Below are 69,842 nucleotides of genomic sequence, written 5' to 3' on the forward strand. Positions count from 1 at the left end.
TTGGAAATCCCCTCACGGAACTGGGGAGCGATCAATCTGAAGGTAGCACACGCGCCCCAATGATATCCCAATGATACTTCTTCAGAAACGACGCATCCAATCACGTGTTGTGCATGTCGTCAATTGAAGATAAGGCCTCTTTTATCCGTTTAGCTAACATGCGGCTTTTGGGTCTCATGGTTCGTGGAAATGCATCCATGCTTCTACATGCCTAGCCGGCACGCCACAAATATTTAAGAAGCATGTAATCTACAAGGGGAATATCAAACAAGAGGTTGGTCGAATCCTTAACCATTATTGTTATTTTCCCTACTTTGAGTTGTTGTTACTAGGGTTACATGTTTGGAAGTGATATCCTTTCTCATGAAAAGAAATCACGGTTCCAGTCATGTCAACCATCGCCACTTATGTCTACCACTTCACGTCAATATGTTGAGGGGGGATTAAATCAAGATACTAGTCGTGACATTCGAAAGACGAATATTGCATGTGGATATTCTGCCATAACCGTACGAGATATTTCTAAGATTTTGGATTTCTTAGTTGGGAAGTTTCATTCACACATCCAACTGGAAACATAAAGTCATGAAAGTAGCATGAATAAAGAATTACTATTCGAAAAAGTCCTGGCCCCAGCCGCATGAAGCAAAAATTACTAAATATCAAAGAAGCATTTGCAAGCTACGAAAAAGATGCTCATCTACAAAAGGAAATAACAAAATAGAAAATCTAGTCATCAGTATCAAAACAAGGGTTAATGGCGCCTTCAGTGGAGTCCTCTTTGGAAGACGCTTCAACATCTTCTTCAAAAGTCGCTTCAACATTCTCTCCAGGATCCGCTTCAACCTCCTCCCCGGAAGCTGCTTCAGCATCTTCCTTGGGAGCTGCACCAACATCCCCTTCAGGAGCTGCTTCAATATCCTTTTCAAAAATTATTTCAACGGCCTTTTGAGGATATTTCTCAAGATAGGGCTCGTCCACATCAGAGTCAAGGATTATGACCCAGTAATGAACATAATATTCATGTTTATCCAGGAGTTCATGTTCACCCAGGAACTGCTCATGCTCCACCCTCCGTCGCTTTAGTCGAGTAGCAAATCTTTCATCCCTGGCACTTGTTGGCGGAGATGCTTCATCGCGTCTCCACTTTTCCTCCATGCTAACCAAAGCAAGGAAAGTTTGAACACGCTCTCGAACGATGCTCAAATGTGCGAGAGACATACCCTGTGTGGCCCGACCAGCTTCGCGAAACGGGAGATCTATTTTAGCCAATACCTCTTCGAAAACGGTAACCCTGGGTTTTTCAACTTCAAATTTTCTCCGGAGATTTAGAGGAATAATCATCACTAGGAGTTCCCATCATATACTGTAGAAAAGCGTTACGGTTATGTCAACAACCGACACGGTGAACGATTAGAAAAAACTATAAGAGAATACGAAGCACGTACCTGGAAGGCAGAAAAGTGCATCTCTGTCATTATCGGTGTGAAAAGAAGGACTCAAGTGCTTCCTTTTATATTCATCAAGTCGACAAGATCCGGGAAGGAAAAGGACTCTCTATCTTCCGTGTATAGAGGCTTTAGATGCGGGATATCAACCGACTACATGCTCAACCACATGGAACTGATTGGCATATGCTAAGCGGATGATCACTACGTGCATTGATACTTCATTAAACGTATCTTGCTCAAAGACCCAGCTGGCCTCTATCCTGGTAATGTCTGCTTAAACTTTTCTCGTGAATTTTTATCTGTCACCATCTAGTGCTTACCCCGCAACAATGTCACTATTACGTACTAAGCAGGGGACTTAATGTTGATGGTGGTTTTTAGTTCAGGGCTAAAATTGTGAAACCCTGTATTTAATGTGCCGTCATTCTGCAAAGAAACTGAGCCATTTAAAAGTGACGAGTGCCTAGGCCTCTTTACTTACATATGTGTTGAGCAATTCAGTATACTTATATATAAGATTATCCAGAATGATGCATGTAGCAACAATCCCAAATATTCTATAAATTTTATTAATCTTCCACCTGCATTATTCACTAATGCATGACCTGTCGAGTATTTATTCCATGTTATGTTCCCCAGCTGAACTCTTGATACTGACATGACATGACAATTAATGTTCGCTCGGAGCTGAGTATCATTAATTTCCCGAAGTGTCGGGATTAAGAAGTGCATGGAAGTACTCAATCAGAGGCATGCATAGTTATGCTGCCCTCTGAGATAAAAATTAGTGATTTTTGTATCAATGCGCAAAATTCACCAAAAATTGATTGATTTTGTGGCAGCTCACAAAATTCAATTTTTCTAACCTAATTTTATCAATTTGCAAAAATTAGGTTTTTGCGGCCTACGCAATATCTCGAACCCTATTGGTCGAGACCAAACCTAGGAAAGCAAATTGATCCATCATGGAACCAGTAGGAGAAAATCCTACCAAAAACGGGAATTAGGAAGAAAAGAAGGAAACCGCGACCAACTGGAGTCGTGGCAGAAAGGGCTTGGTCGTCCAATTTTCCTCGACTCGATCTCCCTTTGGCTGGCGCTCCTTCTTCTATTTTGTTGGTTTTCGGCCCCTCTTTCCCATCGACCAATCAAATCGCTTCAAATGCGCAACCTACACTTTTAATTAAAGGCGGAAGTCGGTTGGTCGACGCGCTTAAATTCCTTAATAAATTGAATCTAGACTGTCCATGTCAGTCTTAAAACAATCACGGCCGCACGATTTGGCTGGCCGATTTAACGAGCTTGGCTTTCTCCCAGCATGATCAAACAAGCTCCATGGCTTTCACCGGCGGGCCCACTACTATTCCAACCAATCGAATTCTCCTAGCCCGCCAGCAACAACCATAATCGCTAGCCAGAATTAGGTTATCACGCTGTTAAGAAAAAGGTTTAACGAGTTAAGACTAGCCATGGCAGTCTCAAATTCATCGTTGTCGTCCAACTTAGCCAGCCTAATTGGATGTTCACCAACGACTTGCCTTTAGCGTTGGCCAATCATGTTATGCATGACCTGCAGCAGCACATCAAACCGATCACCCAAAGTAGGTTTGTAGATGGTGGATTTTCGACAAGGGCTAAAATCGTAAACCCATAACTATACGAACCTCTGATCCAGCAATCAGACGTGAGTATCGAGACACGGGTCTCTCATCAAATTCTCTGACTGAGAATACTTTCTCTCAGAGTACATGCAGATATGTAGTCTCACGGCTAGACAACGGCATATCTCATGAATACTGAACACTTTCAGTGATTATTTCTATATAGTATCACGAGATGGACGGCTCCTAGACAGCTTGCTCTGCTAGTATAGAGCGATAACGTCTTCAGGAACAAACAACGAGTTTACCCTGACTATATAAAGGATATGACTTACCGACAAGCTCATATAGGGATAATTAATGCTCCTAGACAGCTTGCTCTGCTAGTATAGAGCCACAAAGTTAATTATCCCTAATTAAGGTTAATTTTGCCGTGACATTCACTACTGAATTCCCAGAATAATCTATTATTGCTCCTATTCCATGGTCCAATCCACGACTGGTCCCTTGGAATGGCAATAACAATTACTCTTATTCCATGGTCGAATCCACGACTGGTCCTATGGAATGGAAATAAACAATTGTTCTGATTCTATGATCGAATCCACGGCTTCATCTCATAGAATAGCAATAACTAAATTATCTCATTACTCCGATTTCATGATCAAATCCACAACTGGTCTCATAAATGGTAATAGATAAATCTTAATTACTTCGATTCTATGGTCGAATCTACGATCCCATGGAATGGTAATGCTCACTTTATTATTCTGAATTCGTAGTCGAATCCTCAGCTGATCCTATGAATTAATAATAAACATCTTATTACTCAGTTTTGTGAATTATTCTCCACTGAATTCCACTATTAGTAATACATAATCAACAACCGGGCGTCTGAGCTACCTCTAAGTAAGTCCCGATTCAAATGGTGAAAGTGTATTCAACGACGATACACTAACAGTCACCGCACGAACGAGTATTTCAAAATACAACGAAACGATGAACCTATGCAAAATATGGAAGAAAATAATAAATAATTAAAAATATTAACCACGATGCTGGGAGCACGGACACACGACCGACCGACCGTGTCGTGGTCAATCCCACGCCAGTTTTATATTTTTAATGCATTTTTATTATTTTCCATGATTTGATGAAAATTCTCTCATTTTATCAAATCTCCTTCGTCTCGAGGAAACTCCTCGGTTTCATGGTATTTTCATAAATTCGTAAAAAATAATATCAAATTAAGGAAAGAAGTGTGGGACGTGACCGTTGGCCAACCGGCCATGCCTTGGTCCCAGCCGGCCCCACACCTCACAGTTCCTCATTATTTTATTATTATTATTATTTCTCTAATTTCATGAAAAAACTCCTTGATTTCATGGTATTTTGTACAAATCATCAAATAATAAATAAAATTATGAAAACTTGTGGGACCGGGCCACTAGCCGGCCGGCCATGCCCTAGCCGGTCCCACACGCCCCTTGTTTTATTATTTTTCCTTGAATTCATCAAATTCCTTGATTTCATGGTATTTCTCTCAAATTAGGAAAAATTCCCTCAAATCATGAAAAATACCTAAAAAAATATTAAAAATTATGAAAACTCGTGGGACCGGGCCCTAGCCGGCCGGCCGCGCCTCCACGGTCCCACACGCCCTTGTTTTTATTATTTTAATATTTTTTGCTTCCCTGAACTCATAAAAACTCCATCAATTCATGGAAACTCCCTAAATTCATCAAATTTCTCAAAATTCATGAATTTTTCATAAAATCATCAAAATATTATAAAATTAAGGAAAAGGCACCACGGGACCGTTGCCATGACCGTCCGACGATGCCTTGGCCTCGGCGGTCCCACGCCTCCTTATTCCTTAGTTTATAATTATTTTCCATCATCTCATGGTGTTTTCCTCAGTTTCGCCGAAACCCTAATTTTGGCATATTTTCTCGAATGGATGCTCAATTGCACGCCAGAAAATTTCAAAATTCTCAGGACTGAGACGCGGACGCCTTGGGGACACGAGCATGCTATATTGACCGACCAAGATTGGCTCTTTGGCTTACAGAAGCCGGTCCCATCAAGTTTCGCAGTTTTGACCTAATTTGCACAATTGCACGTATTAGATCCAAGACTCTTCCAAACACTTTGGATTTTCATGAAGTGATCATCAGGCGGTCACGTGACTACCCAGGGCCGGTTTCATGACCCCATGGTCGGTCCCTCACGTCATAATTAATTAGGTTTTCTCACCTAAGGCTCATACGAATAAATGATTAAACCAGCATTTAATCATTCTTTCACCAAAAAATAGTCAACTCTTCAGGAGTTCTTTGTATTTTCTCACGTGAGCATACTACATGGTTGATCAACGGTCCCATGTAGTCGTTCCCTCCTTCGTCCCATGGTTAAACTTCTGACGAACCATGAATTGATCATCAATTGATCAAATTAGGGTTTCTGAATCCAAGGATCATCATTCCAGATTCCAACCTTAATAATTTTACGACGACCTCATGGTCATTAATTTTATTAATTATGCTCGGTTCAACGACCAGTATTCTAATTAATATTTTTGGTCAGATGAGCAACACATGCTCAGACGATCAGATATTCAACAATTCATCACATGAGCAACACTTGCTCAGATGATAAATATTTGCTCAAACCAAGGAATATTGGTTCAACAATCAATATTCAACGGTCCATCGAATGAGCAATACTTGCTCACTTCATCGTAAGAACTATACCTCTGTCTCATGACATGTTCAATTCATGAGTTTCAGAACATCATGTTCAACTCAGCAACTACATGGACTCATCGTCCTATCAAACCACGAAGTCATCAATCGACTAACAAACCACGAGACGTCAATCGTGTCACTTTGGGGGGATATCACTTAGGGTTTTGGTCTGGCGGTCTACGGCACGTGTGTTCATACACACGTTGGAATGTGAGCAAGTTGTGCAATCAGTTGAAGGAGTTCACAAAGTAGTGGATGGAAAATCGACCAAGTCATCACACGATAAGCAACTGGTCTCAAACACGATTTCCATTTCCCCAATCTTTCATCCCATCAACTGTCACATTTCACGGAATCATGGTGTCTAAAATTCCAGCAATATAAATAAGTCTCTGAATCATGATTGAATCATCAGTATCAACAGTATCATCAATCTCACGTCTCATCGACAACACGAGATCATCAACTTATCAATTGAGTAACTACTCTCAATTGAGCAATTTCAATCATTCAGAGCTTATCATATTCAAAATTCACACACCCACAATCTTTGATTACCATTGATTCCACACATTTCCCAGCTTCCCTCCTACAGATCAAACCATCCTCTCTTGTGACCGAATTTACTCTGGAACGGTCATTGTCTTGATTTAATCCGGAGTACTACAGATTGATCTCTCGAATCTAAAGCACCCTCTTTGCAGCGGCGCGTCTGTGTGAGGTTTAACATTTCGCTCGGTTCGAGGAGTCTCCTACGTACGGTCGTCTCCTCAATTCCTTAAAAACCAGCAAATAGTTTTTCCCCATCTACAGATTGGCGACCACAGTGGTATATCATTCTCTCGGTTGCAATCTCAATTCGGCAGGATGGTCGGTCTTAGGTATGGTTCAGTTACCAATCGGGGTTCAACACCCAACTCTAACATTGCAAGTCCTAGTGGTACTCCCAGCAAGTACTACTCCTATTAACGTTGCAGGCTCTAGTGGTAGCGCTAACACCACTCCTCCGGCCAGTAATATCACGTCACATGTTACTATCACTCTTCCAAGCACTGGTGCTCCAGAGATCGCCCCTGCAAGTGATGACATTGGCGCCATCAACAATCCACTCTTCGGTTGATCTCCTGAAGAAACCAGAGGAAATCAGCTTGATCTCATGAAGGTTCAGACGGACGTGGCTGCAACACAGAAAGAGTTGTATGCTTATCTCAAAACTCTCACAGACAAGTTTGCGTCTGAACGAACTCAGCCTCAGCGCAAAAAAGGAGAAGCTAAAGAAACATCTTCAACTGTTGATCCTGAAATCTCTCCAATCCATGTTGTACAAGATGAAGAATTCCTCAAAGCTGCAGATGACTCTCCAGCAAAGGAACTTGCAGGCTTCATCGCTCGTGAGGACCTGGAACGCTTCATGGAGGATCGAGGAAAAGACAAAGCATCATCTGTTCATCGTTATCAACCTTCACACCATGTTGCTATGCAAATAATTTCTTTCCTGAAGGGCTACACTTCCCCAACGTTCTCACTATATAACGGAACATGGAGCGCTCGAGAACACGTCTCTCGATCCCTGGAGGCACTAGGAGAGCATGAACAAAACGAAATGATCCCAATCTACAGAGCCTTTCTATGCGACTCCATACTCTCTCAGAACTTCATGAAGCAGCCAAACGATCAGCGACTACTACACATGCTTTGCTGAGCAAAGTCTACAAGGTCGAGGAACCTCGGAGCAGCCGATGCCTGATCAAAAAACAATACAATGTCCAACCTTCCATGAACGGTATTGCTCAAGCAAAAGGAAAGCTCCTGCTCAAACATGGGACATCCAACACCTCATCCTACAAAAGCATCAAGAAAGGATAACCAATCTTACACAAACCTCGATCCGGCATTAACGAACGGGGAGATGATCGGAAATACTCAAACTTATCATGAAGCCGAGTTACTAGAAGTCTGGGTTCAAGATGGTGGAATCAAATCGCTGCTCATCATAGAGAGCCAACTGAAGAAAAATGAAGAAACCCAGGTTGATCCACAATAGCTTCAACGAGGGACTGAAGGAGTACACAAGAGTCCTCTCCCAATCAGAAGCTTTACTATCTCTCTGAACAACCTATCAAAGAGGCAGTTCAATCCTGGTCGAACGTGAATTGCTCTATCTGTCGAAGGCACGAAGGAGAGACATGTTCACAGCACTGAACACATCATGTTAAGAAGTCCATTCCGAAAATACTTCTTGATCCTCCATCCACGGACCAAGAGGTGTACTAATGGGGACTGCTTACCACAGTCAATCTCAGAAGAAACGAATTGGGAAGAACGTTGATCGATGCTGACACCGCCATCAACAACATTCCAATGAAAACCATCGGATCCACATGCATCACTCGACAAGAAGATAATCATGCTCCATCTCAATCAGAGACCTTGAAGGAGCGCTCGGAAATACTTATGGCTACATCATTCTCAAAGTGAACATAAGTTCAACCTGGACAGAAACCAAGTTTCACATAATCAGGAAGATCCAGGATATGACACGTCCTTCGGAAGAGCGTGGATCCACGCTGAAAAGATGGGTACTTACAAAGCGCCTTTGGCTACATATCTCTCCAACAAAGAAAGTTCTGATCCAGAAGATTTGACGGACATTCCATCATCAGAGCACTTGGAGGAATTTCGAACTTTGACGAGATTGAAGCAAGAAACTGCAAAAGATGCATAGACATTCATCAAGAGGTTCCACACTCAGGAAAGTCTCATTACTCCCGTGTCTACGTCATTTATTTCCTCACATGCTATGTAGCATGGGGACTTAATTCTTCTAGTAACTCTGCAAGACATTATGAATGGTAACTTCTCCGCATTAGTATTTTACCAAGTGGTTGAATCTGACATTTCTATGAATCGATCACCGAGACGTTCATTGCTGAGATGATGTCCAAACATGGCAAAGAACACTAGGAGTTTCTACATAGCCTTGCAGGAGCGTCCATGTGTGCCACAAAATTAGAAAGCTCAGACTTCTGCACAAGTGTTGAATCCAACTACTGCAACGAAAGGAATTCTGAATCAACAGAAGAAAGTCGGGGCCCAGACGATCAAACCTAAGACATGCTCAAGGGGTATGACGCTTCAACGCTCAATCATCTAATAAGCCTTCAAAATTTTACTCCCAATCAAAGAGTACACCTTCGATAATGGCGCCTCTGGCTTCAACACAAATATCTCGACACTGATTCAACACCATCACGGCACTATATTCGATAAGTCTTCATTATCTCATTATAAGACTTCTGAAGCAGATACAACATCATTCACACATGAATGTTACCAACTCCTTCAACATACATTGGCCAACCTGAGGTGATTCCGTGAAACTTCATCGACAGGACTTCTCTACATCACAAAACCCTACATGACTGAGGAACTTGTTCCCTTTACCGATCTAGAACGGATATTTCTGTTGTTATCTTCCACAACAACGTGGATTCACTTACAAAGTCGCTTCACGATACAGTCATGCTTTCAAGAGCACTCAGGTTGAACTCCCAGTATACCGGATTCTCAACTCACTAACTAGTTCGTGAACGTAAAAGGCTCACTGGATGAAGGAACAAAAATTATATCTATAATCAAAGTTCTAGCCTTTTCGGTCTTTAGAGCAACTTCAACCATGGTATCAACATCAACAATAATCTCTAGAGGAACACCATCCATGATCTTAGCATAGACAAGGATATCTGGAGCATAATAATTCATGGTCTCAGCACCAACAACGGTCTCAGGAGCAACATCCTCATGGCAAGGCTCCATCAACTAACCATTCTCTGAAGTATTGCTCGAGGAGACGGACTTCTCGAAGCACTAATGATTCATATCAAGGCGTGTAGACATGAAATATGCTCACATGAAAGTCTTTCTGAAGATTGCACGATGGGCGGGCACAACACCAAAGTCTTCTACAATATGTTCTCATCACCTCTACAAATGAGATACAACATACTTCAGCGAATGGGTTTACAAAAACGTACCAACGAGTGAGGAATGAGACGATACTTCCTCGACAAAAGATGTTCGTCTATGTCTCTTATACAACTTACCAAAAGGGTGCATCAATCGAACGTACGAGCTGAAAGATATGGCCTTTACCGTCAGGTCTACGAAATCTGAAAAAAATTGTACGGGATTAAAAATTACAAATGTGCACGCTTCGTTGGATGACCTATACAACTCCAAATTGAGTGATTCTTGTCTCATGGGATAACTCAGTCTCTTAGATTCAAAAGTTGGGGTCAAGCATCAAATTCTGACGTCGTATGAGGTTCCTACATCTTCTAGAGCGTACAATATGCAAGCAGCAATTCTTAGACGGTATTCATGACTTCCATAGTCGATCGGTGTCCACCAGGTCTTTCTACTAAGTACTTCATCAAGGTACCTCCAACTTCGACCATCTATGTCTTTACATCAATTTTTCTACCTGGGTCCTCTATCCAAGTCTTGCCAGAAGAAGACAAAACGAAGAGGAGAGATCTAACCAAAATAATGGGGACTGACGATCCATTGATCATGACGACCAGTTTCACAGTCCAAGACTCGTGGCACCAGACTCTCATGTGCTAATCATTCATCATAAAAGTAATGATACCATCGGGACATGAAACCGTGGTCATTACATCATCCCCTCTCAAGAGCAACCTCAGCTATGGTCCCATGACCAGGGTTTCAGAAGCGATGTTTCTACGACTGACAGAAGCAAGATGGCGCTGCAAGCACCATGATCGTGTATCAATCAAGGGGTCCTGATCTCAAACGAATCAACGACATTAAAATCCTTCACCAACCGTTCAAGATACAAGCGAATGGTCTAAGAACACAACATGAGTGTTTTACAGCAAGCTCGGCTGAGATGATTTTACACTGTCCTGTACAAACCGACGATCTGGGAGAAATTGGTGAAGAATCGAGGAATGGGTCATATACCATTCTCTTCGTATGAAGGTCCTTTACAACATATCCAAAATTCAAAACAATTGGAGAAACTAGCAAAGAGTTGTGGCCAAAACATTGGACCACATGCCAGCTGAAAATTTTCTGAAGGTCTCCTGGAAGTTTACTGTTTCGTCAATTTCACATCCTAAACATGCTCGGAACTCAAAAGTCTTCTTTGCGAAAGTTTGGAAATTTCCTGGGCATGAGGATACATGGGTCGTCCGCGAAAATCCGACATCGGACGAAGATTCTACAACAATTTCAACGAAGACCTAACTTCTGAATTTTCTGATGACGAAATTCTTCATTCATCCAATCAGGAGCTACACCATCAACACAAAGCCGAACTTCATCTTCAGCCGATAGTCTCACTTGATGAAGTCGGCGGTGCTTCTGCTAATGAGGGACGACTCTCGGATGATCGAGAGACATAGAATATGTCAGCTTCCAGTGTCTCTGAAAGGTTGATTTTCCTCAGTATGAGCATCCGTAGAAGTCTTCATCTTTGACTTGATATTTTTGGAGCGCTCCACGGAAGATCCGGAAGAGTGGATGTAATCAGAAGTCATCACTATCTGAGGCACAAGGCATGGAGTCATGGATATACCAATAAAAAACACGCAACAAAAATGGTAATCCTCAACTCTTACTTATTTACGGTTTCAAGAACCTAGTGATAATAACGTAAAAACCTCGAAAAACTTGATCGCTTCTTCAAACTTGCCAAGACGAGCAAAATTCATTATTTAAAGTCAACACCTGACTTTGCGTGAAACTATGAATAATTCACATAACCTTTCATGTGAACATTCGCTGATTTTCTACATGTGTGCATACACTATAAAATAGCAAAACTCATACGTACATTATTTCATCACGTATACAATTGCTTACTTTCAGCAATTTCTCAAAAACCATGACTTGATTTTCATAAAGCCGTGAACAACCCACGTAAAGTTTTACTATGTGAACACTCACTGATCTTCAAAAATTGTACAGACGTCCATTCTACAATTGTGAAAACTCACATATAGACATTATTTCACCATGTATAATTGTGTACTTTCAACAGTTGTTCAAAATCAATGTTATCTATATATTTTTTCTCCCTCGCACGAGCATCTGTCTTTGAAGTGAGAGTATATTTTCAAAGATTTCCGAAAGCTCGAAGATAAAAAATTTCATGAAGGCTCATAAACAATATTTTATTACTAACAGACGCACGTCTATCAAAAAAAAAACTTTTCTCTCGTACGAGCATCCACCTTTGAAACGAGAGTTTATTCCACTTTGTGAAATCTCACATATTTAAAATATAAAATTCCGGTTTTCGTGAAAGCTCATAGACGAATTTATATCATTAGACTCAGGTCTATTTTGTTTGCTCCTTAAACTAACGAACGAACGAGCGTCTATTCATAAAACAAGGATTTGTTTTCATGGGCCCATCCCGCGAATCCTAAAACGACCAAGGTCATGTCGTCCAAATCAGCAGTTCAACGCCAATCTATGCTCATCAGACGATGATGCTTTATCATGCCACTGGGATCTTCATTCAAGTCATGGTATGCTCATACTATCGAAATCCGGTAACGTCTTAACTCTACGACTAAGTTCAATTACTCATATTGTTTATGACCGGAAAATCACCATTCAATGCTGACTGAGGAACACGGCTTTCCTCACTAAGCAGGGGACTTAATGTAGATGGTGGATTTTCGACAAGGGATAAAATCGTAAACCCATAATTATACGAACCTATGATCCAGCAATCAGACGTGAGTATCGAGACACGAGTCTCTCATCGAATTCTCTGACTGAGAATACTTTCACTCAGAGTACATGCAGATATGTAGTCTCACGGCTAGACAACGGCATATCTCATGAATACTGAACACTTTCAGTGATTATTTCTATATAGTATCACGAGATGGACGGCTCCTAGACAACTTGCTCTGCTAGTATAGAGCGATAACGTCTTCAGGAACAAACAACGAGTTTACCCTGACTATATAAAGGATATGACTTACCGACAAGCTCATATCGGGATAATTAATTCTCCTAGACAGCTTGCTCTGCTAGTATAGAGCCACAAAGTTAATTATCCCTAATTAAGGTTAATTTTGCCGTGACATTCACTACTGAATTCCCAGAATAATCTATTATTGCTCCTATTCCATGGTCCAATCCACGACTGGTCCCTTGGAATGGCAATAACAATTACTCTTATTCCATGGTCGAATCCACGACTGGTCCTATGGAATGGAAATAAACAATTGTTCTGATTCTATGATCGAATCCACGGCTTGATCTCATAGAATAGCAATAACTAAATTATCTCATTACTCCGATTTCATGATCAAATCCACAACTGGTCTCATAAATGGTAATAGATAAATCTTAATTACTTCGATTCTATGGTCGAATCTACGATCCCATGGAATGGTAATGCTCACTTTATTATTCTGAATTCGTAGTCGAATCCTCAGCTGATCCTATGAATTAATAATAAACATCTTATTACTCAGTTTTGTGAATTATTCTCCACTGAATTCCACTATTAGTAATACATAATCAACAACCGGGCGTCTGAGCTACCTCTAAGTAAGTCCCGATTCAAATGGTGAAAGTGTATTCAACGACGATACACTAACAGTCACCGCACGAACGAGTATTTCAAAATACAACGAAACGATGAACCTATGCAAAATATGGAAGAAAATAATAAATAATTAAAAATATTAACCACGATGCTGGGAGCACGGACACACGACCGACCGACCGTGTCGTGGTCAATCCCACGCCAGTTTTATATTTTTAATGCATTTTTATTATTTTCCATGATTTGATGAAAATTCTCTCATTTTATCAAATCTCCTTCGTCTCGAGGAAACTCCTCGGTTTCATGGTATTTTCATAAATTCGTAAAAAATAATATCAAATTAAGGAAAGAAGTGTGGGACGTGACCGTTGGAAAACCGGCCATGCCTTGGTCCCAGCCGGCCCGACACCTCACGGTTCCTCATTATTTTATTATTATTATTATTATTTCTCTAATTTCATGAAAAAACTCCTTGATTTCATGGTATTTTGCACAAATCATCAAATAAAATTATGAAAACTTGTGGGCCGGGCCACTAGCCGGCCGGCCATGCCCTAGACGGTCCCACACGCCCCTTGTTTTATTATTTTTCCTTGAATTCATCAAATTCCTTGATTTCATGGTATTTCTCTCAAATTAGAAAAAATTCCCTCAAATCATGAAAAATACTAAAAAAATATTAAAAATTATGAAAACTCATGGGACCGAGCCCTAGCTGGTCGGCCGCACCTCCAGGGTCCCACATGCCCTTGTTTTTATTATTTTAATATTTTTTGCTTCCCTGAACTCATAAAAACTCCTTCAATTCATGGAAACTCCCTAAATTTATCAAATTTCTCAAAATTCATGAATTTTTCATAAAATCATCAAAATATTATAAAATCAAGGAAAAGGCACCACGGGACTGTGCCACGACCGGCCGACCATGCCTTGGCCTCGGCGGTCCCACCCCTTCTTACTCCTTATTTTATAATTATTTTTCATCATCTCATGGTGTTTTCCTCAGTTTCGTCGAAACCCTAATTTTGGCATATTTTCTCGAATGGATGCTCAATTGCACTCCAGAAAATATCAAAATTCTCAGGACTGAGACGCAGACGCCTTGGGGACACGATCTTGCTATCTTGGCCGACCAAGATTGGCTCTTTGTCTTACAGAATCCGGTCCCATCAAGTTTCGCAGTTTTGACCTAATTTGCACAATTGCACGTATTAGGTCCAAGACTCTTCCAAACACTTTGGATTTTCATGAAGTGATCATCAGGCGGTCACGTGACTACCTAGGGACGGTTTCATGACCCCATGGTCGGTCCCTCACGTCATAATTAATTAGGTTTTCTCACCTAAGGCTCAGACGAATAAATGATTAAACCAGCATTTAATCATTCTCACCAAAAAATCGTCAACTCTTCAGGAGTTTTTTCTATTTGCTCACGTGAGCATATGGACACTACATGGTTGATCCACGGTCCCATGTAGTCGTTCCCTCCATCTCCCATGGTTAAACTTCTGACGAACCATGAATTGATCATCAATTGATCAAATTAGGCTTTCTGAATCCAAGGATCATCATTCCAGATTACAACCTTAATAATTTTACGACGACCTCATGGTCATTAATTTTATTAATTATGCTCAGTTCAACGACCAGTATTCTAATTAATATTTTTGGTACGCTGCCAATAATCCATCAGATGAGCAACACATGCTCAGACGATCAAATATTCAATAATTCATCACATGAGAAACACTTGCTCAGATGATAAATATTTTCTCAAACCAAGGAATATTGGTTCAACAATCAATATTCAACGGTCCATCGAATGAGAAATACTTGCTCACTTCATCGTAAGAACTATACCTCTGTCTCATGACATGTTCAATTCATGAGTTTAAGAACATCATGTTCAACTCAGAAACTACATGGACTCATCGTCCCATCAAACCACGAAGTCATCAATCGACTAACAAACCACGAGACGTCAATCGTGTCACTTTTGGGGGATATCACTTAGGGTTTTGGTCTGGCGGTCTATGGCATGTGTGTTCATACACACGTTGGAATGTGGGCAAGTTGTGCAATCAGTTGAAGGAGTTCACAAAGTAGTGGATCGAAAATCGAACAAGTCATCACACGATGAGCAACTGGTCTCAAACACGATTTCCAATTCCCCACTCTTTCATCCCATCAACTGTCACACTTCACGGAAACATGGTGTCTAAAATTCCAGCAATATAAATAAATCTCTGAATCATGATTGAATCATCAGTATCAACAGTATCATCAATCTCACGTCTCATCGACAACACGAGATCATCAACTCATTAATTGAGCAACTACTCTCAATTGGGAAATTTCAATCATTCAGAGCTTATCATATTCAGAATTCACACACCCACAATCTTTGATTACCATTGATTCCACACATTTCCCAGTTTCCCTCCTACAGATCAACCCATCCTCTCTTGTGACCGAATTTACTCTGGAACGATCATTGTCTTGATTTAGGCCGGAGTACTACAGATTGATCTCTCGAATCTAAAGCTCCCCCTTTGAAGTGGTGCGTCTGTGTGAGGTTTAACATTTCGCTCGGTTCGAGGAGTCTCCTCCGTACGGTCGTCTCCTCAATTCCTTAAAAACCAGCAAATTGTTTTTCCCCATCTACAAGGTTGGATGTGCGATTTTGGAAACCCTAATTTATGTTAGCGGCAGCACATTACTGTCGCAAAATTATCTCGGCCGTCCAACTTGGCTAGCCAAATCGACCGGCCCAGATCCAATTTTAGGCGGCCAATAAAGTGCTGGTATGCTCACTGGCGACTCGCCTTTAGCCCTGGCTAATCGAATTGCTCCCAGCCTGCAGCTAACACCTAAAACCGTTAGATCAAAGTAGGTTGTCCACACGGCTTTAAAAGCCTCAAGGTCGACCAACGGCAGCGCATAACTGTCGCAAAGCAATCTCATCTGATTTCGGGGAACCAATGAGATGCCTCCGTGATCGCCGGCAGCCCCTCATCCACGAGAACTGGTCGGCCAATCCTCAGCTTACCCATACGGCTCTTGGCAGCTTCCTGAAAATGGTCGGTCATGCTCCTTTTAAGATATTAGGTTCCGCGACCAACCAAGACAGGTATACAACAATGCTTCATGAGCATCGATTATTTTGAGCTGCTTAAAAGCGATGCTTTATATGCATCGATTACAATCGATATTTTATAAATAACGATTTCATAAATAATTTAATTATCTAACCTTAGAGCGTTACATGCTATTTCTTGCGGCAAGTCTCATAACTTAACTTGTAGCATATGACCGCCCGCCTCTTAGCTTGCGCGTGACTAGTCAAAATAATTAGATCTTGCAGACAAGACCCGCTCAACAACTTGCTACGTATTTTTCTACAAAATACTCGAGATATCAAACATGTCACAAACTGGGGGATGTTCATTAGGGTATTGGTATGGCGGTTTACAGCGTGCGGCGTGCAACACTCCTATTAGAAGAAGTGTCAGGAAAGGAGAACAATTAGTGATAATATAGAAGTAGTGGGAGTAAAACCAACCAGTCTTACCCTCATAATAGGTATGTGGTTTTCACCATTATACACGATCCCCACTTCTCCATCACTCAACTACTTCCACTTCCTATGAGATCAGGGGGTTCGACTATGACTTGTATAAATAGATTGAGAACAACAGGGTAATCGACACAAGTTTCCAGAAAACACCAAGAACTGATAGCTTACCTTCCGCAAGCGAGTTCCATATTCTGATACAAGTCATAAAACAGCCACACCTTCATAGTCCATTCATTTTGATCTCAACACCTTCTTTGTTTCCCCCTAAGATCAACCCTTCTCCTTCATTTTGTGACTGAAGCAAGACTGGAACGACCATTTCTTGGTTTAGGCCAGAATTGTACAGATTGATCTCTCAAATCCTGCATAGTACATTTGTTCAGGGTTTAGATTCGTTTCTCAGCGGCACACCCAATTTACCATTTTCAGCAGAATCAGGTTTTACCCTACTACAACCATGAGAGTTGCTTTGGACTCTGTCGCTACCCAAGATGTTGTGTTTGACCTATATAGGAATGCCAGAGGAGTTCACTTTGCAAGGAGTGACAATGTTTCATTTTACAACGGACCGTTTTTTCATCCAAAAGGATTTTTTATGCACAACCCTCACCGTGTAATGCGCCAACTTGGGTACAAGCAGAAAATTCTTACGGATACATCTTATCAGAAATTCTCTCATAACTTTCTGCAATTCCAAGCAAATGACAAGCATACTCTGGTAGTTTACATCCCAACTCCCCTTCTGTACATTGGAGGGAAAGGGAAGAACAAAGACTTGTGTTGGATAGGGTTAGTTGGGAATTGGCAGAAAACGGTTATGAGTCCAAACCAGACTTCCTGAGAGGTCATTTGAGGTACTCACATCCTTATATTATATGCCTGGCCCCCGATGAAGTGCCTCCACAAGTAGAACCTCCCTCAACCACCCCGGCTGAAATTATTGTACCCGGACTTCAAAAGACCCTTACGTTGTTGGTATGTAATTCTTGATCACTTCCTATTCATTTAATATATATATATATATGAACTTATTTAAGTGTACATACTAAGTACATGTTGAAAAACATGACAACAGCGTAAGCGGCTAGGCAAATTGGGAAAGTTGTTTAAGTGCAAGAACAAGAAAGCAGATGTGCTGACCCTGGAAGAAATGAAGACAGTCGAGGAAAGTATAGAAAAAATTGAAGATCCAGAGGCAAAAGACTTGTGGGGCGAAAGGAAGAAGATGGCACATAAGAAGCCAAGGACCGAGTGATCGAAGACGTTTGTTAATTTTTTTTTTCTATGGTATTAGTTAGGTCTTCAATAATCTAGTATGGTTTATGTTTTTTTGTGTGTTTTGAACAATGTGGAACATATGTTTGTTTGTGTGTCTTGCTAAACTCTTTGCTTGTTTTGGTTTATGTTTGATTTTTTTTTTTGGTTTGGAATATATTAACTTTGGAGATAGTTTTTTTAAACAATCTAGTATTTTTATTTGATTTATTATGTTGGTAAACCTGTGTCAAATTACCCCCTTGCCGGCATACATTTGGAATGCGGGTAATGTCTAAAAATGCAGAATTAATGTTTTTATGACTGTACCGGTATGGTTGAAAATTTTTAAACACAATACCGGTATTCTGAATTTTCAAAATCGTAGAAATTTCAGGGTTTCAGCATTGAAATTTTTTCAGATACCATGCCGGTAGTCTGCATTTTCCATACGCAAAATATTTTTGTCAGAGTACCGGCACGGTTTGTAATTTAATTTCAATACCGGCATATGTACTAAAATTTCTCTGTATATTTTTCTAAAATTTTGGCATTGTTTCAAAAGTTTAGTTCTATGCCGGTACCAACTCACGGCATTGTAATATTTAAACATAATCATGCCGGCATTGGAACGTCCATAGAAATTTCAAAATCTCATTTAATGATTACAATTGAAACTTCCAAAAAAAAAACTAAATGTTGCGTATTAGTGAACCACATATATCAAATTACTCATCATCGCCAGCACACAATTTCATCTCATTGCGTATTGGTGATTCTCCTCATACAATTTCATCCATTCCTCAGAGTGATTGGGAGCTATATCCTTGTTTCTAGTCAGTGCGCAAACCGGTGGGATTGGAAAATTTTCCTTGAGTTTCAGAATAATGAAATCATTCCCGTTCACGAACGCCAAAAAAATTCTTCTCTTCTTGAGAGATCCTTCGCATTTTTTCCAGTTTGGTGTAAATGTTGCTTGTACGGTGGGGGTAGAATAATGAACAACACAATTAAATATATACGCCACTAGATGCCAACAAACCGGCATTATCATCCAATATTGAGTAGGAAGGAACTTCATCTTGTTCTCGGGCCCTAATACTCGAGCATACAAACTATCAAACCCTTCTTCATCACCAAGCAATTGCTCATAAAAGCTCTTCTTATTAACAAGTTGAGTGGACATCCTCGTTCTAGCATATCGGCATGGTGTCATCTCTTTACTAATCGTCGTCTCAAATATTCCTAATTATTTGGTCACGGCATGATAACCCCAATTTACATATCCATCGACATCATCTGTATATACAATATACTCGCGAATAATCTCGGGAAGTTGCTCTATATAAGACTCTATTTTGGTATGGTAAGTTTTAGTGGTCCTACATGTTTTCGCATCCTTATACATCTTCACATTACCATTTTTTAGCTTTAATATCTCCAATCCATCCTCTGCAAACTCTATACTTTCAATGGATACAATATGTGATGGGAGTGCGTACTTCCTTAGCCTACCCCTTCGCTTTGGAACCGAAACTACATCAACTTTGGTCGTGTCTACGGATTTGTCACCATCGTGTTGTTGTTGACTAGATATGGTTGCTTACCTTTGCTATCACTTATCTTTGGTATGGCTTCGGAATTTTCACCTTGATGTGCTTGACTTGATGTAGGTTCCTTACTCGGACTTCCCTTTTTGTTTGGCACCGCCGGCCATCAACTATAGGTGTGCCTTCAGAATGCTCGCCTTGTTTTTCTTTGTCACTTAATGATGGTACCTTCTTCGGCCTACCCCTTTTCTTTGCAACCGCGGCTCCATCAACTATGGGTGTGCCTTCGGAATGCTCACCTTGTTGTTCTTTGTCATTTGATGTTGGTAACTTCGTCGGCCTACCCCTTTTCTTTGGAACCTCCACTCCATCGGCTCTAGGTGTGGCATCCGCATCCTCGGCTTGTTGTTCTTGTTTCATCGATGTTGGTACCTTCTTCGGCCTACCCCTTTTCTTTGGAACCTCCGCTCGATCGACTTTTGGTGTGGATACGGAATCCGTCGTTTGTTGTTGACTTGATAGGTTCCTTCCTCGGCCTACCCATTTTGTTTGGAACCGGCGCTTCCGCGAAACTTGCTTCTGAAATCTCACATGCGGTTGGATCTCGTTTCTTACTTGCCTCGAGTTCACATTCACGTTGACTCATTTCTTTCAATTCTTTTCTTTGTCTTCTCCTTGTCGTTTTGGTTTGTGGTCTATCGGGAGGATCTCCCTTTGTTGGCTCTTCACTTTGTGATGTCCATGGGAGAGTAATTAGACTTAGTTGGCTCAAAAAGACTTGCCGGATAGCCGAGTTTCCACGTGAGTAAGCTTCGAAGAATTCCTTTACTTTGTTTGTATCCCATGGTGATTTTCCGGGAGCTTCCGTAGGGGGAGAGGTGAAAGATAGTTGCTTCCAAAACGGATCGATAACCTTAATTGGTATCACTTCTTCATGCTTCACAAGCATATGACGACACGGAATCCCTAATGAAGACATGTCGGGACAATACACACATCACCCGGTTTGTCGTAGTTTATCTCCTTTTGCATTTGCCTCATCATATGTTTTATTGCCCACTGAGACACGTTGAATTCTATTCCTCGGATCAACTTACCATATTGAAGATATTGAGTCATCCTTTCCATTGAGCTTTTCTCAAAATACTTTTTGATCCTATCGACATCACTCTTGAAGTATTGCTCCATTTCCTCGGTGACCGTAACCACGTCTCCTTGGTTAGACTCGAGGAGATCTTTAAATCTCCCATGAGCGGACTCCGTTACACTAGTTGCTTCATTCCCGTAGTGTTTTAATACCGGTTTTTCCATGTACGCACAAATATTTCCTTGTACTTATCCAACCATTGCTTCCGACAATACTAGACGCACTTGGATACACTTCGTTCCAATTGGCAATAAACATGTTCAAATTCTTTTCGTACGTATCCTCTGTAAGAGACTAATATTTCTCTCAATCTCTTAGAAATTCCAACCACTTTTTTTTATGATTTTCATCATATTCTTTGTCCATTCGCTCTTCAATCTTGCATCTTTCATCTTCTTCTTCTTCTTCTTCGGGTGATAGTTTGTTCTTGCGAACGTCTTCCTCTAGTTGAACAATCATTCTCTTCTTAATATCTTCCGTAGTGGGTTCAAACAAAGCGTGACAAGATTTTATCACATTTTGATGTATATGATATGTACATAGGAAATTTTGTGCATCCGGGTAGATGTCGGGTATTGCATTCATTAATGCGTCATCGTTATCGATTATGATGACCCTCGGAAGATGATTTTCCCGGAAGAGTAATTTCAACTGTCATAATTCCCAATTATAATTAAAATCCTTCTCGTTTTCCATTAAACACCAAGCCAATGATACCTTGTCTGATGTTTGACCCACGATGTTGAACAATGATACATTGTATTTGTTTGTCTTGTAAGTGCAATCCATCATAAGAACACCAAAACATGTATGAGCCAATTTTGCAAGCAAAGGATGCGAAATGAATATTTGAAGGGGCTTGTTGTCAGGCCCTCTTTTAAGGATACGTGTATAGTTGTGATCCCAAGCTATCTTCTCAAATTCTTGCATAACGCTCCTACCTTCCCATTCCACCTTTCTAATAGTTGCTTGTGCGCTATAAATTGTACTTAGAGAAGAAACGTTCGACTGATCCTTTTCCTTGAAGCCTCTGAGAATTTGTCTTGGTTTGATACATGCTTTGGTCAATCTCTTCACATCCTCCATTTCATGAGGTTTTAGCTTCGCAACTAGGGAGTGACCAACAAAATATTCCGGATCCGGGTGGTTATGGCGGCCGAATCACACCATACAATCTCATTCATTGTCTCTTAAATGGAATACAAGCTTAAAGAGGCAATTATCTTTCCTCGTACGAGTCTTGTATACCCTATTAATCTTCTTTGGATATACATAACCCTTTCTCTTGTGGTTATTCTTCTCCTTGTATTCCCCACTTCTCTCGCAAGCCATCTCAAAACGAATATTTGAACCTTGGGTATTCCTCACCAACACACACATGTTCTTAAGAACCTTGTGCCATAGAGGCTCTACTTTTTTTGTACCACGGGTTTCTAACAGCTCAAGTTAGTCTCTTTTAATGAAACCAATTAGCAAAAAAAATAAAATTATGATTAAATTATTTCTTTGTGAAAATGTGACAATTTGTATATGGAATATCCATGAAAAATCGACCAATTCAATTATGATGTAATTACTTTCATTACTCATATGGATGAGATGATCATCTATAAATTTAAACTCAACCATCTAGCGTTTTGACAATGTATACAGATTATGTTAACGAACCGGAAATGCTCTTTGAGTCCCTAACTTCATCATGATTAGAGTTTCTGAAACGAGCAATGTATGATGTTTTACCCAAAGTACTCTGGGTATTGCTTCTGGTCGGCACTCTTTTCATCATATAATAGTTTCTTCACCTCTGAGTACTCAGACTATGCCTTGAGTATCTCCTTCCAGCATAATATGACTGCTACATAGAAAAGCTCTACCTGCGGCCTCCTTCGTTGGAGAGGTACTTTGAAAAAACAAAAATGTCCCTCCTAAACGGGGATGCTACACTTACCACAATTGCTCCCGAGCTAAATCCCGATAGAAGAATCCAATGGCGTTTATTAAACGTTCTTAGCATTGGGATCATTAGTGGTTAAAAGTGGATCCAGCTCTCTCTCAGTCGTCATTTTTGTTTGGGATCATTTGTGCGGTCAACCTAACATTTCCGCACCTAAAATGCACGTTAATTGGTGGATGGCCCACTTGAATATGCCCCATGTACGGATTTTTCTTGATTCATTTTTGGTTGGGAAACTTAGGCTAACGCCCAAACCATGGATAACCCATAATATGAGGCTCTTAATTAAAAGAAGTTTAAATCTAGGCCCCAAATTATCAAAAGACCTTGATACCCTTATGCATATTGTCAAGCCCATAATTAAATAAAATTTAAATTTAGGCCCAAAATTATAAAAATATTTTGTGATGATGTTTCAACCACCTCCGACCACCATAGCCACCGTCAACCACCTCTGACCGCCACCTCCACCAACCACCTCTAACCACCACCGTCAAACCACCTCCGACCACTGCCGCCAGTCAAACCACCTCCAACCACCACCGTCAAACCACCTCCAACCACCGCCGCCAGTCAAACCACCTCCGACCACCACAGTCACTGCCAACCACGCCAACCACCTCCAACCACCTCCGACCACCACCGCCGCCAACCACCTCCGCCCGCCGTCACTGATAAACGTCGTCGCCGCCAACCACCTCCCGCCACCACTACCGACAGCCACCAACATATGAATGTGTACACAAAAAATACACATGCATATGACATGTGTATCCAGAAGTTACACATTCATATAAAATGTGTAATGCAAAGTTACAGTTGTACATAGTTGTGTACTCTGTAGTTGCACATGCGTACGCAGAAGTTACACATGTGTATGGCATGTGTATCTACAAGTTACACATCCATATGCATGTGTAACTTTTTGTTACACATGTTATATGTAAGGTTATCTACAAGTTATTCATCATAAAATATACGTATTACTTTAATTTTCATTTACAATAATTTGTCCGTTCATCAATTACTACAGTTATAGTAATTAGTTGTGTTATAGTAGTTGGTTGTTTGAACACAATGAACGAAATGAATCACATGATATCGAAAGCGAAATCCTAGAAAAATCCATTATATCCTATAATAGAAATGTTTCCTTCCTTTTTTGTCTTTCTCGAGTCCAATGTATTTGCACATCTGAAAACAAGAATAAACATCCATGGAATTAGGTTGGATGGACAAAAAATAAAGAAACAAAATTATAGAATAATTGCAAGGCGAAATTATAGAACAAAGATCACATAAAAGGCACATGATAACTTATCTTTGAAGCCTATTGTAAGGAGGAGTTATTTTTTATTTTAGCATGTATAACAAGGAGCTACACAAGCATCTAACTTGTGTAACTAGAAGTTACACATACATTTGTCTAGTGTAAGGAGAAGTTACTAGAAATGTGTAAGGAGAAGTTACACATGCAACTGAGTTGTGTAAGGAGAAATTCTTATCATTAAAATCGAAGGTTCCAAACATGCAACTGTTGCTTGCAGTTACTGAAAAGGCTTGAATACTGAAGTTGTTCATTGTAAGCAAAATTCACAAGCATATAGGCATCTACAAGATTAATCCTATGATGCTGATAGTGATAAGAAACACCATAACTGTTCATTTCAAAACAAAACACAACAATGAATCAAATCTAGAGTGTTTGCACAACAATAAAGTCACAAGAACATATTCACAAAATAACAAGTTAACTAATCGACTATATAACAGGAATCATAGCGTTATCTCAAACTGACCTGATCTGATTGCAAATTAAAACCGGAAATCGCACCAATTGTATCTTTCAACCTGAAAATAGAAATTAGGGCAAACATCAATTACAAATGCAGAAGAATAGTGAAGGATCGATAAGGGCAAAAAAAAAACTATAATTAGATTAACAATAGTAATCTACAGAAAACCCTAACAACAATTTTTGTATGCAATTAAACAAAATCCCAATCGTACTAATTATCAGAAAAATTAGGGTAGAATAATAACGGAATCTCATGATTTGATGAAGAACACAAGAGAAGTAAAATTCTTCCAGAAGAAACTGGTCTAAGGCTTAAAAAAATCAAAAGCATTTTTTTGTTTATTGAAGGGAATTTTTTTTCTTACGGCAAGGAAATCTCGGATGCATCATTAATCTGTAGATTTTTTACATTATTTCCTTTTGAAATGTATAGTTTAAGAGAAAAATCATCTACGCATGGAAAATATACATCCCTAAATGCATGTGTAATCTGGATTTTCACATCCAAAATGCAAGTGTAACCATCATTTACACATCCTAAAAGCATGTGTAACTAGTAGATACACATGATTATAGCAACACAAATTTCATCAAAGATAGGTTCCTACCAACAGAAGGTTACATACTTTTCCTATTACTCTATAGCAATTAGCATATATAGACATGAATAGTTACAGATGATAAGACACCCAAAGTTCTTGGAGTTCAGTTTTTACCTTCAATATTTCACGATCTCTGTCAAACACTTGCAGGCGTCAAAATGGTGATATAAAGGTAGTTCTTTTGTGTTTTCTGCGCCTCCCTTTATATGTCTCTGCACCTGGAATCGCGAATCAGATATAATCTTAAGTTTCCTTACTCAGCACAAGTCTAAAACGCCTTCAAATCTTAGCCATTCATTGTAAATCAAAATATTCAAACAAGAAAAAGCTCTCAAGAAAGTAAGTTAAACTTACCATTACAAATACGACCTCAGAACCATAAAAGTGTCTCCGCTATTGCTTCTCTACTTTCTCTTAACCAGCATTCATACCAAAATCAGAATTACCACCAACACCAAGACCCCTAGTTAGCTCCTGAAATTTTTTGCAATCTGTTATTTGAAAACTCATGCGACGAAAGATATTAGAACACCATGGATTACAACACCACAACTTCAACTGAAAATAGAACAAGCTGCTCATGTCATACCACATCCATATAAACTTGTGTACCTAACATGTGTGATTGTTTGTAAGGTCTGCTAATCTTAGCATGTGTAACTAGGAATTACACACGCATCTGGCTTGTGTAACTATAATTTACACATGTATCTGGCTTGCGCAACTAAAAGTTACACATGCATTTGGCATGTGCAGTTAAGAGTTACACATGGCAGCCGATTGCTGATGAGCCGAATGTTTCATTCTATACTGTAGTAAATACAGGAAATATATATGGGTCAGATGTGTAGTTAAGAGTTACAATAATGATAACTAGTGTACTCTAATTATGATTTATGCAAGAGTTTAATATTATAATAGCATAATGTTGTTCAATTGATTAAGAAAATATGATGAAAAGCAACCCATACCTTGCATGCGAGCTTCTCCAGGTTCTCTTTCTCAATGTACTGAATCATTGAATTTCAATCACATTAGTACAAGAGAGATAACAGGAAATAAGCAGACAAACCACAAATTACAGCACAACATTGTTAACTAGTATATAGTTGATAAATGATTCATGACATTCTAAAGATCTCAAGCATGTAATTGCAGAGAAATAGAAAGTATTTGTAACTGTGAACAATTAAAGTAGGGAGCTTAATTACAACGTCTACCTTGAGGTTTTCAAGTGAAATTGAAGATGTAAAATTGAGGTTAATTTTCAATTAAAGTATTTGGATGGACCCAACCTCTGTACTTCCTAGATGTAAAATTGATATCAGTTCCGCAACAAGTGAAAGGAACATAATAAAAGAACGCATACAAAATATAGCAAAAGATAAAACCTAAACTTCACATAAATTTCATGTGAATTCTGTCCATCCGCTAAGCAAAAAAGTTGAAAAATGGATTTACCTGCACCACTGACTCCAAAATACTCCTCTGAAACCTCTACCTACACCACCACGGCGATGTATGAAAAACAAGAAATACTTCGTATTAAAATTTTCACTAAGACCAGAACATGGAAACATGAATGCATGATGTGAGAATATTAACTACTGTAAATAAGAGTTACACATGCATTTAAATAGTGTAACTAGGAGTTACAGATGCATCTGAAAAAGTGTAACTGAGAGTTACAGATGCACCTGACTCTGAGCTCATTGATAATACGTTGAACTGTCAAATCTTGACTGTGAGCTCATTTTGTCTCTTTTGTACATTGCCTGAATTTTACACAAAATAAACATCTAAGATAACGAAAACCTATGATTTCAAGTTTGAATAACTGAAAAGCTAGTACAACATACTTAGCATCCAACATTACAAGTGAATAGAGAGTGATAGCATATCTGAAAACAGAAGAAGAAACAAAATTAGAATTGCCATGAAAAGGAAAAAGAGAACCAAGACCTTCTAAAGGAAAGCTTAAGAGAGTGACTAATTGGCCGAACATATCCACCTTAAGGTTTCTCTGCGTGGGATCAAGTAAATCACCTATCCATTATATATCTGTAAAAACAACAAAATGTTAATAGCTTATACACCACAGAGTATATGTAAAGCTAAACTATTACTTCACTATGAAGGAAAAATAAGCAGTCAAAGCTTACTTCCAGAAACGAACATCGACATTGATAATTGACCTGCTTCTCTCCAGAGTTTTCTTGTTCCTAACAATATAAGAAACAAATAAGTACAACTAATATCTGATTAGGTGTAAACTGAAGTTACACATCTATTTTTGAGTATATGAATTTACATTAATTTTTTTTGAGTCATTAGGCGATTCATTAGGCGAAACGTTTAATAAGATGGTAATTGAAGTCAACATATAAATTGGCTGTTGTAGTTGTTAGGTGTACTTATTTGTTTACACCTATTTTTGAGTAAACTAAGCAGAATAAGATGGTAATTGAAGTCATTAGGCGATTCATTAGAAAACATTGATTTTCTTGTTAAACTATCAGTAACGATAACGAATAAAATGGTAATTGAACCAAACTACACAGAAAAAGATTTCAGCCAAGGAATTGTGATAAAAGAACTACCTCCGAGACGACTTCCCCATATACTTTCTTCGGAAGGAACATGAATGACGTGTCACTATCAACCTGTGCTTGGAACTTAGTTTGCGCTAGACAAGAACTCCCTACTCAACAACCCTCCACTTCAACCATGTAGGCATCACTGAATATAACAAAAGCCAAATTATCCAAAGCATAACTGATGACGTGGATAACTAACGGTAATCTAATGTACATGTTGTTTTATATAAAGTTGTCAATACTGCAATACATTTTCCCATCCAACGGCAAGAAAGATGTGGATTTTTCAGATGCAGCTCCTTTGTCCCCAAGAAAATTCTCCCAAAGTCATCATCATCAAAGCACATTGAGAAAGAGTTTGGTGCCAATCCAGCTTTTGCTAGAGAACTTAGAATAGAAATGTCCCCTGGTCCTAGTCCCAGTCCCATTACACCATCAGAAGCAACTCCGTCCAAATACACACCACTCTGTTTTCTACCACACCTGTGTGATGAAAAGACCACCAACTTAGTAGTGACAAAATTAAAATACTTATCAAATCAATAATCATAGTCAAATTATAAACATCATAAACAAGTACCACTCCTTCCTGAATGATACATACTTGTGCAACACATATTTATTCTAGTACGAACCTAATAACAAATAGATGGGTAATAGAGATGATGATTCGTAGATTTCGAATATGAAAACTGATTTTCAAAAGAGATTTAAGATAAATTGATCGATTGATCTTCAATAAAAAAAACCTAGAAAAAATTATGTGATTTACTTTCATGATTTTGCATGTTAAAAGCAAGATAAAGATTAGATTATAACAGATCTGAACTCTAATCTTGATTTCATCGAGAAAATTTAGTTGAAATCATAAAAAATTACAAATCAGGGCTGATTACAAACCCCAAAAAATATTTCGAAAAAAAAATTCGAAAAAAATAGTTCGAATCAAAGAAAATGATAAAAGGGTGATAGATTGGAGCAACGATTCTAAAATCAGATCAAACTTCAAAGTAAAATCGAACTTATTAGGTATTTGAAGCTGTCAATAAACTTTTCAGAACTTCTTTTTGGTTAAAAAATAATGAGAATCAATAGGAACAAAAATATGATGAGAAACTTATCTTGTTCTTTCAATATGATGCTGAATCTTCAAGTTTTCTTCGAGCTTCATCAAATTAATCTTCCATTCTCCGTTCTTCGCGGAGCAGGGGAGGCGCAGGGGAGAGAGAAAAAAATTAGAAAATGAAACTGGAAATGAAACTTAAAGCTAGCTTTATTAGCTATATATAGTAAAGGGCATTTTTTGTATTACGAATTTTTCCCAAACCCTAAACTTTATTACCAAGCCCTGAAATCTAAAGTTCTGTACCTAGAAATATTAAAAGAACGGTTTTTTGGGGACCAGCCTTTTTTTGGGGGACCATTGTTTTATTTTGGGTAAGACATTAGAAGTAATTCTGGGTCACCCCTTATCTAAATATTTATATTAATACCAAAATTATCCTTCTGATTATTTTTGTATAATGATTAGTTAGTGTGATTAATCATTGATTAAGATTAAATTAATAGATTGTTTTTTTTAAAGTAGAATTATTGAGTGAATAAAGTGACAGAAGAAGAAGAAAGATGGACAAAAAAATTATTTTGAGATCGGTGAATATGGAGATAAAACATCCTCTGGGTACCGAAGTATGCTTGTAACTTAGTGAATGTTGTTATAAATGGCCTAAAATATCTTCACAATCAAAATTGTAACAAAAAAATTTCAACCAGGTCAACAAAGTTCGGTTAGATTATATGAAGAACATGTAACCGAACTTTCTGTAAATGCAGTTCGGTTAATAAATGCAAAATCACAGGCAACCGAACCAGAGCTTTAATGGAGTTTTTGTTTGTTCGGCTAGCTGATGAAAAATCAAATGTAACCGAACTACTATGCTTGAGTTTACAGAGTTTGTTCGGTTCAGTCGACTCGACCACGTTGTAACCGAACTTTAAACAACAGAGTTCGGTAAGTTCGCAGAGAAAAAAAATTTGTGATTAAACCGAACTCAACATTTGGCTATACAGAGAAGAGTTCGGTTTTGAAATTATTTTTGCGAGTTAACCGAACTCATTATATAGGTTTTCTGAGTAAAGTTCGGTTAGGATTTTTTTTTGCGATTAAACGGAACTCAACATTTGGCTATATAGAGAAGAGTTCGGTTTTGAAATTATTTTTGCGACTCAACCGAAATCAGGTGTTCGGTTAGGCAAAAAAAAAAAATCTTAGCCGAAGTGTTCTTCGTGTTCTTCATTTTTAAAAGTTCGGTTGTAAAACTAGGATTTTTTTCAAAATTATCCTAACCGAACTTACTACTGTAACCTCCAAATTCAACATATTTTGATGACTACGGCTCAAAATTTCAATCAAAAACGAATTAGAAGTAATGGGTTTGTGGGAAAATATTTATGGATAGGTTTGTTTATAAAAGATTGATTAATCGACGATGAAAACTCAATGAATCGACGACGATGAAAATTTGATGATTTTGATTAGATTTGTATACGATCAGGTTTAGATGATCATATATTGATGAAGAAGAGAAGAAGAAAAATCGTAGAATAGAGGAAGAAGAAGTTGTAGATTAGTTATAATTTTAATTAGGTAAAAAGGTAAACTATTCATCTCCACCTTTTAGGACACCCCTTATAATTATAGGGAAGGTGGCCTGATCAAATCATGGTCCCCTCAAAAAACTCATGGTCCCAAAAAAACCGTTCAATTAAAAAGTGAAAGTATGGAGTTGACAGGGGACGATCCATTTAGTGGGAGATTATGGGGTTCTAATATTTTTCACTTTTTGGTTCTCAACATTGTTACTACTGCTACAGTTTCACTAGGTTTTCTTCCAGTGACACCATTGCTAGACGCCATTAACGATTTCTTTACCCCTATCCAGTGTTACAATGAAGGAGATGTATTATTACTGAATAACCAAATCTTCACTGTAAGTAGCAATTGTTCCAATCCTGTTAATTACGGCATCTTTATTATGTCTGTATTAGATTTTCTATTCGGGTTAGGGTTTTGGGCATTGATCAACAACGATACTATTAAGGATTGGAATTCCCGTTAGTAAATTTGTTTCTTTAAAAGATTTAAACTTGTTTATGCATCATTCCATAGTTCAATTGAAAAAAAATGTGATTTTTTCATGAGGGGCAAAGCATTTGCCATAAGTTGTTTTTCTTGGGTTTTTGACATGACATTTAATTGATATATGTTACATTTCCTCAAATCTTTGCAGGAAATGGAAAGTACAAGAATTGATATGCTTGCAGTGGAGGAGGTGGGCGATTGTGATGTTAATGTAGGAAATGGGGAGTGCCAGCAGGGTACTGGGCAAAATTTGGAAGGGAATGAAAAACTTGAAGAACCTAAGGTAGGTATGGTGTTTAGCTCTCAAGATGATGTTTATCGTTATTATACAAATTATGGTATTCAACAAGGCTTTCGTGTAAATAGAAGATCAACGCGATGTGATGATTATGGGATTTTAAGATATTTCACACATGCATGTTCTCGAGAAAAAAAGAGAATGAGCACATCAAAGAATAGATACTCGAACCTCAGTTCAGGAACTAATTGCCAGGCTAAGATAAGAACTATAATGCAATGTGATGGTAGTTTTAAATTGAGCAGTGTTGTGCTTGAGCATAACCATCCGCTGACGCCAGGCGAGACACGGTGTTTTAAATATAAGAAGTTGGATCAAGATGCCAAAACCAGAGTACGTCAGCAGTCCCGAACAAGTGAGATTGTTCAAACTGGGGTATGTGAAAAGCTAATGGTTGGGGATAAAAGGTCTCGAGATAACAACGGTCAGGTGAAAACATTAATGCTTGAGGAAGGTGATGCTGCAGTTTTACAGATTTTTTTTGTTAAAATGCAAACTAGAAACTCAAATTTCTTTTATGTGATGGACATGGATGAAGACTGTACTGTAAGAAACATATTCTGGGCTGATGCAAGGAGTAGGGCAGCGTATGAAGACTTTGGAGATGTTGTTACACTTGACACTTCATATCTCAGAAATAAATTTGCTCTGCCTTTGGTTCCTTTTGTCGGCGTGAATCATCATGGACAACCTGTTTTATTAGGTTATGCTTTGCTGTCAAATGAGGATGTCGGGACATTCTTGTGGTTATTTAAATCTTGGTTGGCATGTATGATGGGAATTCCTCCAAAAGCCATTATCACTGATCAATCCCAAGCTATACAAAAGGCTGTTCAAACTGTCTTTCCTAATGTCCAATATCGATTGTGCTTATGGCAAGTGATGAAAAAGACTCGAGAGAAGCTGAAAGGATGTTCTCAGTACAAAGCTATTAAAATATCTTTGCAGAATTCTGTTTGCAAGTCTACCAGCAAAGATGAGTTTCAAGATGAATGGAGAAAAGTGATTGAGAAATATGGTCTTCATGACAACGAGTGGTTAAAAGAACTGTATGTCGAGCGGCATCGCTGGGTTCCAATTTATACAAAAGAAACTTTTTGGGCAGGAATGTCAACTGCACGACGTAGTGAGAGCAGTTGTGCACTATTCAATGGGCATGTGAACTCCAAAACGACTTTGAAGCAGTTTCTAGAGCAGTATGATAACATTATAAGAAGTAAGGTCGAAAAGGAAAACCGGGCAGATTATGAATCTCTGTTTTCAAGGTATGACTGCATAACTCATTATGAGATTGAGAAACAGTTTCAAGAAGTTTACACCAATACAAAATTTAAAGAATTTCAGGAAGAGATAATGGGAAAGCTGTATTGTTATACCTCTCTTGTTAAGGAGGAAGACTCCATTTTTATAATTCAAGTCACCGAGCATGTTAAAGTTGGAGACAGTGAGAAGGATGCTAAGTTTATTGTTAACTTCAGTGCAGTAGACTGTGAGCTGAATTGCACATGTCATTTGTTCGAGTTTAGCGGGATTATATGCAGGCACACACTTTCTGTCCTAACCCAAAGTAAAGTGCAACAAGTGCCATCTAAGTATATTCTCTCTAGATGGAGGAAGGACATTAAACGGAAATGCTCTTTTGTTAAAGCCAGTTACCAAGATTTAGATGTCAATCCAAGTGTGCAGCAATACCATGAGATGTGCAGGTATTTCCATGAAGTCGCAACGATGTCAGCAGATTGCAAAGACCAGAGTATCACTGTGATGAATGCTTTACATGACTTAAAAGCAAAAATTGGTATGCCAGTTTAGTCAAAGCAATGTAGTTGCACCTGTTGTTTCGCCAAATGGTGTAAATGCCAACAACCAAAGAAGGCAAGAAATAAGAATCTGCCTAGCTCCATGTAATTAACCAAATTTCAAGTAAATATTTTTTTTTTTGCTAGTTACCTACAAATTTGGTTCTCATTTAGTCATTTTTACCTGTGATACCTTCGACTAATATTTGTGTCCATTGTCCTAACACCAGGTTAACTTTTTTTTCTTTTCTGTGGACTAGCCCATGGAAAGTACTAGCCCCATCGAACTCTTGGTATATTTGACTTTACAGCAATTTCCATTAGAGATTATGCAACTGACATTCGGCCTAAGACTCGAGAGAAATCTATCAAGTTTGGGTTGAAGAAATTTGGTCCCTTTGCAGAATGGAACTAAGAGACTGAGATGGGAACTTATGTACAGAGCCAACTCCTCATTTCGTTCCATGGGAAGAAGGTGATTACAGATTTAAGCTCATTTGTAATAGATGGAACTGTGTGGGATTGGAATCATTCAAAGATTAAAGATTTAAGCTCATTTGTAAAAATCATTTTCTTTTTGGGATATATTTAAGAAAAATTTAAACTTTTAAAAAATTTGGGATACATTTAAGAAAAATTGAAAATTTTGGGCCCAAACAATTTGAGGCTGCCTATGCCTAGACTATAACAGTTCTGCTTCCATTTCCAGTTCCTGTGACGCATCCATTACTCTCCTGCCTTTTCACTTCTGCGTCCACTCTACTCTTGGGAGAAGCAACTTTGGCATCAGTACAATTCAACCCTTCGACGTTGTTTTCATTACTCAAGGAAGTATCTACTGCAGAATTTACTTCAGAGGCAATAGGTAATCCAAGTTGGTGGGGTGGTGCTGGTGGAGAGTTTCCAGAAGATCCAGGGGGGAGGAAAACACCAGTTCCAGGAAGTGGGAATCTAGGTGGAGGAGGATGTCTAGCTGGAACAACAGCAGTCCATCCTGCTGATGCAGGTGAAGGGATGGGAACTGGTGCAGGATAAGGTACTGGAGGTGCCAACGGGGCTGCTACAAAAACAGGTTGAATGCTGTTGAGAGGTGTGAGGTGCGGTGGATGGATAGATGGGACCGGTAACACTCCAGTTGCTGAAACAGGTATAAAATGTTTAGGACGGAACTGACTTGGTGGCCTCAGAGTTGGTGGGCCCCATGGTAAGGCCGAGGCTGATGGTGGTATAGAGGAGGGAATGACCATACTTTTCTTTGGCTGAAACTTAGTGAATGTAATAAGTATGCGTTGTTTGCGGATGGAAGGTAGTGCATGTTTAGCAAAATCCGCGCTTTTACCTTCTAGAGAGAGCAGCGTTCTGCAATTGTAAAGAAAAACGTCAGAAGAAATCGGAATTCATTACTTGAGAAACATATATTTCCTAACAGGTCCTTCCTATCATTCGTATTTTCATGATAGACACAACCCTTACTGAACATTATGATATTCAATAAACCTGTAGCCGTAGTCCCAAAAAGTGAAGCTAGATATGTATGATCACAAATGTACACTGATCATAATTAAATAGAGAGTGTGGCATGAAAGTTTGACAGTGATATATCCACTTTCTGTGGCATGGTCTTAACTGTTGCACTCTTTTGAATTCAGTTTAGCTGTTTACACTTGAACATCAATCTCGATGTTCCATAGTCTCTAGCTCACCAAAAGTTAAAGCAAAACAATGTCAATCAGCGACCATGACTCTGAATCAATTAAAGGAGAAAAAACTAGTGAATGCTTACCCGGCAGCAAGAGAAAGTTTGAGAGAACCTCTGTAATCTCCGGGATGCTCTGTAGCAATTACTCTTCCGAAGGTCACGTCACATTCAGTCAAAAACAAAATGCAAACAGGCCTTCCAAACCAAGGTGGACACATATGAGGTTGTGAGTGATCTCCCTAAAGAAATAAAAATAATTAGAAATTAGTCTCGCAATAAAATAATCCTGTCAGCATCTTCCAGCATGAATGAACCCAGATTCATGATATTTTATTTCGTAAAGGTATTCTGTTTTGAAAACAAATTCCTAACAGCCAGTCTTTAAGATGGGTTTTATGCTCTCACATATTAAAAAAAAAAAAGGATTAGAAACAATCAAAGCCACACTAGTATGTTCTCTTAGAACCTTGTTACTACTCTGTGAAGAGGCACTTACCTCATTGAAGTAGTCAATGATGCAAGAATCTGGTTTCATGTTTATAACTTGCGCCTGAACCAAACGCTCAATAACGTCTTGTAAAATGTCAGGAATTGGTTCTTTCCTTCTATCTGTGACATTGTTTTCAAGGGTATTCTATTAAAATTATTCATAAAGTGAAAGAAAACATGGTGAGACTGATAGTTAGAAATACATGCCTTTGGAATTTCCAGCAGCAATTTCATCTTCCAGAGGTGAATCGGCAACTGGGAGGCCCAACTGAATCATTTCTCTTCCATGCCCCTTCATGGGTCTTTTGGAGACAACATATGTCTGTCCTGCTTTAATTCAGACAGCAACATTAAAATTTGAGAACCAACGTGCATTACGTTTGATGTTATTAGAAATGTTAGTAAAGCCAAACATGTGTTTTTAGCTAAATTATATAAATATTAACTAGAAACCTAGCCAAATCTCCAGTCAACTGGACATGACATGCTTACATAGTTGCAGATAAATTCACAAATACTTCATGTAGAACATACTGTTCTTGTCCAGCAAAAAAAAAAAACGAAAAAACAAGAAAAAAACAAAGGAAACAAAAAAAAAACAGCATCATGTATGCCTAGTTCCAGCTCCATTTGATACAAAGCATCCCATAAGCTGGATGCCCAGAGTATAAAAAGAAACAAAATACTTCATTGAGTAACGAAGTGGCACTTTTAACCCCTACTTATTTTCGATTTCGGTTTTAGTTTTTTAATTTTTATTTAACCCCACTGGGCACATGGTTCCAGCTACATTTTAAACATAGGTGTTTGTTCCAACCTACGCAACCAAAACAGTTATCTCTTTCGCCCCACTATGTATCTTGACGAACAAATCTTCTACTGTTTTACACAATGTGCAGCAAATGAGAGCCGCGTCTCTTGATTATGACAAGAGAGTAATAAAACTACTCAAGTAGCTAGATAGACCTTTTAAGAGTTGATGAATGCATTTAAAACTTTTTATCAACGGTTAAAAACAAATGCTCCTTTAAAATCTAAATTAAAAGAAGAGAGACTTGCCTTGGAAATGCCCTCTTCGTCCTGCTAGTCTCAACTCATTTGTCAATGAAGTAACCTTTGCAATTTCTGAACTGTTAAATAGCTCTTCATACAATTTAAGTCCTTCAACAACATTCACCTGAAGAAAGTACGTTTATTTCAGATGCCAATATAAACATAGAAGAAAATGTATAATCTCCTGGAAAGAGCTGACAAGATTGAACCTCTAGTAGCCTAAAAATCATACCTCCTTTCCATCGAAGACCTCGGTGGCCCCACATCTACTGAAAACAGGAATCCCATTATGTTTCTCATCATGTTTTTGTATCTTATCTGCACCACATTTAGCAAACGCAAATAGTTACTAGGTGTGAAAAATGTCGATAGAATGGGTATGCAGTTTTTTTGTTCTTTTCAATTCTCAGAACTCCTTTACGCGTCAATTTTTTTTCTCGGAACTATGATTACTGGGGTTAACCTTACAAATCATTATTAAATACACACTTTAAATGGATTAATATTTCTTTATGCCTCTTCCATCTAGTGCTATAGCTTTTAACATATTTGGAACTTAAAAAGCTCTAACTACACCAAACAAACCAGTGAAACCTTACTAGAACATGCCAATAGATTTCTTTTCTCTTCAATAAACAAAATGTTCAGAAAATTCAAGCAAACAAACCTGTTGAAACTGCAATACCTCCATCGACTTCTGCCTCGGGCTTTGAAGCATCACTCTTGATTCCTAGAAAAGAACATTACATACTAGACATAGTTAGAGAACTAAGAATTTAGAGTATGATGACAGTAACTTAGTAAGTTGAACAAAGAATATGTTAGAGGATCAGACGCACCCATATTGTACTAGATATGCTAATCTGATGAAAGCAAGAAGATCATTTATAACCTCGTATTGTATTGTGAAAAACATGCAGTTTTTGCATATATCGTAAAACCGTGGAATCGAAAGAAGAGTATACATATGGGAAAGATGTTCAAGCAATAGCTATTAATGGTAATGCTTATCATTTTTGAGCTTAACATAATGAAAATACACTCAAAACTAAAAAATGGGAATGTTTTTTTCTGTTTGCTGTTAAAAATGTTTCCCTCAAAATAGATTGGTAACGTTCCTGAACTTATTACGTGAGTTGTTCTCTTAACAATTAATACTACGATGACTACATTATATTACCTTCCTTGACCTAAAAAGGAAATAAGGTGCACTACATTTTGTTACTTCTATTATATAGCAAGAAAAATTCGTAATGCCTATAAGATAACTTCCTTGACCTACACATTGCAATACCCGCCGTTCAGATTACAAATTTATCCAAATTAGAAACCTATAATTTATGTTATCAAGGTATTCATTTATCAGTAGAAATCAACATTTAGAATATAATAAAAATAGACACAGAAGTTAATATAATGCACATCAAAATTACCTTCCTTTGCCTCCTGAAGACCATCATTTTTACCTTCTTCCAAACTTTCAACATTATCCATCTTTTTTGTTCTCAAATCTAATTTCCCATCGGCTGAACCGTTATTTACAAATTGAGCCTCATTTCGATGACTACTACTACTACTACGAGATTCCGAATTCAAAATGTGATCTTCCTTAACATTATACTGAGCCTGTCTAAAACTAACATTCTGTGGATGCAATTTCTTGTCAGAAACTTTCATCTGACCTCCACCAAAATTTCTGTGTTGCTTCCTCATTGTCACTTGTTGTACTGCAAACATAATATCAGTTATCGGAAAGTATTGTTGCATACAGAGAACATGATTCCAATTAGACCGCCTTTGATTAATACAACCAAAAACAGAATTATACTCTCCAGGTTCTCCTCCCCCAATTGATTTCAAATGATCAAGTAATACATCAATTATGGCATTAGATGCAGCAAATTCTCCTCTTAACCATGAAATAAATCCATCACGTTCATCTGGAATCCATTGTCTCAGAGGAGGAGGAGAAGGATAATGATGGATCTCTCCACCACCACCATTACTACCTCCACCTCCATTGTTATTAGGAGGAAACTGCATTATTTTCTCTGAAATCAACATATTTACTCCTGATGGCATTGCCATAGAATTCAATTCTCTACACTTATACAATTTTACTCAAAACATACTCGATTTCAGATCTATAACTTATCAAATTACAAAAAATGTGAAAATCAATCGACTGTTTTTTACACTCGGATAGAATAGACTACACTCAAAAACAAAATCGAGTATGAAATCGCTAAATCAAAACAAAAAACTTAATAACTAAACTCAAACAAATCGATTATAAACCCGATCCAGCAGTTGATAAATAAGAATCAAAATGCAGCAAGCAAAAAAACAGAAAAATGAGACTCCTTAACGGAAATTCACAGCAGTTGATAATTAACTTAAACTGAATCTCCAAGATTGAAAAATCAAAATGTAATTTGTCACTATCACTCCAGATCTGGTACGCGTTTTGTCTTTCTTTGTATTTTTGAAGGTTTTTAATGGCGGTGCTAAATTTAATTCTTCTCTCAGTCTTCTGTCTTTGTGTCTCGAACCAGGAAGGGTAATTTTGTTTTTTTTGACTAGGAGGGTAGTTTGAGTAAATTATATACTCACTTTCTTTTGTTCCAAGTCTACCAAACTTACTTTATACGTTTGTTCATGCAATGATCTTCTTCAACTCTGTTTGAAAGAAAAGAAAAAAAAAGTTGGTGGTGGTAACAAATTTCTGATCTCGATCTATTTACTTGTTACTGCCGGTTAAAAAGTGGCATCTTCTTTAGGTTCTTGGTCTTGCTCCATTGCATACAACCATGGAGCGCGTATATAAGCATTGAGCCTGCTAATGTCGCTAGAGTACAACAATATTGACTTGGTAATGTATCAGTGACCTGAGTTCCAAATTTATCGGCGCCAATTTTTTTATTTATCAGAAAATGCGACACTCATCAACACCAAATTATTTATGGATGAAAGAAAAATGATATTGAGTTCCATAGTTCGTGGAAAAATACACTGTGTTTGATATGATAGTCGGTTCCCCTGGCGTAGAGATATAGAGGGGAAAATGTTGGGCAACTACCGTAGACGGTTGTGCTGCGTTTGCGTATGTTCCTCGTGGAAATTGTGGTCATGTACGAAAAATGGAGTGGTTTACAAGTTACAATGACCCAGGGCCTCTAAAAAGGAGAATCCCTATGACCCTGTCAACCTTTTTTACGTGATTGACTTCAAAGTGAAGTTGCTAGTCCACCAACTCCAAGTTAATGTCAACGGTTTTTCCTTTGGCGAGGGAACGGCCGCGTGGTTCACGTTGCTTCCTTTTGAAATTTTGACAGCTGGATCTGTAGGCCGTAGTGGTAGTCTACATGTGTTCTTGCTTTATTATTTGGTTGTTTATATCTTCGTAACTATACAATAATCATGGAGATAGCTCAGTCAAGTGCATTACAAGATATTTATTAGAAACGGGTGAAGAAGTAAAGTTTGGCATGAACCTACACATCATTATGATCTTCTTTCTTGATTTTTGTTCAGACTGTGCTAATTTGGATTAAGGGTATCGATTAAAGGGTACTTGTATACTTCTTGAGAAGTAATTTTTTATCTTAATTATTAAATTGAAAAATCAAAAGTTAGGTTGGGGAAAAAACAGAAAAAAAAAACATTTCTATGAAGTGAATATTTTTAATTCTGATTTGATTTCTGAAAACTACTTACGTGTCTAGATACTGCTTCCGCCTGTCAAACATGCTGTATATATAACTACACTAAATTAGTTTCGTGGATATCAATTTTGTAAGGCATTCGTTGGTAAAGTATCCGTGACGGCATACTGATCATTTTATTGACTAATTGAAATAATTTAAGCTTATTAGGCCTAAAACTATATATTTTTCTGAAACACAATTATATCGGAAATTTTATGTGGTTATGATTTGGTTCTTCAAATTATAATCATCGATTGAAACAAAAACGAATTTGATGAAGGGTCTTTCTTTCCCAACCTTCTTTTTATATATATTTTTTCTACCGGTGGAGACGTGGTCAATGATTTAAGCCAAACAATTAAGCTTTAATTCTGGGAGTCAAATTTCTTTAACTATCACTAAATAATTTAATTTTTTCTTTAGTTAAATATCATTTGAATCCAGATCAAAACAAAAATTAAATTAGCATCAAACACCATCAACGAAGAATCTCAATTTATATTTTTTAGCAATATATATAACATATGTGGAAAGGAGAGGGTACCAAGTACACCACCAACTTTTTCATTTGGCAACTAGGACCCAAAAGTGCCAGGGATTAAGAAATCTTGTTGCAAGAGTCTCCTTAGTTATAGATTTTCAAGGTTCTAGGTAAATTTGAATTCAAGTTAAGATAATTTGAGATTGAAGAAAAAACTTTCTTAGTTATGATGAAATTCTTACTAGGAATTCATGTAAACATGTGAGAATTCCTCCTTAAAATTACTTAGAAGAATATGCACTAAAGTCCAAGGTTCTGGAACTGTATATGTTAGAGCACTGCTCGGTTGAACTCGCCAAGAGTTGGTATGTCAAGGTTGGTTGTCATATTTTAGTATCAGAACTCATAAGTCGCTTGATTAGATTATTAGAGTCAACTCCGTTAGGTTAGACTAGGAAGTCTAGAAATGTTGAGACATACAATGATAATAATATACAAAATTTGACTGATTTTTATAAGTATACAACTTGTGGTTACGCGTTCTCATGGATTTAATCATAGTTTATCACATAAGATTGGAACATCATCTTAGCTCGAATAAATAGAGGTTAGAGCGCAAGAGACCGTTTCGACAATACTTAAGGGCCATTGATTGGTTATGGAATACAGTTATATATTCTGTATCTTGGAGCTATCTCAACAAAAACACTCATACTAATAATTTTATGAGATTATTATGAGATGGGTCACACAGTTTTTGAGCGACCTCATTTTCTCAAGCTAAAATATTGAGGTTGCACACATTACTATAACTAAGCAGTGATGGGGGTGAGTAGAGCATTCACTGCTTGCGTCACTAGGTGACTTTTCAAGGCCCTTTGTGTATTCAGGTTTTTTACCTTTTCTGGTTATTTTACTCCATTGTCTCCTCGGTTTTGAAGTTCTCGGTTTACTCTTCAAAAGTTGACTCATTTTATACATGTCATTCTGAAGCTTAACTATTCTTGAGTTATTCTTCTCGAATTTCCGATATTTTTCTTGAACATGTCCCTTACATCCACAAAAAAAAATGCATTGAGAGCTCAACTTTAGAAGGTTCGGCTACCTGTTTTTCACGGCCAACTGTTTTCTCGTTGAATGAGCCGGCAGGAATAAAACAATTATTGGTGATAGAGTCTTGCTGGAGAATCCAATACCATTAGTGTTACCAAAGTACTTTTACCCGAACAACATAGCTGAGATCTTGTCTGAACTACCTGAGAGCCTTTGTAGATCACACTTGAGAGTATCAATCTCATTTTCTTTGACATACAAGGTTTCAATGAATTTTTCATTAAGTTTCTCTAACTTAAGATTTCACTTTAAGAGATGATTCGAGTTTTTCTACGGTTTTCTTCAAACTTATATTTTGTCGTTGAATTTCTTCACTTTTGTTCAAGAATTCTAAAAACTCCTTTTCTGACTCAGAATCTGAGGCTGAATCAAAATCAAAAGGTATTTCTGCACGTAGAGCAGAATTTTTTGTCTGATATTCAGAAGTAAGCTCATCAGAGATATCAAGTGACGCAATGAGAGCATTATTTCCTTGAAGAGAAATTTCATCTTGAATAATTGAATCATCTTGAAACTTGGTTCGTGAGTGTTGCTTCCCAGTTTGTATGTATTTTCTCAGGATTTTACTACTTGCTGTGTGATTACAGACATGTTTTCTTCATCATGATCAACACAACACTCGTCAGCCCAAGACAAGTTTTCCTTTGAAGAAGTCATACTTGTATTGGTTGTGGCTTTAAGTGCAGTAGTGATATCTTTAGCCACACTATGCTCGTGATAAAAGATCTTTGATTTTCCAACGAGACTGTCTCTGGAAAGTGTTTCAAGGTTATTCCCTTCTATGATGGCGTGTTTCTTAGACTCATATCTTGCTGGTAGAGATCGGAGAATTTTCATCACAATGTCCTTTTGGGGAATAGTCTTCCCTGACGCATAACATGCATTAACAATTCCAGACACCTTTTGATTAAATTCATCAAACGATTATTCATCAGCCATACGAAAATTTTCTCAATCAGAATTTAGGTTTTGAATCCTAGCTTCTTTCTCTGAGGTATCTTCTTCAAATACGGTTTCTAAGATATCCCAAGCATCTTTTGACTTAGTGCAAGATGTCACATGGTGATGAAGATTTGGGTTTATTGCTTGGATAATAGTGTTTAACCCGTCTGAATTATGCTTTGCAGCACTTATCTCGGATTCACTATATTGTCCTAATGGTTTCGCATCAGTATTTTCGTCTCTGATAATTGTCGGTGCATCGTATCCAATAACTACAAGTTTCCATGTCTCAAAGTCACGGGCTTGTAAAAAGGAACACATATCAATTTTCCACCATCAGTAATTTGTGTCATCAAATATTGGCGGTACGTTTATCGAGATTGCACTCCTGTCCATATAGTCAGACTGCTTCAAATACATAATTATTAGGTCTTAGTCTGTTTTCCCGCTCTGATACCAATTGGAAACGTGGGGTACCAAAATACACCACCACTTTTTTCTTAGGCAATTTGTATGGACAAACTCAATACAACTCCGAGAGTTAACCTCAATAAAGGAATAATATCTTAGAGTTATATCTATATCTCTTGCAATTAGAACGTTTACATAATTGAATCCGTGAACACAAAGAGATAACTTGGACGGTACCAAAGACCAATGTCCAAGAATCAATCAAGTCATATCCAACAAACTAGGTCGGATGTCTCTACCATGATTGATCAACGCACAACCTGTGATACTTCAATTATAAAGATAAACAATATAATGCGGAAAAAGAATTAACATAGACACCAGAAGTTTTGTTAACGAGGAAACCGTAAATGCAGAAAAACCCTGGGACCTAGACCAGATTGAAAACCAAACTATATTAAGCCGCTACAAACACTAGCGTACTACCAATTAACTTCGGAATGGAATGTAGTTGAGCCCTAATAAGTATCCCACCGTTTAAGGTACAGTCGTGCTCCTTACGCCTCTTGAATCCCAGCAGGACTCCGCGCAATTGATTTCCTTAGATGACGTCACACCAACTAAAATTTTCTTCAACTCAATTGAAGACTTTAAACCAAATCTGCCTCCCACATATTAAGCTTACATAATTGATTTCCTGATTACGATCAAAATCAAACGTAAGATTAAGGTGATGGAAATCGATAACAATTTAAAGTCTAGTTATCCTCAAAATCCGGAGTTATGCAACCCGAAGTGCGGCCTAGATTATTATTCACCTCACAAGTATAAAACCTGTAGAATCAACAAAGTTTGAGACGAAGAGAATTTTGATGATTTATATCTATCTTGATCGTTGGATCAAGCTCTACAAACAATCAAGATAGGGATACTCAAGTTATCAAGGAAAGATAACTGGACCTGGCTTCATGAATCCCTATGAAGACTTTGTAGTCGCTAAACCCTAAAAGAGTTTCTGGAGAGGAAAACTCTAGATACAATTAGGACACGCCCAAAAGTAGTATCGGGATTCCAAAATCCCAGTTGCTTGAGGTTCCCTTTTTATAGACATCCAAATCATAGGTTGCTTTAGGATTAAGCTAAGATAGCTTCGGAATCAAGCAAACAATAACGTCCACCGTTAGACGAATCTTTGAATCTGATTTACATAAGCAAGATATACACTTTGGTTAGGTGAGACCGTAATCAAACCATGTATAAAGATTATGTTCAACACGGTTAGCCGAAACTAGTCGATTTGAACTTAAAAGCTTATCTTCATTTTCATGAACACATAAGATATTATCTCTGAGTCATAAACATATGATCAAATAAGTCAAGTGTTTTTAGAGAATTAATCAAATGTTAATTATCTCGTGAAATAATTTTAACACACTTGAAAATATAATCGACATGGTTAGTAGGTGTACAAGATACAAATACCATTGTCGTTCGTGAGTCGGTTTAGTCACACTGCGCATACCGGTTTGGAAATTTTAAACCAAAACCAAGTTCCGGAGTTCACATAACGTTTTAGGTTTGCATACCAGTTTGCAAACTTTCTACCAAACCTAAGTTATGGAGTTCACATGACTTTTAAGATTTGCGTACCGGTTTGGAAACTTTAAAACTGTTGCCGGTTCCGGAGTTCATAGAACTAAATCGGTTTGTGTACCGGTTTGGAAACGCCGCCGAGTTCAGGAACACATAACTATTTAAGTTTGCGTATCGGTTTGGATAATCACCCCAGTTCTGTAAGTATAGTTCTAGAATGGTTTGCATATGAGTATACATACCGATCAGGTTCACGAGTCACACAGATTTTCTTATGATATGCATAAGAATATGCGCATCACTAATCTGTAAGATCAAGGTGATGAAAATTGATAGAAGTTTGACAAAGTCTAGTTATCCTCAAATATGAACTTATGCAACCCGGAGCGCAACCTAGATTATTATTCACCTCACAAGTATAAAACCTATGGAATCAACAAATTTTGATACGAAGAGAACTTTGATGGTTTCTATCTATCTTGATCATTGGATCAAGCTCTACAAACAACCAAGATCAGGATACTCAAGTTATAAAGGAAAGATAACTGGACCTGGTTTCACTAATCGCTATGAAGATTTTGTAGTCGCGAAACCTTAAAAGGGTTTCTGGAGATGACGACTCTATATACAACTAGGACACACCATAAAGTGGTGTCGGGATTCAAAGATCCCAGTTGCTTGAGGTTCCCCTTGTATAGACATTCAAAGCATAGGTCGCTTTAGGTTTAAGCTAGGATAGCTTTGGAACCAAGCAAACAATATCCACCGTTAGATGAATCTGATTTACATAAGAAAGATATACACTCTGGTTAGGTGAGACCGTAACTAAACCTTGTACAAAGAATATTTTCAATATGGTTATCCGAAACTAGCCGGTTAGAACTTAAAAGCTTAATCTTCATTTTCATGAATACAAGACATTGTCTCTGAGTCACAAACATGTGATCAAATAAGTCTAGTGTTTTTAGAGAATTAATCAAATGCTAATTATCTCGTAGAAATAATTTTAACACACTTGAAAATATAATCGACATGGTTAGTAGGTGTACAAGGTACAAATACGATTGTCGTTCGTGAGTCGGTTTAGTCACAGTACGCATACCGGTGGAAACTTTTAACCAAAACCAAGTTCTGGAGTTCACATAACGATTTAGGTTTGTGTACCAGTTTGCAAACTTTCCATCAAACCAAAGTTATGGAGTTCACAGAATTTTTAAGGTCTGCTTACCAGTATGGAAACTTTAAAACTGTTACCGGCTCCGGAGTTCATAGAACTAAATCGGTTTGCATACCGGTTTGGAAACGCCTCCGAGTTCAGGAACACAGAACTGTTTAAATTTGCGTATCATTTTGGATAATCACCCAGGTTCTGTTACCATAGTTCAAGAACGGTTTACATACGAGTATGCATACCGATCCGGTTCACGAGTCACACAGATTTTCATATGATATTTATAAGAACATATGTATCACTAATCTGTAAGATCAAGGTAATGGAAATCGATAGATATTGGACAAAATCAAGTTATCCTCAAAGTACGGACTTATGCAACCCAAAGTGCAGTCTGGATTATTATTCACCTCACAAGTATAAAACCTATGGAATCAACAAATTTTGAGAAGAAGAGAACTTAGATGATTTTTATTTATCTTGATCGTTGGAGCAATCTCTACAAACAATGAAGATCAGGATACTCAAGTTACCAAGGAAAGATAACTGGACCTGGCTTCACGAATCCCTATGAAGACTTTGTAGTCGCGAAACCCTAAAAGGGTTTATGGAGAGGACGACTCTAGATACAACTATCACACAGTATAAAGTAGTGTCGGGATTCAAAGATCCCAGTTGCTTGAGGTTCCCCTTTTATAGACATTCAAAGCATAGGTTGATTTAGGTTTAAGCTAAGATATCTTTAGAACAAAGAAAACAATGTCCAACGTTAGATGAATCTTTGAATTTGATTTACATAAGCAAGATATACACTCTGGTTAAGTGAAACCGTAACTCAACCGTGTACAAAGTCTATGTTCAAAATGGTTAGCCGAAACTTGTTGGTTTGAACTTAAAAGCTTAATCTTCATTTTCATGAACACATAAGACATTATCTCTGAGTCACAAACATGTGATCAAATAAGTCTATTGTTTTTAGAGAATTAATCAAATGCTAATTATCTCGTAGAAGTAATTTTAACACACTTGAAAATATAATCGACAGGGTTAGTAGGTGTACAAGGTACAAATACCATTGTCGTTCATGAGTCGGTTCAGTCACAATACGAATACCGGTTTGGAAACTTTAAACCAAAACCAAGTTCCGGAGTTCACAGAACTTTTAAGGTTTGCGTACCAGTTTGCAAACTTTTCACCTAACCTAAGTTATGGAGTTCACGAAACTTTTAAGGTTTGCTTACCTTTTTGAAAACTTTAATATTGTTTCCGGTTCCGGAGTTCACAGAATTAAATCTGTTTGGAAACGTTACCGAGTTCAGGAACACAAAACTGTTTAATATGGGGATCGGTTTGGATAATCACCCTGGTTCAGTAACTATAGTTCAAGAATTTTTTGCGTACGAGTATGCATACCGATCCGGTTCACGAGTCACACAGATTTTCATATGATATGCATAAGAATATGTGTATCATTAATCTGTAAGTCGATATGTATAGCTACTCCGCTACATGTACGAGTACATGTAATACATGTTCATACATATAACAGTTTTCCCAGTAAAACTGATACCACAGTCTTGTATCTGAATCAATAGTAGTTCTATATTTCTCTAAATCGATTCGAAGCATTCCTGATTAACATCAATGACATATATCACTGTTTCAGGCTATTTTCGAATGATAAACTTGAATCATGATTTTGATTCCGAACAATAAATTGTCTTTAACCAAAATTCATCAAGTATGAACGAACGTTCATTAAGCTTAGCCATTATATTTATAGAAATTATCAAGATAAACTTGACTCCAAATTCTTGTCTATGCATACTAGTCTAATTGGTTATGCGACATCGTCTCAGATGATAGAAAGTGAATATAACTTGAGATATAGGTGGTTCAATCTTCAATTACCTTTTGTTGATGAAGTTTTCCAAAAGTTTCGGTTGATCTTCGCCTTCAAACGGTATAATGCAATCTCGATTATCTGTTTCTCAACTATATTTTTATCCTAGTCCGAGACTTAACTAATTGTAGACTAGAAATCAAGATATAGCTTTGACAACTAAATCTGACAACAAGCTTGAGATAACAACACTTGTTAGTTCGATCGAGCAATGCTCTAACAGATATAATCTTTGTAACTCGTTACTAGATTGTGTAGTGAACATAGATTTGATTTCGTGCCTAGAAAACTATGTTTAATTACTGTTAGAGCATAGCTCGGTTGAACTCACCAATCGTTGGTATGTCAAGTTTGGTTGTCATATTTTAGTATCAAAACTCATCTAGAGTCGCTTGATTAAATACTAGAGTCAACTTCGTTTAGGTTAGACTAGAAATTCTAGGAATGTTGAGACATACAAGTAGTACTCCGAAGACCTGAAGAATGTGAAGAAATAGCGAACTACAACGATGACATCATCCTTCCACTTGAGGTTAGTAATATTGACTTGAACCGTTTCATTCCTAACGTATCTTTCAAGTCGTGCTATATTGAAAACATAACAACGAAGTTGTATATACTGTACATATTGTATAATACTCTAGTGATGTGACATGATCATAATTGTATGATCATAGTATTGGGGAATTAGACTACGAAGTATAACGCTTATCTTTTGATATTCGTAGGTATGACATCGACATAATCTTGTTTATATTGTTATGATTATGTGAATGGGTTATAATGAAGATTTCATCCTAGGAAATAATGTTTTACATTTGTTTAAAGGAAGTACATTCATGAACTTGTTTCATGAATTGAAAGGGAAATCATTAGGCTTATTGGTCTGGCTATTCATTGCAAATCTTTGGATGACCAATATGTGTGATATGGTAGAACCGATATTAACTTATGTTATGTATCTTGGTATAACTAATCACAATGCCTGACTTATGATTTGGTATAACTGATTTTCATTAATTGTTGTAACTGATCATAAGTAATCACCATGTGATGGTATGATCGATCCTTATAATTGGTGTGACCGATCCTAGTAATTGGTGTGACCGATCATGAGTATGTGTAACCGACCCTTGTAATTGGTGTAACTGGTGCGACCGATCACAAGAAATACCATGTGTATATGGAACTGATCCTTATAACTGGTGGGATACCCCGTCCAAATTTTAGGGATATTTTTGTCTTTTGATGTAAGAATAATTTCACGATTTTATATAATTAGATTATCTTACTGCGTAGAGGTATAGTTCCCATTTGAATATAAAGTATTCCTTTAACTAATTATCGTATTTGTTAAATGTTAGCAAAAAAAAATATATTAATTAAACTTTGGAGTTTGAGATATAGGATGTAGAGATTGCTTTATAACTAAATTTCTTATATTAAGAAATTTAGTTATAAAGCAGGTCAATTAATAGTGGGACGGAGGGAATATATGTTTTTCATGAGCTTATACAAGTCTTTAGAATTTATTTCTGGAAAGTATGTACATATTTTTAGGTGTCATTTTATAAATATAATAACAATCATGCCAGGTGAACAACGGTGTAACCGCTGAATACCAGCAAATATGACGTGTGTGTACTGACATGGATGAAAGAGGTATAATTACTCCTCTAAAGTCTTAACCACGTCCTATTTTTTTATTTTTTTGTTGCTAAGTCCACTTAACCACGTAAATCTCCAAGACTTGTAAAGAAATTCTATTTTTACTCTCCGATTCAGAATGGATATAGAACCTTATCATTTTTTCAAACAATTTATGAACCCGGATCTAAAAATGAGCAAACATCACAGAAGTTCCAAAACATTCTTCAATGGAGGATGCTCCATCTTTCTCAAATGATTAGAAGGATCTTGTTAAACAATCTTCTCATACCCTAAACCAATCACCCAATTACCATTCTGCCTTCCAAGTACTGTAAATAAACTAATTTATGTAAAGTGATTGAAGTGAGTCATAACATTTTGAATCTGGTATGACAAGTTTTTGTTATGTGAAATTGAGGTTAAGTTTTGAAATTAAGGGTTTGGAAAATTTTCTTTAGATTTTTAATGGAAATTGGATATGTTTGAAAGAAAAATCATCATGATGCATGGTTGCTTCAAAAAAGATAATCATGACGCATGGAAGGAAGTAAAGGACTATTTGGTTCGTTAGTTGATGATCCTTAGATTTTTGTTGAATTGGTGAAAAACAATAGATAATGGTATAACTCCTTCTCATGAATCATGGTGATACAACTCATGATGGGAATAGTAGATACAATAGATAAGTTCTAAAAATTAATTAAGAATTTTTGTTGACGCTGCAAGCCTGCAACTGCTTTGACAATGGTGTAATACCAGCAAAAGGAAAATGAGGAATTAAGACGGACGTGGGCTTATTGATGAGGTGGATAAAAAATAAAAATCATCTCTCTTCCGCATCGTCTTTCAGCTGTTACAAAGCTGGTCAAATAGCAATTTCGTATAAATAATATATTAGAAATATATTATTTTTATTAATGTTTAAAACTCATTGCATGTCTCTATATGGTTGTTGATTGATTACTGGTAAATTAAAAAAAAAATGCATGGATTTTAAATTGAAAATTTGAACTATTTTTGTAACTTAATAATTTGTGCTTTAGCTAATTCAAAATATGAAATTAAGAATCTTAATTATATTTATTGACTTGACATGATTAAATATTGAGAATAACATGTAATTTATTTTAGATTTGAGAAAGAAGGAAGTATAAATTGTGAAATTATGTTTAGGTGTATGAAGATTTGGATAAAAATAGAAATAACATTAATATTAAGAAATTTCTTTGGCTCCGGGTCCTCTACAACAAAAGTTTCTCTACACCTCTACGCCTGCCAATGAATGGAATCCACGTATTTGCTTTTTCAATATGCTAAAATCAGATATTCTGAGTATATTAATGTTGTTAAAACTAAAAGATTATCACGGAGATAAAAATGGAAAATGTTTATCCTCCCTTAGTTATCCCCAAATACTGTGCGGTAATCTATTGACCAATTGACGAACACTTTTCATTTTTTTCAGCATTTTCAATTTGTGATTTTTTTTCTCTTTTTTTTTAATCAGAAGTGATTGTACATGTTTCGTATTAGTCTTAATTCTTAAATATATATGGAGCCTCCACCTCCTTTTGTTACGGCATGAGCTTTGGATGTTTTATAATGGATATCATGTCAATGAGTTTGCATACTGATAAGTTAAATGTTTAATCGCTATCTATATTTGTTCTTTATCTCCTTGACTGGTTGTCTTTTATGCAAGTAATTTGTGCCAACTTACATCGCTTCATTGCAGCCAAATGACTCTGGAGCTTTGGTTTTTCAGTTCATAGTATTGGAAGAATGATTTTTAGCAAACATATCATGTAGCTTCTCTCTTCGTTTTCACTTTTTGATAAGATCACAATTGAGTGATTTAAGAATGGAGAGTTAATGTCTTGAGATCATTGGGTATAGACTCCTTCATTTTGACGCACTCAAACATTTTTATTTCCCAGAGAAATCCATAACCATAAATCTGGTAGAAGAAGTTAATATAGGAAAACCATATAAAACCAACTTGGGGAGAGAGCTGTTGCGGTTGTTGTTATTTTAGATCATCATGACAACCTTGAAATTCATATCAGTCTTGGATCCATAAAGAACGAAGATTCACAGTATTGTTTTATATCAACTCTGGAGATGTTCGTTTTGTATAATTCCATTCCTTATATAAAGCAAAAGAGTTTGCCATGCTTCCTGATTTTGACAACCCTGCAGACGTAGCTTCTCAATCACAGGGAAGGAATCAACTTAAAATAAGATAATGAAGGAGGAGCAACCCATTCTTACGGAATTTGAAGGTTTAAAAACATGTTTTGTGAACAATAATTATGAGACCAGAAATTCTTTGCCCGTGCAAAAAAAGAAAAAAGTTTAACGACTAAAAACAAAAATTAGTCTTTCCATTTTTATCTTCGGGAATATCAACTTTAATACACTCAAAATATCTGATTTTGGTATGTTGAAAAGCTAACACATGGCTTCCATTCATTGGCAGGTGCAGAGGTGTAGAGGATTTTTGGTGTAGACGATCAGGAGCCAATTTCTTTAGTGTTTGAATGGAATGAAATATCCTTGTTAAGCATACGTATTTAAGCAAGAGTTTATTTTATTTTGGTAAGTTTGAATTGATGAATAACATGCATGGGTTGTCACTTTATTGTAGGAAACTTCATGAATAGTTTGCATGGGAGAAAACATATTTAGAGGAAATAAAATTTACTAAAGGAAACTTCATAAATATTTTGTGTGAGAAAATATGTATTTGGAGGAAAAAGAATAATGGAAACTTAATGAATATTTTGATAATCATGCATGCCACATATTAGTCTATTAATAGGCTATTTCTATTATTTATAAGAAAAGGAAGGTATGATGGAAAAGAAGAGAAAGGATTTCCTTTAAAATTTGATACATGAATGTTTAAAAAGAGGGAGAAAAATGTCAAAACGAGGTTGGTTGTGATAGATAGAAATGAATTGGTAGAACAGGGGAAAGGTACTGTGATGGCTTCGGTAATTCGTTCTTTTCTTTACTAAGGTATTGTGTTGGAAGAGTGGTATGCATGTTGTGAATTGGAGACAGTATTAGTTTTGGCACTTATGTCATAGTGTCGATGTTTTATACTATTATTTTGTGGATAGCGATTGGAGGTAGACATAACACAAACGAAAACTTTATTTCTTTTATTTCGGTGTTCTTTACTTAAATCTATGTTTTAACGATTTTTACCATTTCGTTGATATATGGTGGTGTTGATTGAAGTTTATAGTTAGTAATGATTTTGGTCATGTTGTATGAGTATGATTATGATTTGGGCTACGGTCCATGGGCAGCGACCCCTAAAATTCTTTGGGCTCCCTTGGCGCGAGCAGATTTGGGATATGGTCCATGGTCCATGGACAGTGAACCCTAAAAATCTGTTGACGGGTACGAATTATCTATGGGATGATGGCTGCCTACCTAAAACAACATGGGGCTCCCTTGGCGCGAGCGAATTTTTGTGTTTATTATAAACAGGCTCGCGAAGTATGAAGAGGCTTTCAGATGGCAAGTAGTGTTTTAATGAATTGTACAAACTAATCAGGTAAGGATTGGTTTAATGGTTTTTGATCATGTTTGAAATCAGTGAATTTTTTGATGAACTACGATCGTGCTTGATCCTTTTGGGTATGTAGGCAGCCGCTTGGCGGTTCAGCACGTGGGGTTACTACATAATATGAGGTTTTGGTGTCTCATAAATTGGCTATGATTTTGTGTGCTTAATATTTTGATGGGGCTTCATTTAGGTTTATTCAAAGTTAGGTTAATCATGGTGAAACAATAAAATTAGTTTGATGCCTCAATCAATTGTTTACACTTAATTATCTTTTAAGATGTAATAAGTCATAATTCTAAAGCTGCATGTAAATTTATGTACCACGTTGATTTGACTGTAAATATCTTTTAGTCCTTAACATGTTTTGGTATAATTATTTTTGTAATAGTTATAAAACTTCTTCCGAAATATTTGGTATAAATTATGTAATTTCATGAGTTGATATGTATTTTTGAAATAATTCTTTGTACCGGTGTTAAATCCAGAAATTGTCTGACAGTTTAAGATATACCTTAAATATTCTATTTCTAAAACTATGATATATTGATTTTTAGATCATAGTGTCTTCTATAAAAATATATATTTATCTTTTATCTTTCTAAAATGATAAGCCTCATTCAACTTTTACTTGTGAGTTATTTGATGTGAATTTTATAAAACAGACTATTACATTTTTGATTTTCTGCGGTGTTGGTCAACCTTGTATTTGACCGTGGCCTTAAGGTATTAAATTTCACTTAAAAATTATGAATATTTGATAAGTAATAGTATTTTGAATAAGGAATTTATCCATATAAATACCATAAATTTAGGCACTCGTATCAAGCTAATAATTCTAGGAGTCTATCTTGGTTTGTTTTCAGTTTTAAAATTTGGTGTTGAAATAGTTATCTATTAATTAAATCCTAAAACTTGAACGGTGGTAATGTTTTTAATTGAAAATTAGATGTATATTTCTTCCAAGGATTTAAAAATTAGGTTAAATCGACGGTTAGATTTTCCGAATTAAGTTTCTATGTTTCTGCTACAATAGAAATGTTAACATGAATGTAAATTAAATAAAATGTTTAACGAGCTTGGGCTTAGTAGCCGGGCTTCGTCTATGATATTGACGTAGCACTTCGGGTTTTTGGACAATGGATTTGATCCAGAATCCGGGCTCAAAAATCGGGGTGTTACAGTTTAGTATCAGAGCAGCGATTAGATCCTTCGCGAACTAGTCGTTGCGCAAATAATTAATAAATGTTGATCTTGTTTGGTTAAACACGTAGTGTAATTTTGTTCTTAAGCACGAAATGTTAGGTTTTATGTTATCCTAAATTTTTGGGACGAAAATTCTTTAAGTGGGTAAAGTTGTAATACCCCGTCCAAATTTTAGGGATATTTTTGTTTTTCGATGCAAGGGTAATTTCACGATTTTATATAATTATACTATCTTAGTGCGTGGAGGTATAGTTCTCATTTGAATATAAAGTATTCCTTTAGCTAATTTATCGGATTTGTTAAATGTTAGAAAAAAAAATATAATTAAATTTTGGAGTTTGAGATATAACATGTAAACATTGGTGTAACTTGATATTTAATTAATTATATTAAGAAATTTAATATATGTCTTGAGAATACTCTCGGTTTTGGAAATTCCTTGGTGTCCAAACTCCTTGGTCTATAAATACCTAAGTTTGCATTTCTAGCAAACTATCCTAAGATCCATGCAAACTTCATTTCTTGTTGTTTCTGGTGGAGTCGTCTATTCGGAAAGGAAAATATCCTAATTAGGTGAAATCTCTTACGACCGCTCGTTTAAAGACTTTTGTGGGATCAAAAAGCTCTACGAACACCGTTGGTGGGAAACTAGATAATTGTAGTGTTACTAGTTTTCGATTGATTTGATTGACTAAAGGATGTTGAAACTTTGATTGCACCTAGTTTGTTTATTCTTGAGAATCTTATCTTCTAATATAAGATTCACTCAAACTAGATCTAAGTATCAAAGGGATCTTTAGAACTGTTGTTAGATCTAAAGACATCTTGTGATAATCCATTGTTAACAGATTCTGTTCTGTGCGTGATTGATTACAAGAGATTCAAGTGGTGTTGTGCAGGTTATTGAAGATAAAAGAAGATTTGAAGACGAATAAGATTTCTTATTGGTTTTCGTATCTTGTGAATTGTGTGCATAAACCTTGATCGACTGGGATCCAATTAGAATCAGATTTATTCGATTAATTAGTTGTGTGAGATCGGCATTCTCAATATATATCTCTTTGAGATTTATTTTGATTAAATGTGAATCTATACTTGACTATTTAGGTAGTTAAAGTTAGATTGATCTAACCAGACAAAGGAGTTTATTAGATTAAATGGAAGAGCCTTTGTCAACGACTCATCTATAATATTCATGAATTGATTCGAGTGAATCAAACCGATTTTTCTTCAATTGTGTTCTTGTATACTTTTATGAGAATATAAAAATTGAACAACTCTTTAACTAGTTTCATTTGAACTAGTTATGGTTAAGATGAATAAGGTTGATATGAGAGTGTTCATATAGCTAACCTTGGTAAACTATTGTTGAGCCAACATGGTGTACACGTTTAGGTACGGTTACTTAAACTTAAATGAGGGTACATTTCATTTGTGTATAACAAGCTAAGTTCGATTTAACGGTTGAAAGATATTAACTTGAATCTAATCAGGTTTTCATCTAGCGGTGAATATTGAATGTTTTGTTACCAAGGTAACTTAGATTGCAAACTCTGATTTGAAAACTATATAAAGGAGAACTCTAGCAACTGGGAAACCTAATCCTCATACCTCTTGTGTGATATTAGTTGCATAATCTAGAGTCGACTTTCCTTTAACCTTAGGTTTTTCATGAAACCCTGTAGGTTAATGACTTAAAGACTTCATTGGGATTGTGAAGCCAGACCCAACTATTTTTCTGTAGTTGCGTGTTCTAATCTTGCCCTGTTATATCGTATTGAGTGCTATCTTCTCTAAGATTTGCTCGAGATTGATTCTCCAATAAGCAAGATAAAAAGTAGTCACAAACATCTTTGTCTCATCGTTTGTGATTCCACAATATCTTGTTTAGTTAATCGATTAAAATTATAGTGAGGTGATTGATAATACTAGGTTGTTCTTCGGGAATATAAGTCAGGTTTATCAATTGGTTCATGTGCACCTTGATTTATCAAAAGACGGAACAAAACTCGTAGGTATTTCTGTGGGAGACAGATTTATCTACTCCAATAGACTTTTTTTTGTGAGACAGATTTGTTTATCAAGTCTCCGACTTTGGGTCGTAGCAACTCTTGGTTGTGGGTTAGATCAGCTAAGGGAATCAAGTGCGTAGTATCCTGCTGGGATCAGAGACGTAAGGAGCACGACTGTACCTTGAATCAGTGTGAGATTGATTTTGGTTCAACTACATTCCAGTCCGAAGTTCATTGGTAGTAGGATAGTGTCTGTAGCGGCTTAATACAGTGTGGTGTTCAAAGCTGAACTAGGTCCCGAGGTTTTTCTGCATTTGCGGTTTTCCTCGTTAACAAATATCTGGTGTTTGTGTTATTTCTTTTCTGCATTATATTTTTTTATATAACTGAAATATCACAGGTTGTGCGTTGAAATCGATCAATTGGGAAATCCAACCTTTGGTTGTTGATTGAAATTGATTGATCCTTGAACATTGGTCTTTGGTACCGTTCAAGTTACTTCTCTAATATTCAATCGGGACCGCAAATTTCTATTTGCTAATTGCAGATTGAATTGAGAGATAAAGATATAAAACTCTTTGATATATTTTTCTCTATATTGAGTCTGTCTGTCTAGTTGATTCTCTTGAAAGTATATTGCAGTTTGTCTATTCAGATTTCCAAACGAAATATTGTGTGTGGTTGTTAGACCCCCACTTTTTCAATTGGTATCAGAGCAGGAAAACACATTTAAGACCTTATAAGTTTGTGTTTGTAGCGATCTGAATATGGACAGAAGTGTTATCTCTGATAAACGCATCACCAGTAACAAAAGTTGTATTTCTATGAAATATATTAAAGAGAAAGATTTTTCAATCTCCAATATAGACGAACCTAGTGTTCTAACGAAATAGACTTCTATTGACAAGTGTTAACCGGATTACCTTACTGACGAGTCTGACTTTGAAGTTGAAAGGGAAGCAGCCAAAGAGAGTGCATTGATTCTAAAACTTGTAAGAATCCAGGCTGATGATGTTAACCGGTTTAAACACAAAGTCAATGCCCTTGTTGGTATGGTAAATAAGCGTGACTCTCTTCTAAAGGCCCTTCGAGAGGAAAACGCCTCAGTATGTTCTTCACGAACTCTGCTTGAGGAAAAAATCAAAAAGGATGCTTTGGAAATTGAACTTCTTTTGAATAAACTCGATATTCAAGAATGTTCCAAAGAGTCCACTATACCAGTTGTCTCTGATTTAACTGGAAAAAATTCAGTTTCAGAAACAAAATCGAAATCCCTTCCTGTTGAAAAAGATGTGATTATATCTTCCTCTAATCAAGGAATATCCACATCACTTGGAAGGAAGACATATCCCAACGATTGTGTTAAGACTGTTCTGTCTAATCACTCAGGAGATCAGAAAATGTGTCTCTTTTGTAATTCAAAAGGACATGTTGAACAAAAGAGGAATTCAAGGTTGAATGACAATTCTATTGTTCGTCATCAACACACCTTATATATAATTCTCAAAGGTGTAACTGACATTCGGATGTCTAGACCAATTGGTTTTAGTACTCACCCTGTGTACCCTACCAGGAAAGTCAGATCGATGTGTTCCTCAAATGTTTAAATGCTAAACAGTCTTCCTAAACCATTTCATACAAGAAGAACTCATGGGTCTTCTTCAATCAAAAAGGGAGATAATGTTGTTCATGATGTGAAAAAGGTACCAAAAGAAGAAAGCAAAAACGGAGAGATGGAAGACAACCTCAAAATGATAGTTGAAGGTTATAAAGAGATTATTAACAGGTTGTCAATTCACTCTAGTCAAACTTCTTCAGGTAAGAATACATATTATGCGTCGTATTTTAATGATACTAAATTTTATGATAACTTTTCACATCATAATGGTTTTCCTCCAAAGATCCGAAGAAAGAGGTTTAACCGAAAACAACATTCATTTGATGAGCTCAAGGCTCATACTTGTGCTAATTAATCACAAAGTTGAAATCTCACTCACAAAAAATCCTGGTTGGGTGAGATATGGTCAGGTATACTTGATGGCAAAGTGGTTCCTGATTCTCTAGCTATTTTCTTATCGCTCCTAGCCGGATTTTCTTTTACAAACATGTTTGCATAAGTATTTGTATTTCGACTTTTTTATTATTTTTTATTGTGTCAAACAATTGCTACTCTTATGCTCTAAATTTTTCTCTGATGGGAATGTAAAATTTATTGAGCTAAATTTTTGTGAATTTGTCACATAGCAAAACATTGTTGAACAAACAGTTTTCCTGTTTTCCATTGTTCACTCTTGAGTATTTTCTGGCTATGGGTCAAGTTTGTATTTGTACGGGTACCCATACTACTTGTCATGGACCTTCTTTGGAAATCCTAAGATGTGTTTCCTTGAGAAACCATTTAAATACCAAAACCTTTTGCTTGAGTACGCATACTCCAGGTTTTGTCTATCTAGAATGGCTGCTCCTCCGTGTTCTTGGGATTTGCCGGAAGATTTTATTAATAACTCTATTTATTTCGAGTTCGAAGTAAAGAGGAAAAGAACCATTGTTAAAGCTGACAATCTTCATCCCGGTGCATGATGATTTTATGCATACTCTCATCAAGATCGAGAAAATGCCGAGATGGTTTCTGCTGAAGTAGTTCATGGTTTTCTCAATGATCTCAGGAGAGCAAAAATAAAGCTTGAAAACTCTAAGAAGGATCTTGATGTGTTACAAACTGAGTTGAAAAAGGTTAACTCTGACCTTCTTCTCATGAAGTCACATGTTAAGGATCTTCTCAAAGAGGATATCTTCTCCAAAGAAGCTGTTGATGCTGTTAGTCACAAGCTTGAAGGTCTAGAAACCCGTGAACATACTGAACACAATCTATGTTTTTAACGTGTGTTTGGTTGTGTTGGTTTTAGAATTGCTTTTGTTCTTTTCAATGATTGTCTAGGAAACTTCTTATGAGAATTTATTCTTGTGTTTAAAAAGGATAACTAGGGTTTGGAATAGCCATTATTGTGAGTACACATAGTTATTGCTAACGTTTTCATCTTGCAATGTTTTTGGATTTATCTGTTTAAATTCTAAAGTTTATTTGGGAGATGATTTTGAAATGTTAATCTTTATGGTTTTATATATTGCAAATTGTTATGGGATATGTTGTTTACGTCCGTGAACCTTGACGGTCCCATATGTGGTCAAAAGTTAACTCTATTATATGTCGGGTATGAAAGTATTGATAAAAGATAGAATGAAATTTTGATTACAAATGTTAAACCTTTTATGTCATTATGCAAATATTGATCGAAGAAAGGATGAACTTTTGTTTACAAAGATTAAGTCTATTATATGTCATTGTGCAAATAGTGATGAAAAATAGAATGAAGCTTTGATTATTCCGCAGTATTGGTCTTTCCCTGATCCACATCCTTGTGTATGTACTATGTTGCTCCGTAAGTTCTCCTATGTTGAGCATGACCAATTGAATTGATCATTTTTCTTGTGGTTAATTCAATTGAGATTTTTGGATACAAATTCATGTTTCATGTGATTTGTTAATGTCCAAAGAAATCCTTCTTTTCTTGTAAAAGTAAGGTCGCTCTTGATGTTCTTTCGGGAATGACATTTTATGGGGGAGAGTTCTTAATTGAACTTGTTCTTAATTGCCAAATCTTTGTGGGGAGTGCGTGCGGCTGTGGAATATTGTAGGATTTATCTTGTATCTTTATAAACTCCTTGATGAATACACTAAGTTTCGACTATGTGAAATCATCGAAACAAGTTGGTATGTTGTTCTCTTTTGGTCATGAAGAATCTCTATGAAAATTTCATGAGGATCCCACTAGTTTTCATACCTTTGCCAATTTATATTGACAAAAAGAGGGAGAATTAATGTGTAGTTCACACTACAAATACATATGGTTTACGGATCATTATGTAAGGAGGAGTGGTTTTCATTGTGAGATGAAGTATTGACTAAGGGGGAGTGATACACATCACCATAGTATTGTTGTCAAAGTTGTGATACAATTGAACTTTGATGTTGCGAGCAACTGTTTTCTCTTTGTTATTGCTACGGATCTTCAACAATGATGATGCGGACTTGAACACATTTGGAATCACTGGAGTACTTGGAAGTGACGAATATTTCGAGTAATGTTGAAGAACCAAGGAGATCAAGCATTTGGATGAGAATCTACAAAGTTTATTTATTTTGTAATCCATATGTATTGATAGTTTTGTCACCAAAATTCATAAAGGGGGAGATTGTTAGAGCACTGCTCGGTCGAACTCGCAAGCGTTGCTATCTCAAGCTTGTTTGTCAATGTTAGTGATCAAAACTATAAGTCTTTATTTCTAGTCTACTTATAGTGATGTCTTGGACTAGGATAGATTGTGTAGTTGAGCATTAGACTTCACGGCATTCGTCAATTGAAGACGAAAAACTACTAAGGAGAGCTTGTGGAACTTCATCAACAAAAGGTATGTGGATACTAAAACTCATCTATCACTTGGAAAGTCTATTTCTACTTTATCTCCTATATTGATACAAAAGTCGTATTACTATATAGTTGTCGATTATACATATTTGAGATTTCGAGATGAGTTTAGCTCGCTTACATATTTCTCGAAATACGTATTGGTAAGATTTCGCTTCAACCAAGTTCATCTTATATTCTTGACGAAAGACAAAAGATGATCATGTGAAAATCGTCGAGTAATATCTTACATGGTTTGTGTGATACAATCATTTGATGTAGACTTGGAATGTTTCATTATGATTATTTCAATAATTTGAAAATTCCTTTGATGCTAATAGTGTACGAAAACGGCTATTGTCATCCTCTAAGAAAGTTTCAATGATTGAAATAAAGTTTAGAATACTTAACCATCATTGGATTATGAACATAGTGTGCATTCTTGCATGTATGTGATCCATGACCGGAACTATAGTATGCATACCCGTATGCATACTTGAAGTTGTGAAATTTCGTGTACCAAGTACACATACCGGTACGCGTACTTGCGTAAGGTATAGGTCCGGGAATTTCTGTTGGGTTTTGGAAGTGTACTTAAGTATGCGTACTCGTTCGCATACTAGCGAACCCAAACTCAGAACGGCTACTTAGGTATGCGTATCTGTATGCATAATTGAGTGGTTAAAGTTCTAAAATCGGTTGGCTCATGAACTAATACATTTATATATTAAGGAATGCATTCTTTGCAAACCATGGCTATAATGTTCATGATTAGAGTGAATCAAACCGATTTTGCTTCAATTGTGTTCGTATATACTTCTATGAGAATATAGCAATTGAACAACTCTTTAACTAGTTATGGTTAAGATGAATAAGGTTGATATGAGAGTGTTCATATAGCTAACCTTGGTTAACTACTGTTGAGCCAACATGGTGTGCACGTTTAGGTACGGTTACTTAAACCTAAATGAGGGTACATTTCATTTGTGTATAACAAGCTAAGTTCGATCTAACGGTTGAAAGATATTAGCTTGAATCTAATCAAGTTTTCATCTAACGGTGAATATTGAATGCTTTGTTACCAAGGTAACTAGATTGCAAACCATGATTTGAAAACTATATAAAGGAGAACTCTAGCAACTGGGAAACCTAATCCCCACACCTTATGTGTGATACTAGTTGCATAAGCTAGAGTCGATTCTCCTTTAACCTTAGGTTTTTCACGAAACCCTGTAGGTTAACAACTTAAAGACTTCATTGGGATTGTGAAGCCATACCCAACTATTTTCTCTGTAGTTGCGTGTTCTGATCTTGCGCTGTTCTATCGTATTGACTACTATCTTCTCTAAGATTTTTTCGAGATTGATTCTCCGATAGGCAAGATAAAAAGTAGTCACAAACATCTCTGTCTCATCGTTTGTGATTCCACAATATCTTGTTTCGTTAATCGATTAAGATTATTGTGAGGTGATTGATAATACTAGGTTGTTCTTCGGGAATATAAGTCTGGTTTATCAATTGGTTCCTGTGCACCTTGATTTATCAAAAGACGGAACAAAACTCGTATGTATTTCTGTGGGAGACAGAAAATCTATTCCAATAGACTTTTATGTGTGAGACAAATTTGTTTATCAAGTCTTCGACTTTGGGTCGTACTAACTCTTGGTTGTGAGTGAGATCAGCTAAGGGAATCAAATGCGTAGTATCATGCTGGGATCAGAGACGTAAGGAGAACGATGTACCTTGAATCAGTGTGAGATTGATTAGGGTTCAACTACATTCCAGTTCGAAGTTCATTAGTAGTAGGCTAGTGTCTGTAGAGGCTTAATACAGTGTGGTGTTCAAAGCTGAACTAGGTCCCAGGGTTTTTCTGCATTTGCGGTTTTCCTTCTGTGTTATTTCTTTTCCACATTATATTTTTTTATATAATTGAAATATCACAGGTTGTGCGTTGAAATCGATCAATTGGGAAATCCAACCTTTGGTTGTTGATTGAAATTGATTGATCCTTGAACATTGGTCTTTGGTACCGTTCAAGTTACTTCTCTAATATTCAATCGGGCTCGCAAATTTCTATTTGCTGATTGCAGATTAAATTGAAAGATAAAGATATAAAACTCCTTGATATACTTTTCTCTAGATTGAGTCTGACTGTCTAGTTGATTCTCTTGAAAGTATATTGGAGTTTGTCTATTCAGATTGCAAAATGAAATATTGGGTGTGGTTGTTAGACCCCCGCTTTTTCAAAGTGAATATCAAGTTTTCATATTGTCTCGACTTTTTCCATAGACGATCACACTTGGTATCAGACTTATTTGTTGAAATAAAAAGATTATGGTGTATTTGTGTATCCTCGTCTTTTCAATTACATAAGTTTAAGGAAGTAGACTTATGAAATCAATAGATTTCTAGCTGCATATCCAAATTCATCCACCTAAGTATTTTAATCATGTACATCTCCAATAAAATAAGTCTTGTTTTAGAAGTATTGACTTTTAGACAACTATAAACTCAAAAAGAATATAGAGCAGAGAGGAGATTGTACAATTTTTCTTTCTTATTGTCCAAAAAAAAAGATGGTGCCACCATGTATATGGTTTACAACAATGATAGAAGGATAAACGAGAAAACCATTAAAGAGACCCATGATAGCATCTTTGTCTATATATCTAGAAAATCCCTCCATAACAATGTTATAAACAAGGGTCAGATATGATATCCTTGTCTAACACCCCTAGTACTATTAAAATATCCAAAATAAGAATCATTTAAAAGGAGAAAAAAAAGTTGAGGTAAAATAACTAAATTTCATCCACTTACCCTATTTGTTGTTAAAACCCATTTGGGGAACCACATATTCTAAATACCCAATTTTTGCAGATGATGCAGTACGCCCAAATCTGAGTCTTGGGTCTACAAGTTTATAGTCATTAAGGTGGGATCGATATGCACATTTCACAGGAGAGATGAGTTTGTACATAACTAGCAGTAAAAAAGGTTTTGTAATATGACACAATGTGCTCTTGTAACTTTATTCTATCAGAAACTAATTCACCATCAATGTAGAGTTCTCTGATGTTGTTATGTCTTTATTTGGAAGGGAATTTCTTATGAAAAAAGAAATATCTCCATCACCTTCTTATAGCCACCTAGTAGTAGATTTAATCTTCTAAGAAATTTCCTTCATCTGAGCAATCTTCTCATATTCAGTTTTTTTTCATATAATTAATAGTTACATTTGCACCTATTAATTTAGTGGAGTTGGCGAATCTGGTGATGGAGGTATTATAGAGGAGAAGTGGAAGTGGTGGCGGTCAGAAACAAAAAAGATATTAGAGGTAAGACTTTTACAATTTTAGGTCCATTTTTCAACATGATTTACAAATATAAGTCCATTTTCTGGAAATTTGTAAACATAGGTCTACCTTCCATGTTTTCATCCAGTAGAGTTAATTAAGTTTGTCGCGATTTTATTCCATTTCTCGGTTAGACCCAAGATATATTTTATGATAGTTTACTTATTTACCCTTTTAGTAGTTGCTGCATTGACCTTCTACAATACTTTTTTTGGTTCATCGAGGCCTGTTCAGGATTGTTGCAGCGTCTTCAGGTTCTTCACATCATTCCCAAGTGTCTAAGAGTTTGATTAGTATATAATCGATCTCTTATAACACTTTTCAGGTTCATCAGGTCCAGTTCAAGATTGTTACAACCCTTTCTGGATCATTGAATCATTTACCCTCCCAAATCAAGCAGATGTAGGCAACTCGGTCTATCTCATCCAATTAGTAGGATAAAGGCCGGTCTGGTTTTAAAAGGCAACTCAACTATTTGAAGGACCGAAACATCTTTTTAGACAAGAAATGCGACAACGCAGAATATAACTTTCCCTCGGCCGTTTTTTTGTTCAAAACAGTTGAACCATGCCTATCTTTTACAAATGTCAAAAAAAAACAAAAAAAAAACTCACAAATATGCAAAGTGAAAAAAATGGGGCCTACATTTGTAAATGACCCTTGTATTATTTTTTAGTTACACTGAGTTTACACTTCTAGCGGATAAATACTATAATATTCCATAAATATGATCATTAATTTGGTTCATTAAATAAAATTGTGTAAAATTTATGTAGTATCAAATGTATTAAGTTTTATGTTCTTATTTTTCGATATTTACTATAAGTTTAGTCAAATTTCGATATTTACTATAAGTTTAGTCAAATTTCTTTCGAATATTAATGAAAATTAATTGCTAAGCGGTAAACAAGTTAAATCTTCTGTATATGCTCATAACCTGTCATTATTTTCTTATCATACGTAAAGTAAAGAACATAGATTATAACGCTAGAATTTCAAGTTCTCTGATTAAAAAAGAATGTTATTTCTATAAATAGAACATGAACTCTCTTATGTTTAGATATTGTGGAATCTTTCAGCTTAGATTTTCTGTTCAATTCTTTCTCTCGTCTTCACAATTTATTTATTTTTGTGTTCAATTTTTTTCCTATTCCAGAATTGCTATTGGGAAACAATAACTATGAATATAGACATGTTTTTATATCATAAAAATACCAAGTTCAAACAAAAAATAAGTGTTCAACGATATTTTACAATAACCAAGAAGATCATGAAACGAATCAAATATGCTAGCAATAGTTCATATTTGATCTTGAGCTCACAGGTTTGATCCCAATTTGTGCTCACAAATATCCCCATTTGCTCTATGTTTGACTCTTTATTCATTTTCCTTGAAATTTAGAGTATTCACCTTTATCCAATAGTGAGCGTTTTCCTTCCTTCACTGAGTTAGTAGATTTCATTGGTTTATTCCATGTACGAAATTATCTTAGGAGAAATAAAAGCGAAGAGGTTCATCTATCCAGGTTGGTGTTGCAAATATATTGATCTGAATGAGGATTCAAAATGGCGTTCTCGTACTGAATGTTGTACACCACAAAATTTACACCCTTCATCTACATCACAAAATCGATTGCAGAAGTAATTGAACTTTGTAATCGACGCTTATAATTCTATTAAAAAGATGTTATTTGTGATGTAGCAAAAAATCAGTGAGTAAAGGTGCACGATTGGCTAGTTAGATTTGTGGTAGAAACATGGTCAAATTTCAAACTATTTATCGTTGTTCGACATTTTGATACAAGAAATTTGTGGTCACCACTAAGTTTGGTACAGGATTTTTTTTAAAAATACTAAGTTACACAATATGTACATGATAAATATAAGATTCATATTCATTTAAACTTTAACAACATAATGTAGCCGATGTATAAGGGTTATAATTCACATATAAAAAACTCTAATTTTTGCATGATTGATGAACTTTTACTCTTTCATGATGTTGTTCGTGTCGTAATGACAAACATATTCATCGTACAACTAATGCAAGTATGTACAAAATGCCCGGATTACTCTCTACCGATTGGTATACTTTATCGGTGTTACCTTTTATTTTCTTTATGAACTTGATTTTCTAAGTTTCAACTAGAGGTTATAAAGAAGTAGTAATAATTCTTCAACCAAATGAGGACGGTAATAGATTTTTGCGAGGATATTTAATTGTTCTTCAACCGCCTCGAGTTATTCTTAATAAGTTTAGTGCTGACATTCATGGTGTTTCTTACCCTAAAATGGCCAGGTATTTTTAGCTTTTGTGTTTTTGCTCCACTGTATCTTTTTTTTTAATTATTCTTCAACAAATCAACACCCAACAGGTACCCAGATTTTTACAAAGACCTTGTTTGTTTGCAGCTGACTCAGCGTCTGTGTCTGGGTCAACCCCTGACTCGCAGCGAGTCAGCAGTCAGACCGTTTGTTTTCTATTTTGAGTCAGATCTGACTGAACTTCTGACTCAGACATAACCCCTGACTCAGACTCGTTTAAGTCAGGTAACAAAATTCCTCTGACTCATGGGACCAAACCACTGACTCACAAATTTTTAAGTCAGATGAGTCAGATCTGACTCAAAACAAATATATCGAGTCAGATCCAGATGAGTCAGGTGATTTCACTTAGATCCAGATGACTTAGATCCAGAGAACTCAGATAAGTCAGGAGTAAACAAACATGGTGAAAGTCTCATTCCGATCTACAAATTTAAACATCGGTCCTGAAGTCGTTAATAAACTGAATGCAATTTTAAGAATCTTGGTTGTTGTTCTAGTAACAATCGGGCAAAACCGAACTCGTTGATATCTCCATGTTTTGTGGGACCCAAAAAAATTAAACAACCCAAATGTTTAACGAAAACATTAACGAAAATGCTTGATGAACCGTGGAAAGTGAACCACGCAAAAACAATGTTCTCACATATAGCACAAAAACGGGACCCCCTGTTTTTCTTTTTGGATTGGGGCCCACGTGTTCTATGTAGGGCTGTTCATGGTCGGTTTTGGTTCGGTTTCTAGCCAAACCAAAACCGAAACCAATATTATTGGTTTCTAAAAATCTAAACCAAACCAATCCATTAACCATTAGTTCGGTTTCCAAATGGTTCTAGTTGGTTTCGGTTTGTCCCAGTGGTTTTTGGTTAACCAATAACTATGTCAAACCAAAAAAAAAATACACAAATTTACAGATAAAAAAATCGTAGTTGCCGATAGTATTGGTTTACACAAACATACAGACAAAAAAAATAAAAAATAAAAGATATCAAGAATAGTTAAAGCTTACTCTAATTCTAGAGATCAAAAGAAGATATATAATATATCTTAATTTAGTTATTGACAAATAAAAAAGAAGGAAGACGGGAAGAAAAAAGTCGAGTAGCAGCAGCTGTAGTTGGGGGTGGAGAAGGGAGGCGGCTGAGAGAAGGAGAAAGAGAAAGAGGGAGAGTATCATAATGAAATATTAGATTTAGGGTTTCTATTTATCCTCTAAATCAATGGGTAGAATCTAATACTTGTAAATCGACGGTAGAAACTAAGTTTAAAAATTAATCGGTTTTCCAATGGTTTTTGGTTCGGTTTTAGAGGTCAAACCAAGCCAAAACCAACACTATCGGTTTTCCACTTTCTACACCGTAACCAATCCATTAGTAAATGGTTCGGTTTGGTTTCTTCCTAATTGGTCTTGTTTGGTCCGGTTCCAGCGGAAAACCGAAACCATGTTCAGCCCTAGTTCTATGTCTAACGGTTTTTACGTGGTTTATTTTCCACGTTCTGTACAGAACTACTCAATGTTTAAAAGATATAACATTTGTTGAAGATCCCTAACCAGCGGCGGAGCCAGCCAATGTCAAGTACCACGGCGTCGTAAAATTCATTTGTACAGTCAACAATTAAACTTCGGCGGTACTATGTTTGGTTGTTGATTCTGGGAATAAATTGATTTGGAGTGGACATAAAGATGGTAAAATCAGGTCATGGGAAATGGATCAACCTTTGGATGGTACTCCTTTTAAAGAAGGTTTAACTTGAAATGCTCATCCCGGACTTGTTCTTTCTTTGATTATGACTTCTTTTGGTAAATCGTTTTCGCCATTTGATTATATACTGATGAATTGCATTTGAGCTTTCTTATCTGACAAGCACATTGGTTACTTTGAATTTCAGGTGATATATGTATGGTTAGGTTCCGAAGGTGGTCGCGTAGTCAAGGTCTGGCCTTGGGAACCCATGGAAAAATCCGCCATCTTTAAAAGTCGAGGAAAGACATATGGCTGCTTTGTTAGTTGAGAGGACATTTATTGACCTTAAGACTCAAGTTACTGTAAAAGAAGTTTGGTCCACATCTGCTTCAGATGTATAGTTTCTCCTATCCTATTTGATAACTGTCTAGTCCGGAGTGCCGGGCAGTTGTACTTTCACCTTTGCATTGTGGTATGTGCTTGTTCCATTGCCTTTCTTCTTTCCAAAAAGCTTCCACTTCAATAATATGTTGATCACATCTTACATTGTAGTCACACTGAGGTATCTGTCATTGGTTTTTGTTCTGCAGGGATGCTCGGTCAAAGGAACTTCTGAAAGTGTTTAATATTGAAGGGAATGTTGAGAATCGAGTTGACATGTCATCAGTTGGAAAGCCATCTCCAGAAGATGAGATGAAAGCCAAGTTAAGTACCTCATCAAAGAAGGAGAAGTCGCAAGGTCCAATTGCAGCTGATGGTATGGCATATGGCCTCCCTTGACAACATTTTGGAATCAGAACTGAGCAGCAACGAAACACTATATACAAAACAAGATCATATCAACATATCGAAAGGTATACGTAATGTAGGACAAGGAAAACCCCCCATGATGCACTGGTACTCTGGCTGGGTTCTGCTTCGCCAGAGGTTGGCGTTGTTGCTGTTGGGTTGCAAGAAGTTGAAATGGGTGCAGGTTTTCTTGCAATATCTGCTGCAAAAGAATCTGTCGGTGTTTTATCATTTTTTCTTATATCGGTTTCTACTATGACCATGTTCTAATTTTTACAAATCACACATTGCATTTTCTTCTTAACCATTTTGGTTTACTGTCTATAGGTGGGACTTGAGAGCCGTTCCATTGGTCAGGCATCTTAATTTAATGAATGGAAATTTGTGTAGACCAGATTCCCCATTTTACCCAAATGCATGAGGTCTTTTATAATAGTATATGAGCAAAACTGATCTCAAAGCAAGTATCTTAAATAAACGGGCGATAGTTTTAAAAGTTTAACCTTCCTGTGTAGAGCAATGGATTGCGAAGCACGCTTGCACTGTCCAGCAATTTCAGCAGCATAAGGAAAGTGGACTCCCCATTGCTTGCCTGCATTTGAACCTATCTTCAGAGGATTCTCCTACTAGGACTCCCTGATGCCTCTCAAGCAATTTCCAGCCGGTATAGATCCAAAATGCTCTTGCGGGGGCAGTGGCAAAGATCTTTCCACTGCAAGCAGTGCCGTTCCAGATTTCTTTGCCTGGTTTATCTGGTTTATTCTGATTATATGATTATATGAACATATTCATAGACTGTCCTCAATCTCCCCTTGAAACGTATTGCAGCAACGAGGGCTGAGTTAATCCTCGGGTTGCTTGCCAAGTATTGAAACTAGGTTTGTAAATTGTACAGAGTTCATATCATATAATTGTTGGGTTAACTTGCAAGTAGAAACTTGAAATAATACACAGAGAAACAAGTAGATGAAGTTTATATACGAAAAAATCATGTGATTAACTCATAAGAATCATTACATACGAAATTGGATGAGAGTCTCGCAAACACCCTTCTATAATCTTTTGGTCTTAATAAATTTGTTTTTTTTTTTGTTTTTTTT

The 69,842-nt window shown here is 36.7% G+C and overlaps 2 protein-coding genes and 1 long non-coding RNA gene across 8 annotated transcripts; 1 reads left to right on the forward strand and 2 right to left on the reverse strand.

The window, feature by feature from the left end:
* Positions 1-23,841: 23,841 nt before the first annotated feature.
* Positions 23,842-29,113, reverse strand: LOC113282586. 4 transcript variants are annotated; one of them, XR_003327037.1, is made up of 13 exons: positions 28,126-29,113; positions 27,879-28,017; positions 27,441-27,500; positions 27,290-27,339; positions 27,138-27,179; positions 26,976-27,053; positions 26,740-26,779; positions 26,499-26,584; positions 26,250-26,288; positions 25,633-25,752; positions 25,393-25,496; positions 24,678-24,729; positions 23,842-24,072 (listed from the first exon to the last, which is right to left on the reverse strand). It is a non-coding gene; the product is annotated as an uncharacterized LOC113282586 (long non-coding RNA). The 4 variants fall into 4 exon arrangements; XR_003327038.1 differs by lacking the exon at positions 26,976-27,053; XR_003327036.1 differs by lacking the exon at positions 26,499-26,584.
* A 1,542-nt stretch (positions 29,114-30,655) lies between these two features.
* On the forward strand, positions 30,656-33,260 carry LOC113279539 (protein FAR-RED IMPAIRED RESPONSE 1-like). The gene is made up of 2 exons (XM_026528229.1): positions 30,656-30,865; positions 31,166-33,260. The coding sequence occupies exons 1-2, from the start codon at positions 30,656-30,658 to the stop codon at positions 33,125-33,127; spliced, it is 2,172 nt and encodes a 723-aa protein (XP_026384014.1). The 3' UTR covers positions 33,128-33,260.
* Positions 33,261-33,670: 410 nt separating this feature from the next.
* On the reverse strand, positions 33,671-38,953 carry LOC113282587. 3 transcript variants are annotated; one of them, XM_026531628.1, is made up of 8 exons: positions 37,789-38,953; positions 37,041-37,085; positions 36,588-36,673; positions 36,362-36,479; positions 35,510-35,632; positions 35,310-35,422; positions 34,898-35,052; positions 33,671-34,473 (listed from the first exon to the last, which is right to left on the reverse strand). In XM_026531628.1, exons 1-8 carry the CDS (start codon positions 38,441-38,443, stop codon positions 33,792-33,794), a joined length of 1,977 nt encoding a protein of 658 aa, XP_026387413.1. In that variant the 5' UTR covers positions 38,444-38,953; the 3' UTR covers positions 33,671-33,791. The 3 variants fall into 3 exon arrangements, with proteins under 3 accessions (XP_026387413.1, XP_026387411.1, XP_026387412.1); XM_026531626.1 differs by having other exon boundaries at positions 37,023-37,085; positions 37,789-38,951; XM_026531627.1 differs by having other exon boundaries at positions 35,510-35,629; positions 37,023-37,085; positions 37,789-38,950.
* Between the last annotated feature and the right edge of the window lie 30,889 nt (positions 38,954-69,842).

Source organism: Papaver somniferum, chromosome 5 (genome assembly GCF_003573695.1).
Source record: "Papaver somniferum cultivar HN1 chromosome 5, ASM357369v1, whole genome shotgun sequence".
NCBI lineage: Eukaryota > Viridiplantae > Streptophyta > Magnoliopsida > Ranunculales > Papaveraceae > Papaver > Papaver somniferum.

Coding starts and splice junctions, on each gene's coding strand:
- LOC113279539 (XM_026528229.1), top strand. CDS start 30,656: ATGGAGTTGACAGGGGACGATCCATTTAGTGGGAGATTATGGGGTTCT. Junction 30,866..31,165: donor TGAATAACCAAATCTTCACT/GTAAGTAGCAAT, acceptor AAATCTTTGCAG/GAAATGGAAAGTACAAGAAT.
- LOC113282587 (XM_026531626.1), bottom strand. CDS start 38,443: ATGGCAATGCCATCAGGAGTAAATATGTTGATTTCAGAGAAAATAATG. Junction 37,086..37,788: donor TCTTCAGGAGGCAAAGGAAG/GTAATTTTGATG, acceptor GTTCTTTTCTAG/GAATCAAGAGTGATGCTTCA. Junction 36,480..36,587: donor AGGTCTTCGATGGAAAGGAG/GTATGATTTTTA, acceptor TACTTTCTTCAG/GTGAATGTTGTTGAAGGACT.